We start from the raw sequence: 72089 nt of genomic DNA, 5'->3' as shown, positions 1-72089 counted from the left end.
AGTGACCCAGTTTGCTCTAACTTGATTGACTGCTGCAAGAATGGTTGGCCATCCAAATGGAATGTCCCACTTGAACTCAAACCATACTGGCAAGCTAGGGGTCATCTTACATTGCATAAGAACCAACTACTGTACAGGCCAAGAATAGTGATTCCCAAGTTTTTGCAAAGAGAGATTCTTTCATAGATCCATGAAGGCCACCAGGGCATACAGAAGTGCCGCCTTAGAGCAAATATATCGGTATGGTGGCCTGGTATTACCAAACAAATTAAGGACTTGGTAGAAAACTGTCCAACTTGCGTGAGAGTCTCAACACCAAGGAGAGAACCTCTTTTCCTCTTTTACCAACAGACCTCCCTGACTACCCCTGGAAAAAGATCTGGACAGACCTATTTTTCCTGAACGGAGCCAACTATCTGGTTGCAGTCGACTACTTTTCCAGGTACATTGAGATTATCAAACTTAAAACTACGACATCACAAACCATTATTGAGGGACTCAAATCCATGTTTTCACGACATGGCATCCCAGAAATGGTTATCAGTGACAATGGGCCTCAGTACTCTTCTCACAGGTTTACTGAGTTTGCCTCATCATACAAGTTTCGTCACATCACCAGCAGCCCACATTACCCGCAAAGCAACGGACAAGCTGAACGTGCTGTTCAAATTGTAAAAAAGCTGCTTAAAAGCTCGGACGACCCATATTTGGCTCTGCTGACTTACCACACTACCCCCCTACCCTGGTGCAACTTGTCCCCAGCACAACTACTGATGGGAAGTTCCCTGCACACCACTTTACCACAGGTGGCGGACCAATACAAACTACACTGGCAATACCTTGAATCATTTAAAGAGCTAAATGCCAAATTTAAACTCAAACAGAAGACAGCTTATGATAGACGCCATCGAGCTCACTCTCTTTCTCCTATCCCTGGAGAGGAGGTGTGGGTAACATCTGGCCAGTCAACAACATCTGGCCAAGTCAGGTCTCAAGCTGACACCCCTCGCTCCTATATTGTAAACACACCTCAGGGGCCAATCAGGCGTAACTGCTGCCAACTTCGTGTGGTCCCAAACAGTAGCAATACTAATGCTGTACAGCAAGATGGCACCAATCCTGTGGGCACAGTAAACCCCACTATGGAGGACACACAACAAGACAGTGGCAACCCCTCGTGAACTGTTACCCAATCAATGACTGGAACGGCTATACGTCCACCAGATCGACTACGATTCTGAACCTTAAAGGAAGGGAGATGTAGTGATAGACTTTGACAGAACTTGCACACGCACACACCATGATTGTAACACTTAAGTTATTTTTAGATTGTGCACGTGATGTACGGATTGACACATTTTCCAATTATAACACTACAGATTCAAATTCAGTCACTAACTAGTCACAAAATGTAAATTGAAAATAATAGGATGAAAAGTAGGAGCGTTAATGAAAAGATAGTTAAGATGTTCATAATCTCCAAGTCTGTATTTCAGGTGATTGTACGTAATAGCATGCGCATGCGTGTCATTTGTAGTTGTACTTTCAGTTAGAGTTAAAACACTTCCGTGCGTGTGTATGGAAAATACAGCACGGGGGGGGGGGGGGGGGGGGGGGGGGCGTGTCGAGAGGCTAATACAGCACGAGGTGAAGCTGAGTGCTGTATTTGCCTCGAGATACCCCCCGAGTGCTGTATTTTTCATACACACAAGCATAGGCGGTGCTTTAAGTCTTAGCTATATTATACTTCCTGGTCATCTAGCTTGGAGTGATTTTCTCTAGTACTCAAACCGCTGTGATTTTCGGTGTTCAGGGTATCAGTAAGTGTTTAACTAATCTATTTCTAGTCATAGAATGAACTAATAGGCTAGTTTTAGCGATTTACAATGTCACACACGTAATCAATCGTGCTGTCTTAGTGTAGTCAGGTTTTAAAAACTTCGTGATCAGATGATCAGTAAGTGTAATACAATCTATTCCTAGCCATAGAATGAACTCGTAGGATTAGTTTGACTGGTTTTAGCAATTTACAGTGTGTTGTTTACGTAAGATTTCTTAAATAAATTCTCTGCATGACTGTACTGTATTTGCCCAAATGTGCTGTATTCACCCAATTAAGCACATAACTGTACTGTATTTGCCCATTTAGCTGCATAACTGTACTATATGACTCATACAGCACAGTTATGCAGTAGGGTTGGAACGAATGTACAAATACATCCTCCCAAGCTTCTTTTCAAAATGTTACCGAAGCTTTGAAGCTTTGTTGCAAATGTCATGTCAACAATTAATGACCACAATTGATGGTTCTTAGGGTGTACACTGTAGCATAAACTCCTACACTTTGTTATAGCTCCAGGGTAACCATTGTTTAAACAATTACATCAAAAAATATGTAAATGGCAGCTTCCACAAGGAGTGACAATACTTGTGCAACTGGTTTAACATGTTGGTATCCATGGTAACAAAGCTTTTGTGGGGTAAAACAGCATCCAAATGTTATGAAACCGAACGAAGCTTCGAAGCTTTGAACTATTTGTCTCAGCCCTATTATGCAGTTGATTAGTACTGTATGGACAATATGATACGTGGCATCGCTTTGATCCTCCCATGCAAAGCACAATATATTAGAATAATGAACATATGATACGTATGTATGAAACTTTAACAATACTTTAATTTACTATGGAGACCATGATTTCAGTCTACTTTCGAAATGCCATCAAAATTGCAAAGTGATAACCATGTAATACGGATGGTTAGGTAATCATATACATACCTTTAGAGAATACTCCATATAAGTAGCAGCAGTTGATAGTCTGCTTTTCCATGGTTTCTACCACTGATTCATCAGATTTTTGCTGTGAAATGTATTGTGGGATTCACCTGTTATCAAGGCTATGGAAATTTATCCTAAACTAGTTATATTTTGACCTATGTAATACAGTTGGGAATACTGTATAATTTTATGTGACCAGCTGAGCAGAAACCACTCATTTTTATACATTTCTTGAATTCTATATTCTATTGCTTCTCTGTTATCTAAAGGAGTGGACAGCCAAAGTTTCAGCCTTTTGTGATGAATAGTCTTGGAGTTATAGCACTAGACAGTTGGAACAGGAATAAAATTGATTTGTACAGCAATCATTAATAATATTTTGATATGGCAAATACGTAGCTATAGTGCTTATTAAATATATCATAACTCACAACTGAAACAAGCTATATACAAAGATGGAGTTTGACTTGGTGTGTTCACGCAAATCGATCAAGGTAACCCCTGTACGTATCCATGTAGACAGAGAAGAAGGCTATTTCAACAATGAGTAAACTTTATTTCTACCACATTGTAAATAAGCAGCCATAACACACATTCCTTACACCGTATATATACAAACATGAAACAATACTCCCCAATCGAGAACTAACTAGCTACATCTTTATAAAGAAATTAACTCACGCGATGGTTTTCAGGGTGACGTGGCCATAAATTTTGAGGTGAAAAAGCAGACCTTCTTCATCCAGGTTCTATGAAATATTGAAAGTTAATCAATGTGACCCACTGCGAAACCTCAAATTCTGTTTTGCAATAAAATCATGTTGAAATAAGGCTGAGACAATTGACAATGTCGTTGATCATTGGTGTCAACAAGTGCCACCAAAAAGTGCCACCAAAAGCTATTGACACTGATCGACAAAAATTTAGACAAAAAAATAATGTAGAAAAAAATTGGATTGAAGCATATCCCTAACTCTTGGCTGCTACTTATACTTTATATAGTCTACTGTGCTAACCATTCAACTACCAGTACCAGCTACTTTTTTCTACCTTTTAAATGTGAGTTGAAAAGAATGCTATATTTAAGAAGACCAGAGCGAAGAAGAAACCAAGGCTGGACTCGACCCTAAACCTATATCTAATGCTAACACTGAAGTTGCCTGTTGAGCATAATGATGTCTATAACTGTCTGTATGATGATAAGTTTTAGGAAAGTTCGAGGGTTGACCTGGCTTCACCAGGATGATTGCTTTGCACCTAGCTCACCTCAAACTCACCAAGAGCCTACCTTTATACAACTAGTGCATTTGATGTTTGAGTTGCTTGGTCAGTATCACTAGCTTTTATTGACACTCACGATCAGGGTCAATATAGCTACTGCACTGAAGTAAGTTGGTAACAATATGCATATTACATAAAAACTTATGCACTTTTTAATTGCTTTGATATGCACTGAAACAAAAACTGAACTCAATAAACTAATATGCCATCAGATTTGCCCGTTTCTCAGGATTTAGTTTATTGTGTTTTGAGCTTTACCATGCATGTTAAAATGCGGAGCCCTACTAAAACTAGTAAATTTACTTTATTTTCATTTATAGCTTTGCAAAACCAATGACTGTTTTTTGATATGCATGTAGTGATTAAATCAAGGGGTCAGCAACTCCCTTGAAATCTTGTACAGCCCTCTTTGAAATCTTGTTGAAATCTCTGAAAATCGTTGCAAAGTTCTATATTATTTCCTGCATACTTCCAGAATCTGTATTGTATGCTACATCCAGCATCCTCACAAGAGGTACACAACTCTCATGAAGTTTGTAACGACAAAAATCTAAACTCCAGAAAGGATTCCGCGCATCAACATAAACTATGTATCATGTGATGCTACTATTCTGGATATCTAAGATTCTAAATGCTCTGAAATATTGCCATAAATTACTTGAAATCTGGCCAAATCGCAAAGATTTGAAATCTTGTATTGTGGACAGGGCTGCCTAGGGCCCCGGGGCTAAGGGGCCTCCCAAAGCTCTAAAACTAGGGCTACCCGACCATATTTTGGAAAACCATACATTTTGGGACATTGGTCAAATTTCTTTTTTATTGCTACAATGAAGCACTGAGTGCTTATCTATCTTGTGTTAAAATTTGGTTATGACACAATGAAGCATATCATTCCAAAGATATGGCTGATTTACTGTCTAATACAAAACAAAGTAACTTTTCAATATCAGCTTATACTACTGTATAGTGATTGGCATAATGTAGTTCATGGACTGGACTCACAGACTGGACTCGCGGACTGGACTCACGCACTGAACTGGAAACAGCTTTTAAACAGTAATCCAGGAATTATCCATTCTTCAGTAACGCTGGAGACACCACTATCGAACTACAACTTCTGGTACTGCTCTTCCTTACACGTTTTGAAACTAATGCATGCACTAATTAATTAATTAGAATACACTTACGATACACGTGTACTAGCAGTGATAAAGGGTGGTATATAGAGGCTATTGTTGTACCATAGACGTTTTCCTTTGTTGCTTCAGTACTTAGTACTATAGTGTTAGGGCTGTAATGATGAGTCAGTTTATTTGCATAGCCCCACCACCTCTCCCGGTGGTGTCACCTATACCTACCTAGTCTGGCAGCACCCGCCCCTCACTTTTAGAGTAAGGGTCTGGTAGCCGTAGTATATGGTACTTCCGCTACTACCACTATAGTGGTAGAGCCAATCAAACCGCAGTATCCAGTTTAAATAAGTATTTGCGACGTAAAACATGTAGTTTGCACCATGAATAACACAATAACCATGGTGATCAAATTCAGAATAGTTGGAAAGCAGCTGATACTCTCCAAGCGAGACTCTGAGATACACATACCGTATAGACTTACATTGACAAGTATGAAATTTTGTGCTTTCTTCGCTGAGTTGCAACAGCCTGAACAGGTAATTTATTATGTCATATGCAATTTGAAACCACATTTGAATTCCGGTCACACAAGTACTGCATTCTACAGTCACCAGACCCTTACTCTAAAAGCGAAGGGGCGGGCACTGCCAGACTAATACCTACCTTGTAAGAATAATTACTGGCTCATCTCTACAACCCTAACACTAGTGCTAAAGCAACAAAGAAAATCATCTACACTCAACAATAACCTTTATCACACTTTAACACTGCTAGCACACGTGTATCGTAAGTGTACTGTATTCTAATTAATTAGTGCACACGCTAGTTTCATGACTTGTAAGGAAGAGCAGTACCAGCAGTTGTAGCTTGATAGTAGTATCTCCAGTGTTGCAAAAGATCAATAATGCCTGGATTATTGTTCAAAAGCTGTTTCCAGCTTAGTACGTGAGTCCAGTCCATGAGTCCAGTCCACAAAATACATTAGGCCATAGTGATTAGGTGTGACAAATGATGACAGACCACTTTGTTTACAAAGATTTCCATTCCTACAATCTAAAATGGACAAAAGAGATCCTTGGGAGTTTAATTATGAGCTCTTGGTGCTTCTCTTCAATTAAATCATTTGTATTATAGTCTAATGACAAGGGAATGTTTGGTTTTAGGGATGAACAAATCACCCAATTTGTAAGTTAATTGCTGTCCCACGCACTGTGAAACTACTACAATTTCTGATATAATTGAGTATATCTCCTTGAAAAAAAGAAGCAGTAAGTGTGAAACTTCATAGCAAGAAAGCTGAATAGTTCCTTTATCAGAATATACAAAACAATTAATTAAAAAAATCTCCAAAAATTTCAATTCAGTTTTCCTCACAAATTTTGCATGTACCCAAATGTATGGTTTTCCAAAATATGGTCACACATTAATTATTAATTTAATTCAGTATATAAAACTAGATAATTCTTACTTTTAAGAAGATAAAATCATAATTTATACAACATGTCGCTCGAGGTACGCATCGCCAATAAGTATGAATCACGTGATATTCTATAGTAATGAGCAACTGGAATGCATTTGTTGTTGCACATGGTATTCATTGCACTGTACACTACGATGCAGCATACATATTAGGAATTCATCAAATGTCATTAGCTTTCCACTATAATACAAGAAATCACGTGATTGTGTTTATTTAAATTGCACAATGAAAGTCAGGTCTCGATCGTGAGTACGTGGCAGTGAGGTTGTTCGCTTTCAATTGCTGATGGGTGTTAGTTGTCACCTTGTACATATGTGAGTTGAATGCACACACTGATTTTCTGGGGTGCACAGTGGCACACTGAAATAATTACAGATACTTTGTGCTGGAGTGGAGTCTATAGCGACCATGTTGGACACTTTATTTGGGATATGTGTTGAACCAGAGACTTATATAAAGTTGGATGGATTCCATTAATATGGAAGTCGAGGCTGCTGGATGGAGTGATCACGAGATCAGGCATCACCAGATGGGTCACTCTGTGTCACAATGTGTGCAGGTTGTGGTTTGATAACTGCTTGAAGTAGTAGCAAGACTCTGCAAAGATTGAAGATGACCATAGTAGTACAATAGCATATAATTTTAAGTTATGATTTTACACAATCACACTTAGCGTAGTTAGAATACACCGCAGAAACAGCAGTATGTATACACATAGATGGCAGCTAAAGTGTAACACAACAGCCTATGCTTAGGATGTTCTTTACACAACAAGTATACAAATGTATGTTATGCATAGCCCTACTGTATATGGGTTAAACCTTTTTGTGCAGAGAAAGTGGTTAAGTACCACTTCCTCAGAGGGGCCCACCAAGTTTACCTTGCCTAGGGCTCCAGAATCTCTAGGGCCAGCCCTGGTTGCAGACCCCCGGATTAATGGGCGTATCTCCTGGTGGTGTCCCCTGCATGCATAACGTAAGTTACCATGATCTAGTTTTCATTGCCAACTGAGTTGACAATGGTGTACTCTCATCTAGAATAGGTAAATATATAGTTTTTATTCACCAGACACCTTTAATAATGTATTTTCTACCGCAGGGAGCAGTATGCCATGGCGCTCTGGGCAAAGGAAGATATTGTCACAATGAAAATGCTCCAGATCTGCTCCAGCTATTCTGCATTCACCAGCTAAAAAGGCTAAAATAAAATGGTGAACAGATTCTCAAATGTTATCAGTGATGAATGCTACGAAAATGGGTATAATGGGTGTCAATGAAGCTGCTATTAAGCACCGAGTTTCTAAAACAACACTGAAAGACAGACTTAGGGATAGGGTCACACATGGTACTAAGTCAGGGCCAAAACAGTACTTAAATAATGAGAAAGAGAAGGAGTTGGCTGAGTTTCTGAAAGATTCTGCTGCTGTTGGTTACAGAAAGACTAGATTGAAGTGATGAACATAGCAGAATCTGTTGCTAGGGAAAAAAGGTACACTCAACAAAGATAAGATCAGTCCAGGATGGTGGGAAAAATTCAGTAAAATGCCAGGTGATTTGTCACTAAGGCGAGGGGACAATACAGCCAATACACGAATGGATGCAGTCAACATTGATACCATAAATCATTATTACAATTTGCTGGAAACTACCTTATAGAAAATAATTTGTTAAATTCACCTGCTCAGATCTATAATGTTGATGAAACTGGCATCCTGTTAGACCCAAAGGCATGCACCAAACGTTGTTGCAAAGACAGGGACTAAGAAGGTGCGATAAAGATCTACAGGGAGGAAAGGTAAAATTACAGTTGTTGCATGTGCGAGTGTTGCAGACAAGTGTTAAACAGTGTTGCTTGATGCAAAGAAAGTATCCCATACTTCGACAAGTGGGGAAATTCCAGGCACCAGTTATGATTGCAGTGATAAAGGGTGGATAGATACAGATTTGTTTGAGTCTTGGGTGAGCGACCACTTTATCAAGCATGCAGTAGGTTCCCAACCATTATTGTTGCTGTTAGATGGGCATAGTACCCATCACCAACCTAAAGTTGTCTGCCTCATAAGATCTAAACAGATAATAATGTTGTGTTTGCCACCGCACACTATACATGAGGCACAGCTTTTGGATTGCACAGTATTTGCACCATTAAAGTCACAATGGAGAACAGTATGCCATGAGTTTCTCCAACGTAATCCTGGTAGAGTAATTACCAAGTTTAATTTTAATTCACTCTTTTCAAAGGCCTTAGCTGCGGTCTGTTATACCTGCTAATGTCATAGTGGGTTTAAGTCTTGTGGAGTACATCCTTTCAATTCTTCAGCTATAAAAGTTCCATCCTTACAATCAGGAAATAGTAATACAGCAGTGGAAGGCAAGGTACCTTGCAGCGATCACCCGCTACTGAGATTTCTAGCACATACAATGATGTGCCTGTGGACACAGATGCAGAACCTAGTGATTTTAGTGCTGAGCAACAGCAACTGTACAAGAAGAGATTTAATGAAGGATATAATTTGTATATTGACCCAGATTACGTAAGATGGCTTAGAATGTACCATCCCGAATCATATCCAAGTCAGCGTTGAAACCGGGTCACTACTGCTGACCTGGATGACCCACTGACCCGGATTAATTAAAGCCGAGGCGTGCAATAAGAGCTAAGTTTCGGCTAGTCTCGAGCGAATGAGACTACGTTTTGAGCGTTCGTTTCGTGTTGAGTAAACAGGGGCGGATCCAGACTTTTAGAATTGCAACTTCAGCCTAGTTGTAGGTTGAAGACCAAAAAAAAAAAAAAAGTCATCACCTACTAACAATAGCTACCCCTCACCATAGATACCCTCAGTTTCGTCGTGCTACATACTGCACTTACTAATAAATGGGCATGGCTAGCGTATGTTTGTAACGCGATAAGTGGACGTGGCTCACAAAAGAGCTACGCGATAGCGTTTATAAGTTTCCACGTCGTCAAACGAACAATTTCGTTTCTCACGTGATCCAATCTGGGTCAGACCCGGATAATTTGTAAACCGGGTCAGACCCGGAGAAAATGTGACCCGGTTGACCCGGATGACCCGACCCGGTTTCAACGCTGATCCAAGTAGCTGTTCAGAATTTGAATCAGTTTTTTCCTTGTTTTCAAATATCTCTCCAGAAGAAACTGTAGCAGTTTTTGACCACACTAGCAGTGGCGTAGCTACCATTGAGGCAACCGAGGCAGCTGCCTCGGTAAAAAATGCTCAACAATTCAGGCTGAGCAGGCCTGAGTTTTGGCCCCCCAAATTTTCTATTCAAACGTATATATAGACAGTATTTAATACTGTACCACACAGATAGGATCTATGGCTGTAGTACTAAGCAGGGCTGGAGCCCACAGTGACACGGTCTGGGATTGGCTCGCTTGGATTGGCTGGACCACTTTTCAGCTACTTGAATTTGTATGAAAAAGATCGAGATACTCTAATAGGGCAGTCATCGTAATACGTAATATACTCTAATAGAGCATTCAGTATAGACTTTAGCCACTGTTCTCATTACACTGCATGACATTGCATTGAGCTAATTGATCATGTATTGGCAGTTGCAATAAAAAATTAGCCATTTCAAACATATTTTCAAAATTTTCCTTGAAAGAGCATGCTCCCAGACTCCCTAGTTTGACATGCTTATATAGCACATGCAGTTGAGCATCATAATTATGAAAGAGGTAATCTCTGACTTAAATATATCACACCAGATCAATAAAAGTTATAGTGTGCATGACTATGGCCTCTGTTGCAGTCCATGGATGACTTGACTACTCAAAATATCTCCGGAGTAAGTATGTGTTGAGTACAATTGAACTAGCATGGTATACATATATAGCATTAACTAAGCTGGAGTATTACTTATGACATGTAGAAAACGCTCAGAGTCTTCTAAAACAGTTTCTGCCATCCATCCCTGTAAATGCTGTACCACCCATGCTTGAAAGTGTTTGTGATCAGTTGAGTCAGACCCTCTCAATGTATAAACTTTGCCTTGGTAAAATTTTTTCCTGGCTACGCCACTGCACTAGTATTACTGAAAGTACAATTTCGAAATCTGTACTAGGGATACTATGGTCCTTGCATCAAGGTTGTCATGTATCACCCCAGAGCAACCTGTTCCCACTACACCTGGTGAGGTAATTATACCTGCAGAAACCCCTGCCAGGGTTGCTATGGCCCCTGGATCAAGTCTTTCATGTAATATTCTGGGAAATCGTAGTGTGTCAGCTGCTTGCAGGACACCAGATGGTGGAATAAATTTGTATCTGTGGAGGGCCCTACAAGTGTTGCTAAGGCCCCAGTGTTACGATCAGGTATTACACCAGAACAAACTGTGCAAAGATCTTTAATATATATTAACTAATGCACCTGCAGAAACTCCCAGCAGAGTGGCTAGGTCCTCAAACTCAAGCATATTAGAATTCTTAGTGTTCCTGGAGCCATCATCTACACCAGAAAGATCATTGCCCCATGCTAGATTACTTACTAGTGACGAGAGCTTAGCAATGTTAGAAGAAAAGGAGAACAAGAAGAAAAGAGAGCTCGAGGAAAAAGAAAAAAAGAAAGAGCTCAAAAGAAACAGATAAGAGAAGAAACAGCAAAGAGGAACAAAGGGCCCAAAAAGAGCAAGAAAGCAGCAGGACAAGACCATAGCAGCATTGAAGAAGGCATCTAGGTATCTATTTGGTGAGGTTATTCCAGTGGCAGTGGTGTATGAAAAAGAGAGGTGTTATTGCATTCATCCATGACAGGAAGCTATTAGCAACTGTGGTAATTGTAAAGCTTGTTGATGAAGACCCTGAAGATTAGGCTGGGTTATTTGATATGCGGGTATGCACTGTCGAACAGTTTATTAAACTGATGACCAATGTTATAGATATCAGAGTCACTGGAGAGTTCTTGAAGCAATTAAAGGTGTGGGTGCTAAAGTGACCCAATCTTGTGCCACCATTTGCTTAACAGCAGAAGAAATGGCCTTGTCAAGTAGCTATAAAGTATCTTTCATAGTAGCACTCAGGAATTGAGGATCCAATGGTGGAAATGAGCTCACTATATCCAATTTGATAATTTGACTGAGGGTTGTGGATCTAGAGAAAATTTCTCTACAACCAACAAGAAAACTTGCTGTTGCCAAACAAACATTATTGATCATCTTGCTAGAAGCAATGAACAAAAATGCAATAATAAAGATTAACAGAATGTGGGTATATCTAGTATATTTAAACTTCTAATTCTTCATTACTCCAGGCATTTTATATATATATATATACTCAATAAGTATATATTGTCTTACATACATTGAAAACTCCATCCACCATTTTCACAGCTTTAATACAAAAATACAAAAAAAAAATACAAAAAAAAGAGAACACAGGTTGTGGTTAAACCATTACTTTTAGAATGTTTAGCATACACTTCCAGGGGCAAACCCAGGGGAGGTCTCTAAGGTTTTGAGACCTCCCCATCAACTTGAAAAGTTAGTAGATAAATTATATAGCTGAAAGAGTCAAAATACTCTAATAGAGCAGTCACAGAATCCATAATAGAGCAGTCACAGAATCCATAATAGAGCAAACAGACAAATATGAAAGTACAATACTAGCAGTGGCATAGCCAGGAAAAAAAATTACCGAGGCAAAGATAATTGAGAGGGTCTGCTTCTGACTCAATGATTCACAAACACTTTCAAGCATGGGTGGTACTTGGTACAGCATTTGCAGGTTAACTCTCTGGTTGGATGGAAGAAACAGTTTCAGAAGACTCTGAGCAGTTTCTATGTGTCAGAAGTAATGCTCCAGCCTAGTTAATGCTATACTTCAATTATTAAACTAGTTTAATTGCACGCAGCACAAAAAACTGACATATTCCAGAAATATTTTGAGTGGTCAGGCCGTTCATGGACTGCAATGGAGGTCATAGTCTACTTTTTATTGATCTAATGTGATATTTAAGTCAGAGATTACCTCTTTCATGTGATACTGAACTGCATGCAAGTGCTAAGCATGTCAAGCTAGGGAGTCTGGGAGTATGCACCCTCAAGGAAAAGTTTGAAAATATCTTTGAAATTGTATGTGGAGAGAGAGAAACCATTGTTGGTGATGAACAAAAAAAAAATGACAATGTACAAAAATAACTATAGCTAATTAAGCAAGTGAGTGAGTCCTCAGACACACACTACCACAGAGAAGGCAATAGAATGCCCACAAGTGGGTGTGGCAAGGGAAAAAATACTAGTTACAGCAACACACAAAAAATGTAATTACAATAAATAATAGAGTTGATGCCATTTAAGCATCTTCAGACCATTCAGGGAAATCTCTTGCCATGAAAATTCTTCTTGATGAAGAAATAGAAATGGTAGCAGCCAAGTCAAAAATCCTTCTGCAGGTGGATTTAGAAATCTTGATCTCATTTGAATAAAGTTAACACAGCTTTTTTTTGTAACTGCTCCCGTAACTGCTAATGCATGATATGCATGATCAATTAACTCAATGCAATGCCACACAGTTGACTCATTGGAACTTTTGAAAAGACAATTTTAGACCAAGCAGTAATGAGAACAGTGGCTATAATCTATACTGAATGCTCTATTAGAGTATATTACGATGACTGCTCTATTAGAGTATCTCGATCTTTTTACAAATTCAAGTAGCTGAAAAGTGGTTCAGCCAGTGCTGGACAGTGTCACCATGGGCTCCGGCCCTGCTTAATACTACAGCCATAGGTTCTATTATGTGTGGTACAATAATGCTGTCTAGTAACGTTTGAGTAGAAAATTCAGGAACCAAAACTCAGGCCTGAATTGTTGAGCATTTTTTACCGAGACAACTGCCTCGGTTGCCTCAATGGTAGCTACGCCACTGACTAGTGATCCCTCTGTTGTCTGAACTCATCAGTGAGTTCAGATATAGTATGTACAAGTTTGACTGAGAAAACAACTTAGAAGACAATTGTCAAGAGATAAAATTTCAGCAGATAAACGTTCTGCAGCCAATCAGATGATTAATAGTGACAGTAAAGGCAGACATGTGCGGTTTGGCTTCATTACAAGTTTGAAAAAGTGTCATAACAAACTATGGCTCCCATGGTATGGTGAATGGTCATAAATGTAAAGACATTTGAATGAAACAAATATATTTAGTGGGTCAAGCAGTACTACAAATGCAGATTTCAAGAACTATCACTATTCCATAAATTAGTTATTAAATACTTTTACACAGTTCCACATGTAAACGCTATAGCCTTGTTCAATTACTAATAGAAGCACACTGTAGACAAAATGCTCTAATAGAACAGTCATTTCTATCATTCGGACAATGGGACGTCTTATTAATCAGTGGATAGACAATGGAGCGTTCACTATAAGGTGTGATTATTATGCACGTGATTCTGTGACTAGCAACTACGGTACAGTGCACAGAGCAGTATAATGATGTTCCTAATCCCTGATATTATTGTATACGTACATCTGATTAATACTCTGGTGAATAATGGTCTACATGGTCAAATATTTATTCTTCATGTCTATGAATACATTATAGCAGGCTACCTGCATGATAGTATAGGAATTCTATTTTCACTACAGTATTCTATTTTCACTTCAATAAACTAACCACAGCAAAACTTTCCCCAGAAAAATAAAATAAAGTGGTAAAACTGTCAAGTTGCTACCAACATCAAAGTCTATTTATTAATTATACACATTCTTTTTACCACATCAAAAGAATTTTGAGTAAAGTAGAACAGTGCTGCACCACTCTATAGGTCTGGTGTAACCCGCCTATATGCAAAAAGTAAGGGTCTGGTGAAATACAGATCCCATATCATTTCAATTAGATAGCGTACGTAACAGCTTGCCCTGCAATTCATACAGAAGCATTGCATTGCCAATGTGACTTCAGTGGCGTAGCTACCATTGAGGCAACCGAGGCAGCTGCCTCGGTAAAAATGTTCAACAACGGGCTGAACAGGCCTGAGTTTTGGCATCCCGGATTTTCTACTCAAACGTTACTAGACAGCATTACTGTACCACACATAATGGCTGTAGTACTAAGCAAGGCTGGAGCCCGTGGTGACATGGTGCTGGACTACTATTTTGGAATTTGTCGGAGAAATATCGATATACTCTAATAGCAGTCATCGTAACATACTCTAATAGAGCATTCAGTACAGATTATAGCCACTGTTCTCATTACACTTTTTTTTCAAATAGTAACTTGAGTGCAGATAGTGCCACAATCTGCTCATTACACTGCTTGGTCTAAATCGTTTACATTTATGCTAACTGTCTTTACATTACCGCTTTTCGAAAAATTCCAATAAGTCAACTGTATGGCACTGCATTGAGCTGATGATTGATCATGCACATCATGCATTAGCAGTTACAATTACAAGAAAGCTTCCACATGCCATTTCGAAGCATACATTTTCAAAATTTTCCTTGAGAGAGCATGCCCCTAGACTCCATGGTATACTGTAGTATTAACTAAACTGGAGTATTACTTAATTGTCTCAATGTGCACGTGATATGTAGAAAAATGCTCAGAGTCTTCTGAAACACTTCCAACTGGATGGTCAACTTGCAAATGCTGTACCACCAGTATTTGTGAATCAGTTGAGTCAGAAGCAGATTCTCTCAAAATAGGTCAATCTATAGACTTTGCCTCAGTAAATTTTTTTTCCTGGCTACGCCACTGGACTTGTGCCTGTGTGAACATCAATTTATTAGCACGTATTAATTGGCTAGCATGAAATTTCAGTGCTAGAAAAGACATGGGATTTGTATTTCACCAGACCCTTACTTCTTGCAAAGGGGCGGTTCAATCTCAGTTGTGCAGCTTTCAAAGTGCAATTGGGAGTAGGGGTTAAAGCCTTATGTATATGTCCAAAAAACATAAGCTTTGAAGGTGAAGTCTTCCAGACAAGTCAGTTTGTTAACACTCAAGAGTATGGCAATATATTGTGGTACTGCAGAGCACCGTACTATGCTTCATGCAAGAGTTAGTTGTCTTTGACTGACCTTTACTGTTTTCATTATCATACAGTACGATAGTACGTATTATCATACAGTACAATAGTACTGTATGGTAGGGACGACGAAGACGTGGGCGTGGTCTACAAAAATAAATCAAGCCAAAATCATCTTTACAAACCCTTCACGGCCACTTGACAGTATTGGTCAGGTATAACCAAGCCCAAACATACCTTCAGAACGACCAGAAGCATTTTCGATTAGGTGCTATGAAATTTAAAAAAAATATTATTTTCGCAAATTTTCTACTGCCTCACTACCTGCCTGCCTGATGCATTCAGTCAAGCGTAGCGGAAAATTGGCTACAGCTACAGCCTTACTTCTTTGGCGGAAATGCTTCGAATTTCATGGAGATAAAACTTTTAGTATTTTAAATATCCTACAATGTATGCGCTATTGCTTACTGGTTTTCCTTTGCAGTGATCCTTCTTTATTGTGGCTATTGCCAAGGGGTAGTCACTTCCATACCACCAGTTGATACACTTGCGACCGGGACCAAGAATTTTGATCATCAAAATTTCGCCTTGATCGCTTGGTTACACTTATAAAAGTACCTTGATTCTTGATAGTCTACCATAAAATGCTAGTAAATTATCGTGTTGCTAAGTTAGCTTTGAAAGGTGCTTTGATCGTCACTTTTGCGGACGTCTTGATCGCTTGATTCACTGTACAAAAGCACCTTGATTGCTTGATTAAATCTTGATCCCGGTCGTAAGTGTTTCAACAGATGGTACTGAAGTGACTACCCCTTGATTGCTCATCAGTAGGGCTTCCATATCAATAGGGCTTCCATAAAATTTAATGTTGATTGATAACTTTTATTCTTAATGTAATTGTTTATTGTAATGAGCAGGACTCACAGGCATAATGCCTTTTTCTCTGTATTTAATAATAATAATAATAATAATCATTGTGAATACACGTGTTTATCGCACCAAACTTTTAGAATACGTTTGTGATTTGACGTTTGGTTTATGCGGGACCTATCGTACGTCGTTGACAAAATACACGCGTAAGACATCTTGTTTAGTATTATATAGTGTGTTTGTTGTTTAGCGGCTAGGTTTTACTGTTTGCGTTTCTAAACGCATTTCTTTGCGACTAACACATTCTTCACTATTACAGTATTAATCTAGCTAAACAAAATACGCGCGTAAGACATCTTGTTTATAGTATCAGTGTGTTTGTTGTTAGCAAAGTTAAGCGGCTAGGTTTAACTGCTTGTATTTTTAAACGCATTTCTTTGCGACGAACACATTCTTCGCTATTACAGTATTAGTCTTGCTAAACCCTGTTGTTACATAATTGTGTGTGTGTATCTAAAGCTGTTAACACTATTAAGTGTAAAATGCATATACAAAACTTCTAATTAAATGCATGAATAATAATGTATTAAATGCATAATCTCATAGAAACCCTGCATATTATGTTTTGTCACAATTCCCTGTCAGTTGTCAGTCGCTCCAGTAGCATCGTCCTTATGTGCAACAATTACTTATTGTGTTCCACAATATTCCCACTACAATGATCAATGTGTACTGTATAGCTAACCTATGACAGGTACAAAGACAGCATAGCTTATTTGGTAACATCATTGTTAACAAGTTATAGCTAACAAATGTGTAAAAGATAGAGTAGGGCTTATAGAAGAGAAAGTAAGGAAACAATACATATTATCAAGAGTACAAGTGCATAGGGGTAGTGAACAATACTAAAATACAGTTAAATAATAAGACGTGTTATATCCCTACTGTGCATTTCCATTATCTTAAGCACAATAGGGATATAACACGTCTTATTATTTAACTGTATTTTATAGTCTGTTTGCGTTCACCTGAGCCCTCGTTTCTTGTTAATAACTCTTGTTACATGGGCCAGCTGCCCAAACATTTAGTAGTGCTGTAAAACCCTTTAAACGCTGGAAACGTTAGTCAAAAAAGTGCTTTGATACGGGCAAGAACAAGTGAGTTATGAGGTTTTAAAAATATCCCATACATTTAGTATGGACGATTCAGGCGCGTGAACATGTTTACAACATGAAAACATGCTTGTTCCAGTACAAAACCATTGGGAGTGAACACACGTTCACCTCTTTGATATACTATATTTGGTGGGGGCTCAGGTGAACGCGTACCAACTATAGCATTGTTCACTACCCCTATGCACTTGTTTCAGTATTTTTTATCAATGTACTGTCGTCCTACTCTACTTGTAAATTTCTAATTTTTTAAAATACTTTAACCTATTATCATTATCAAATCGGACCTACCTACCCAGTTTTGAGGTTTTTCCTTTGCACAGTTATAAAATAAAATCCAGGTGACTATTAATTTGTTAATTTTGTTTACCATTTGCTCCTTTGCATTATAGGAAGGGTCTGGTAAACGTTGAACATAATAATGATAATGGCACTTGTGTCTACCATTTTAGTAGTATTAGTTACAAATTTTCCTTGTACCCTTCACTTCAAGATATAATAGTCAAGGTTCTCAAGGCTGAAGGTTCCTTGATTTATTGGTTGAGAGTGTTTGTAACATGTATACTAGCCAACCATGATTGGTATCTTCAATGGTTGACTCAATCAACATCTTTCTCTCGAGGTTGAGATCCCCATTACTTTAAACCATGCTCCAACCTGCTGAGTGGCCGTTTGATAATACAGCACCATGCCCAGATAACTTCGAGTATAAGAGCTACACAGTCCACCACAGCAATTAGTCCAGCGTTATAACTGGGAAATAATTGAGAAGGTAACTGAGAAACGGGAGAAGGTAACTGAGAAATGGGAAATAGTTGAGAAAGTAGCTGAGAAACGGGAAGCTAGCTGAGAAATAACTGGGAAAGTAACTGAGAAATGACAGAAATAATCGAGAAAATAAGCGAGAAATGAGAAATATTTGAGAAATAAGTGAGAAAATAATCGAGAAATGAGAAATATTTGAGAAGCAAGTGAGAAAATAATCGAGAAATGAGAAATAAATGGGAAACAAGTGAGAAATGTCTCGGTAGTATAACTGAGAAACTCCCGGAACCGGCCATCGTACCATTAAGTACGAATCTTGGTCGATAATCGATTACTTACGCTAGCTAGCTATCAGATCAGTATACGAAAAAATCGACTGGCGTCACAAAGTCGTAGCTACAGGAAAATACACATAACTACACGCACACTGTGACTGGTTAACTACGTCTTACCAGTCTCACTGCGCTTCTGTCACAACATTTTTGCGAAGACTCAAGTTATACACTAAGTAACACACGCACAAGTATAGCTAACTACGTAACTTATACTGATAAAATGACAAACTGTACCCACTTTTCTTATCACTTTTGAATTCTCCTAGTTTTGTCCTGATGAGATTTCCTTCTGTGGCCATTCTAAGTCACGGAGATAAACGTACTGTGAAGCCGCAAGTACAAAAATTTTAATTAGCTAAACGTCATGCAATTAGAAAATTCATAACATTCCAGAGCTGCTAGTTGTGATACACAGAAAGGGGGTGCAGGGGTATGACCCCAACTGTACACGATTTGCGAAAGGTCAATGAACAAGGCGGTGCCGGAGGCTGATTTCCCAGCACGGACTGTATAACGATATATTTGGACCCCCAAAACAGTGGACGCCTCGTCCACTTCTCCTTGAAATATTTGGACCCCTCGTCCACTTTTCCTTGAAATATTTGGACCCCTCTGAAATATTTTATTCCCCTACAAAATAACGCCATTTGCATGCACGCTAGCTAGTTATCTGTAAATATCCCCCATCCATTTTTTTCATTGGATGGAATCAGCATTTTGCTGCCTTCCGATAGTTTGGAACAAGTAGATTTGAATGTTTTTTATTTATTTATTTATTGATTAGCAAACACCCAACAGGGTTTTTACGCTAATGTACAAGGTACGTACACATAAGTGCCTAGTTTAAGTTACAATAACATAAGTGCCTATAATTTAAGTTACAATAATGATTTGTACTAAGTTACAATAAGTGCTAAGTTACAATAAGTGCTAAGTTACAATAGGTGCTAGGTTACAACTAGTGCTAAATTACAGTAAGTGGTAAGTTACAATAAGTGCTAGAATTACAATGAGTACTAAATTACAGTGAGTGCTAAGTTACAATAAATACAATAAGTGCTAAGTTACAGTTATAAAGTAGGAGTAGTTGATTGTTTAAATGTTTCAAGATCAATGGTAGATAGATTTGGGATACATAGATCGTTCCAATGGGGAATAGTTCTGGGTAGGAATGAATAGAGATACGTGTTTACTGAAGATTGTATATGATTAAATTTCTGATCATGATGGGCTCTGGTAGCAGTTTGATTTAATGATGGCAGACAGCGATTTGGGACCAATATTAAATGATTAACTATCTTGTACAATAGGATGAGGCGTGCTTGCTTTCTGCGTTCTTGTAAAGATGGCCAATTTAGTTCATTTAACATGTCTGTGATACTGTCATGGTGGTGTCTGTTCCAAGGCTTATTTAAGACGAAACGAGCAGCTCGATGTTGAATCATTTCAAGTTTAGAAATGTCATTTTGGTGGTGTGGGTCCCAGATGGCACAACAATATTCGATAGATGGTAGCAGAAATTGTTTGTAGGCATATTCTTTGAAGTGTTTATGACAGGAATGTAAATTTCGCTTTAGGAAACCAAGTAATCGATTTGCCTTGTTGCATATGTAGTCAATGTGATCGTGCCATGAAAGTTTATTGTTCAAGTAAACTCCAAGATATTTAATCTTTTCTACTGATTTCAAGGGCATTCCATTCATTTGATATGTAAATGTAGCTAATCGGGGAAAAATTTATAGCTGGAAATGAATGTAGGTTAAAGGTTTTTGGTCATTTTTTGTAATTATTTATTACTGTAGTTCATGTAAATACTTGTAACAGTAGGAGCTAGGTTTGCTTATGTGTGCCTAGTACTCCAATCCACAATTGCCTCATAATCATCATTTCAAAGACAGCATTAATGTGGAATTGTTGATAGTTACAAACTATTGTCTGCAGACTTTTATGCAAAAATCATGAATAAAAGTATTTTAGTTACCTGGAATGTATGGCCAATGTAGATAACTAAAAATGCTTCTAGATTGCATCTTTTGGGTAATATTTTGCAAAATTTTCCTGGGGGGCATGCCCCCAGTGGGAGCATGCTACGCATGCTCTCTGTGTGCTACGCACATTGTGTATGTGAGGCAGTTATACTAAGCTTAATACACTGTAACTCTATGGCTGTCAATAAAGATCTGAGGATGGCCCACCCAACTTGATTTTACCAGAGCCGGCCCTGGTTCCACTGTATAATTATAATGCTACATGTGTAAGAGAGAGTGCACATACATTTGTTTGTGTTCAAATCAATGGAAGTATACGTATATAGCTGCACATTAACCTAGCTTGTATAGTCCAAAAATAAGCACGGCTAGGATATTTACTGTATGTGCTGTCTTTAGCTTTTTTTGTGCATTGAGCAAGAGAGTGCAGGGTGAAAATTCAGTGAGAAAGCGTATAACTAGTATAATATATTTCTCAAGATAATATGCATTCTTTACCTGTTAATATTCTACAGCTTACATGGTATGAGTGTTTCAACCTAGTTCCTGAAGTTACCCATGCCATCCACAGCAAATCACTGCTTTGTAATTGGCATATTTTTTAGGTTTTTAAACAGATCAAGGCTCAGTAAAGCAGAAACGCGCGCCGCAGAAATAAATGACGCGCCACTACACGTGAGGATTTTACAGGAAAGAACGTTGTCAAATTCGGCCTTCCTGTAATCCACCCGTCACTTACGTTATCCATCTGAAACTCTGAAGTTGAACTCATCGTATCACTAGTAACTACCACACAAGCAGTGAAGCGAATCCATGCCGATTGTTTCGTGATCGAGATTGCCGACATCAAAGGGGAAGTTTCTTTTTTTTAAATTAAAAAATCGCATGCGGTTAGACACAACCGCAGGTGTATGCCTTGCGTTCCTTTGTGCATTCCGAACATTGATTGCCCTGCTATCGCTTCAGTATTCACTCAATCACCTCAAGATTCACATCATCGATTTCACCATACATGATTACCCTAGTCGTAATTTCAGCACCAAACCAAGTTTCAGTCGACCTAGAGGCCAAATACGGGCAAAACCCAGATTGTTGTTTTCCGCAATACCAGGGGCGTATCTAGCCCAAACATGATGCCCGGGCAAGCTCATTTACCTGTACAACTACTCCAGTGAACAACCTGTGTGGGTTCATACATGCATTCATCAAATTGTTGTTTTCAAGTGTATGGCATGACTAGCTACAGTTATTAACTCTTATTGTCTGTATGAATACAGCTAGAATAGCGCATCAGTCTACAATCACTCCATACTAGTCTCTAGCTACGATGCATGTATTGATTGTGGGAATGCAGCATCACGTGCCACACAAAAGGATACCGCTTCCAACTAAGAATGAACAATACTATGAACCGATAGCGGATTTCTTGTACTGACTGGTAGTACATGTGCGGATCACAAAACGCATGACACCGGTTCATCTACGTACTCAGTAGGGGCATCCATTCTTGCAACCACCCACCAACTCTACCACACCCTGCTGAGTGGTCCTATAAAGTATCGGCAGCAGTCCTCTCACTCGTCGTAGTTGTATAACAATAAATCCGGGCATAGATTATTCAGCACTAGACCTCTACCTGCTGAAATCAAGTAGCCAAACAGCTAGTTGTCTCGGCACTGAGTATTTTCCCGAGGGGTCACCAACTCACGAAAAAAGGGTACGGATTTCAAAATCTTGAACAAATTTCTCAAGATTTCACGGGTTTCAAAAGATTTCACAAAATCGAACGAGAGCTGCAAAATTTGATTTTAAATTACAGGTTGGTGTAAAGTGATCAGTTCTGAAATCACCAAAAAATAGTGGGAGAAAGAAACAGAAGTTCAGCAGGCATGTAGGAGCACATGCAGCCTCACGAAATTGAGAGGAATTTCGAAGCCATATAAAGCCAGGAGTAAAGCCAAGACATAACTATTAAATGAAACCCTACAAAACCAGGAGCAACTCGCAGCTGAAGCCATATAGACCAGGAAACAAGGCCAATCATTTAGGGGAAATCCCGTGCGAAACCCCTCAAAACCAGGAGCATCTGTATGCTTAAGTTGCTTTTGTAGTTGGTGTGTTGCTAAGTTTATGAAGTTTTGCTAAGTTTGTAGTTTGCTAAGTAAATCCGAAGCGGAGCGGAACATTGGATTTCATTCTTACGTTTGTGCAGGAGCAGTTTGCATGGTTTTGTGTGGCTCCTTTCCACAGCTCCTGGTTTTGTTTGGCTTCCACAACTCGCTTAATACAAATCCGAAACGGAGCGTAACACCGCATTTTATTCTTACTTTTGAACAGTTAGCATGGATTCTCTCCTGCATGGTTTGTGTAGCTTCTTTCCCACAGCTCCTGGTTTTGTTTGGCTTCCACAACTCGCTTAATACAAATCCGAAGCTTAGCGGAACATCGGGTTTCATTCTTACGTTTGTGCAGGAGCAGTTAGCATGTATTCTCCTGGTTTGTATGGCTTCTTTCCCACAGCTCCTGGTTTTGTTTGGCTTCCGCAACTTGCTTAATACAAATCCGAAGCGGAGCGGAACACCTCATTTTATTCTTACTTTTGAACAGTTAGCATGGATTCTCTCCTGGTTTGTGTAGCTTCTTTCCCACAACTCCTGATTTTGTTTGGCTTCCACAACTCGCTTAATACAAATCCGAAATGGAGCGGAATGTCGGATATCATTCTTAATTCGATTCTCTCCTGGTTTTGTGCGGCTTCTTTCCCACAGCTCCTGGTTTTGTGCGGCTTCCACAACTTGATTATACAAATCCGAAGCGGAGCGGAACATCGGATTTCATTCTTACTTGTGTGCAGGAGCAGTTGAGTGCGAGCTACGGTACCAGAACGAGTATAGAATCAGAATCACGATAACAACATAAGATTTCGTATTTCAGGCAGGATTTCACTGAAGGTGTACGAGATTTCAAAGCAGTTGGTGACCCCTCGTATTTTCCACTACACGCGTTCTATATACAGGCAAACTCCAAACTATCATCACTTCGATGCTCGCTTCGACGAGACTACACTATTCATTTTGAGCGGGCACATCTCCGTTTTTCAGATTTAAATATAGTAATTCGTAATCTACAGGGCTATTATTAGAAGTCAGACTCTTAATTAAACGCGCAGCGCTTATTTTCCATGCAAAATTCGCTGCAAACGTTCGATAGTCAGTGGTTCCCTATAGTAGTCTCGCGTGGCCAGACCGCTATTTCAGCGCAGGGGCTTATCGATTAGAGATTATAAGCGCCCGCGCAGAAAAGGCGCTTATAATGCGCGGGCGCTTATAATCTCTAATCGATAAGCCCCTGCGCTGAAATAGCGGTCTGGCCACGCGAGACTATCCCTATAGTGGACAGAATTGTAATCGTGAACATTGTATTCATGCGTGGAAATCAGAGACTCAGTTTTTGATTGAATTGTTTAACTGTTTATTTGTATGTTCCAATCTTACTTTCTTTATATCTTCAAAAAAAAAAATTCATGCGTGGCCCTTGTACGTGGCTGCCACGCCAGAAGATTTTCTGATACCCGGGCAAGGTGAGCTGATGCCTGGGCAAATTCCCGGGTGTAGATACGCCACTGACTACAAATCAAAGTGAAGGGTTCAACACTGTTATTAAACGTCTCACAAAGTGGAAAGAAGCTCCAGTTGATACCATTTTACTCTGCTTTTACCAGCTCCACAATTACTATTACAATGAAATTCAAAGAAGCTTTTGTCAGACTGGAGAATATGTTCTGTGTCCAGATTTTATCTGCTTTGTACAGCCACCAGAGAGTGTTCAATTGACAAACTGTATTCTACCTGAGGATATAGTAGCAAGGGCTCAATCTCAAGAATCAGATTTTCATCAAGAAACACCAAGTGTTACACCCAGTGCTTGTAATTCTAGAGTTGGTGCAGTTAGTCAATTAGCCCGAGCAAAGCTTGTGATTGCTGAGAACAGAATATCCCATGACCCAAAATTAGGAGTATTTGTTGTGAAAAACAGTCAAGAAAAGCCTAATGCTGTCACATTGTTCCCTAAACAATCTTGTACTTGTCCATCTACAAGTGAGTGTTATCACATACTTGCAGCTAAGCTAAGCCTCAACCTACCCTGTTCAAACAGTCCTACAACAATCAATCTGTCACAACTGAGAAAGAATACACGTTCTAGGAAAGGAAAGAAGTTAGGCCGGAAGAAACCTAACCTAGAAGACTGCACAATTGTCCCAGCGCCAGATTCTCTGTACAGTGCACAGGCTGCCTCTAAGGACACACAAAATCCGACTTCCATTGACACTGATGAGCCTGATGGTCCTGATAATCCAATCAAAGAAAACAGGACTGAGTTTGAGACATGCAGTGAAGTATGCAGTCCATTGGCTGAGAATGAAATGGAAGATTCATCTGCATCAATTCACTTAATGAAAGTAAGTCTTTTGATTTATGTACGTATCGTATCCTTTTTTCCACAGTTCCTGATGTAGAAATGCTGAAACTATGGGATGATTTGTCAGCCAAATATTGAACAAATTACAGAGAGGACACATCCCATGAATACATTGAGGTAAACCTGATTATATATTATAGTATGCATGCATTTCATCATGTAGCGAGATACAGGAGAAATTTTAATCCACATTAACATGGCAGTATTTATATGGCTTCAGTATAGAAAATTCAACAATACCGTATAGAGGGAAATTTGACGCCGGTTTAAATTTGACGAATTTGGCGAATGCAAAAATTCGCCAAATTTTTCCTCAGCCAAAATTTGTAAAGTCCTGCACGTGATATTTTAAGAAAGCCGCGTGGTCATGTCGATATGGAAGTATTTTAAGTGTGTCTCTTCTGAACCGGTGAAACTCGATGAGGGACTACCTGAACCAACAGGTCCGTTGAGCAAGTCCGTGCCAGTGAAGGCTATTGAACTTGCTAACGCTGAAGTTAAGAAAGTACAGGCGCGTGACAGCGGAGGCTCGGCGAGTGGAGGTAAAAGAGGACCGTATCAAATCCTGACACCTGCTTAGTCTGGCGCCGCCCGCCCCTTCACATAAAGTAAGGGTCTAGTGAAATACAGATACTAAATCATTTCTAGCGCCCAGATTCGGCGCTAGCCAATTAGTGCATGCCAATGACGTTCACACAGAAATCGCCTTGACAACACAATGCTTTTGTTCGAATTGAAGTGCAATTATCTGACGTAACAAGCATTACGTGCGCTGTCTAATGGAATTCCTTTTGAAATGATTAGGTAATTGTATTTCACCAGACCCTTACTTTTTGCGAAGGGGCGGGCGGCGACAGACTAACACCTGCTCAGAGACAAGGGGGTGTTACTCAGGCTCTTGCTGTAGGTAGATCTGCGACCGCGGTCAAACTCTAAGTCAACGGTCAAGGCCACTGGGTCAATGGTCAAGACGATACGGAAGGTTCGAAACCCACAATCGAAAACTATACGTAGCTATTATCAAGTTTACGGGATTATACGTAACTCACAAGAGTAAGGATCTCCAAGAAGATGTTTTAAAGCTCCAACAGTGCATTTCGCCATAATTACAATGATTTTTCTCTCCCAGCTGCTGGTAGCACACACTAAGAAAATATTATACTAGGTTACAAGCGCAGGTGCGTATAGGAAAATAGAGAAATAAGTGTAGGTCAAAAGTTCGACAAGAAACGCTAAAGTCACAGGTCAAAGACGATAAACGCTGCAAGTCAAGGGTCAAGGTGAAATTTTCCCCGGTCAAGACTTTGACCGCAGTAGCAAATCTACCTACAGCGTGAGCCGACATGACACCCCCTTGCAGAGATATGAAATTGGCAAGAGGGCAGCGGAACACAACACAACGGTTTCCTTACGTTACTATGCCGACCGAAGCTAAAATTAACAGAACCTAGTGTGCGGAGGTTTAAGAACTTGTACAAAGAGTTATCAGGCAATCCGGACCAGCAATGGACTTCCAATAAATCTGATGATGCTAATGTTGACACTGATGAAGATGCTAAACTAAATGTTAAACCAGAACCAGTGAAGGAATTGCCACGGAAGAAACAGGGCCGACCATTTCTTCTTCCAGATGAATTGGATCATAAAGTCCAGGTGTATTTAAAGGATCTTCGTAAACGAGGTTTGCCGATTAATTCAGCTGTAGTAGTAGCAGCTGCTGAAGGGATCCTTATGAATAAGAATGCTACTTTGGTATCAAAGAATGGTGAGGGTGGTATCAAAGTTAAACTAACGGATGATTGGGCTAAGTTGTTGCTAAAAAGAATGGGCTGTGTTAAGCGGAAAGCCTGTAGTAAGGCCAAAGTAGATGTTGAAAGATACGAGCAGTTAAAGGATGAATTTCTCCTAGAAATCAAGGTGATTGTTAACATGGATGAAATACCACCAGAGTTAATCATAAACTTTGATCAAACTGCGCTGAACTATATTCCAGTATCTCAGTGGACAACGGATCAAGAAGGGGCTAAGAGAGTTGAAGTAGTAGCCAAAGCAGTTTTTTGCTGGTTCATCTTCTGGCCACTTTTTACCACCACAGTTAATTTATGAGGGCAAGACCAGTCGATGCCTACCCAACTATGAGTTTCCTTCATCATGGCATATTACGAAGACGGAGAAACATTGGTCAAATGAACATTCTATGAGGGATTATTTTGAAAAAATCATTTTTCCATATATTGACGAAAAGAGGAGTGAATTGAAACTCAGCAATGAACAGCCAGCTTTACTGATCTTTGATAACTTCAAGGCACATGTTTAATGGAGAATTTTGTCTAGCAATATTCATGCACTGATTACTATCTGCAAGAATCCCATATGTTCATGCAAAATGCATGAGATTTTTAGATATCACGTATTGAATAAAAGTGTTCAAACATTGTGATAAAGCTATAACCACATATTGATTTTCTTACTTTTTTAATTGTCCAGGCAGCAAGAATTTACCTGCAAATTTTCTCACATTTGCATGAAAGGAGCTTTGGAAGCATATACTGTATTGCTAGAGTGGAGTCCAGATTCCAGAAACTAGTGTACTTGTCCAGACTAGCTAGCTACCATATTGTGGGGTACAGAATCACTGGTTCACTAACTGGTCAGACTTCGTCAGAGTATTACATAGGCAAGAAATATATACTGTATTTTAATCTACACAAAATATGGGTCGGTCAGGCCTGTGAAATAGCTAATTAAGTTGGTGAGGCCTAAGATAAAACTTGGGCACATATACAGTAATTCAGTAGTAGTCTCAATGCATGTTGGTGAAATTGCCAGTACAATAATTCAAAATGCAACGATAGGACTTTTGTCATTATTATTATGTTGAACTATCAATATTAACTATTATTCTCAAACCAATTTGATAATTGATATGATAAACTGGAAGAAACGTTTTCTTCAACAATGATCTAAATGGAATAGTGTGGAACCAAAATTCTGTACACGTAAACATACAGTATATGTGTTTAGGATATTATGAGACCACTGTATGATGTTCAAGCATGTATGTACATATCTACAGAAACTTGTACAGCTGTACATGTATCTGCTGCTTGTTTACTACATATTTCAACCTGATACAAACAAAGCCGACATAGGGTATTTTCAACAGCTGCATGATATGATTATTGGGTGCACCTATAATTTTTAAAAATGGTAAATTCAAAAACATTTGTATTGCACAAAATTACCAGGCAATAAATTTTACTTCACAAATGATTAATGGTAAGTATATAATTTAGAACTTTCGTCTATAACCACCACAAGCTTCACTTTTGATAATAAGCAAATTTTTATCAGAGGAGTGAGCAGCAAGCGGACATATCCATTTCCACATTGCTAATGGTACTATATGCAACTCTTCTTGTCAACACCAATAACGGGTCAATGAAAGCAGTGTTGGATCCACCATTGTACACTTCCTTAATCAAAATAGGTAGGTGACCATAATTAGGCCATACCAAATTAATATTACTTTTCATGAAGTTTTTATCTCTCTTGTAGTGACCTGGCAGTTTGACAAAAATTTCAGACTAATTTATCAGAATAAAATGGCTGCTCTATTAGAGTATCTTGTAAGGTTATTTTGATAAGCACTTTCCCTCCCCATTGCTACTACACCTTGCAATAGGCTTGTTGTAATAGACTTCTATTTTAAAGACTTCCAATTGTGCAGGTTGGCAGGCAGTCATTATTAGTTTTGATTTTATTGCAGTTTCTCATGTAGCTATAGCAAAAATGCAGAGTACTTCTGTTCCCATTAACCCAGTTGATGCAAATACTAGCGGAGTAAGTGATTCTAATTATCAGGACCGCCGACAGGGGGGAAACTGGGGCAATTTTCCCTGGACCCCAGGTCCCAAAGCTACATTAACTGTAGTTATAGGGCCCCACATTCTTGATTAGCCACATGCAGGCCCAACAATTGCAGTTTAAACTGTCACACCACATAGACTATAATTTCACAAGCTACTATTTGTGACACGTTCTTACGAGTAGCCTTCATTCCTTCACTCCCAGCTATAGTCTGACCTCATGCAATCATCCCATGGCCACGTGTTGCGAGAAGACATGCCTTGCTGAGGAAGGAAATGTTCACTCACGTAGCTGTTCACAATATTGTGAGGAGTACACTGCCTATGTCATGCCATTCAACCGAGGAATGTGACTCCGTAAAACAAATGAAAACGGTAAGTTCACAATAAGTGAAAATTTTCTAAGTCAAAGTGGGCCCAAAAAAAAAATTCTCCCCTGGACTGAGGTACACAAATCACATGACGGAAGAATGAGGCCGAACCGGTTTACACAATCAGTGCTGTACTGGGAACACTTGAAGAGCTGCTTTCAATCAGTCTTGCTCATTGCTAGTCACTCTAACTACTCGGCCTAGCAAACACTGGAACGCCAAACAATGGATTGAAATAGCTACTAAATTTCGACCATGCACTTGGTTTTATGTCCAGCTTGCACTATCACTGACGGCTTCTGACGCCCTCACTTGCTAGCAATACCGCCAGTACGACGAAAATCCACTATTAAGAAATACTCAGTTTCCCATTTCCTCATTTCCCATTTCCGGTTTCCTAATTTCCCATTCCTCCTTTTAGTTACACCCCTCAGAATCTGGGAACTCTGGACGTCTTCTGTGGAGCGAACAAAATAAAGATCAATCACGTGAGATGTTAAAATCCGTGTATCTCTCCAACAAGGGAACGTAGTTAGTTCCAAACTAAGGGTGGTATATTAGTGATTAGGCACTGAAGGTAACAATTTGCTGACGACATTCTACTCTTTAAAACTATAGCTACGCCCAACGATCACAGAATACTGCAAAATGACTTAGATTCCTTAACACAATGGGCTAGCAACTGGCTGATGGAATTTAACATTCCCAAATGCAATATTTTACAATTTACAACCCACCACAGTAAAAGCACTTTTACATATAAAATGTCTAATATTCCATTGAATATTGTATCAGAGCACACCTATCTTGGTATCCGCCTCCATCATACACTATCATGGGAACCTCATGTTAACTATATTTGTGGAAAGGCAAACCGTCTTCTTGGATTTCTGAAAAGGAATTTATATAATGCCCCAATACAAATCAAAGAACACTTATACAAGCAATTATTGTTACCTTCTATTGAATACTGCTCAGCCATCTGGGATCCTTATCACCAAACAACAGTTAGCAAATTAGAAATGATCCAACACCGAGCTGCAAGATTTGTTCTTAATAAACCATGGCACAGATCCAGTCAACAACACAGTATTACAGATATGCTTAATTACCTTCAATGGCCAAGTTTAAAAAGTAGGAGAAGGAATGCTAGACTTATATTATTATTCAAGATTGTAAGAAACTTACTGGTACTACCAAACCATTGTTTACCCCAGCCAACCCCTGTATCATATACTTGTGCCAATAATCCCCTCAAATTTGCACAGCTGCAATCCAGAATTGATTTATATAAGTATTCTTTTCTGCCGAGAACAATTATTGATTGGAATAACTTGAAAATTGACAACATTAATGCAATTAACCTTGACACTTTTAAGAACATTATAGATAAGCTAAATAATTTGTGATTTGTAATGCACATTAGCGTGTTGCCCCTGGTGGGCTTTGCTAATTAATAATAATAATAAAATAAATAATAATAGCTCTGGTCTACCACACTGGTTCTGCCGTCCAGGTTGTTTTCAACTCTGGTTCTGCCGTCGGAATTTCCTTCCATTCTGCTATAAGCACCGTTTCTATAACGACTGAATTCACCACAAAATGACTTCTTTGCATTCATCACCAACTCATCTTCTTCATCTTGTGTTCCCACCTGATGACAGCTGCAGGTCACGTGATAAAATCCCACATTAGCATATTTCGAGGCATAATTATAGCCGAAAGGCTAGTTAGGCCAATGAAACTTGATTAGCAGTTTCGCGTCATCGCCAGCATGCTTTTGATACACCCGCATGGAATTTCATTATTGGTATTTCAGATCGAAATACTCTAATAGAACAGTCACTTTTACTCTAATAGAGCAATCAGCTATACTCTAATGGAAAAATCACTTGTTACGTACTTTAGCTATTTAGCTAATGCAAGAATAATCAGTGTAGATCTCACTGTTTTTTGGCAGAAATCTTCATGTTTGGATGTGTGTTGTGCTTTTGGAAAAATAATGAATAATGAATAATAACCGCCCTCCCGCATCAAATTTTCAAAAATCTGAGCGAGAAACTGGTAATCAAGTTTCATTGGCCTTATCGGCTACAAGAAACAGCCGGCTCGTTTTGTTTGTCACAAAAGTAACATAGTATAGTGTTTGAAAGTGATTTAGAGGATATAGTTCCGTTGCGGAGAATAATGTCACGGAATATGCCATTCCGTTCCGTGCCATTCCGTGGAATAATGGTAACCCACAATTATGTAATTTGGATTACATCATAATCATAATAAATTAATTTTGTCCATGCAGTCACTACGTATACAGTGGTAATTGATGTCAAAAACAGTTGACGTTATATATAGTACAAATTCAGTGCAGTCCTAGGCACACACATAGGTCAGTGGCTCACAATTAGGCCACACCAAGTCAAACCTTAGTTTCTGGTCACCCGCCCGCATGGTAAACCTGAAACCCTAGTTTATGAGGACTATTATTAATATTACAGGTGCTTAAGTGCACGTGACCCAGCAAGAAACTTATTTTTTACTGCAAAAGATTGATATACTCTAATAGAGCATTCAGGGATTCCAATAGAGCAGTCACACTACTCTTAACTCTAATATTAGGTATATATTAGGTATATATGCCACACTAATAAAATGTTTCTAACTATAGCTAGTTTTGTCCTTGATTATATAGCTGTTCAGATTATAACTGTTACTAATGCTTCTGTAACCAAAGTAATTTCAGTAGCATTAACTACTAGTCCATGCAGATGGGCCATAGCTTTAACTTTATAATTCAAATGTAGTCCTCTAATGATTAGTCTAATTCCTTATCACTGAACACTACAGGGGTATGGAAAGCCGGCAACATTCGGTGAGCTTAAACTTAAACTTTTCCATAACTAAAATTAGATTGGCAAGTAGAAACCCTTATAGTTTAAACATTCCCAGATGATCACTAAAAAACAGTAGTCTGGAGCACTCAATGACTCAAAACTTTGACAGTTACTTTTCTCAAGGTTACTGAATAGAAGGCTGGAAACACATAGCTAGTGGGCTAAGACTTTACATTTGAATGAAGAATTTCTGATGTGAAAATAGAAGTTAAGTTTCATTGTGTATCATGACCATCTGAACAACTTAGCTATAAGTCATAGTAATACTAATGAGACATTTATTTCACTTGGAAAGCATAAGTAGCTACATGAGCAAAACAGTTCCTATAGTATATTCTAAATAAATAAATAAATATATACTTAAATGCTATACATCAGTGTATAGCTAGCCATGATCCATCAACAACTTTCCTAGTGCATTTTTTGCCGAAGCACAACTACTTATGTTATTGGTTAAGTATAAAATCAACATGAATTTGCTAAATTGAGCAAATAATAATACCATACAGTATATTGTCACAGTAGAGTCTATAGTCCTGAAGTCCTGATCATCCGCCCGCCCGCATCCATTTGTAGGCTTGGGAGTGACCAGAAACTAAGGTATGACTTGGAGTGGCCTTATGCCCACATGCACTATACGATGACCCCTTCAGGGGTGTAGACAGGAAATTTTGGAAAGCAGTAACATTAAATTAGCTGCGTGTGCATCTATCTAGCTGAAACCCACACATCTGTTCATGCAGCTCATGAATACTATAATCCTACTGTATTATTAATGAAACTATAGTTAATCTACACTTCCGGCCAGCATACTGATTCCCAACTTTAATTTTCTAGCACACCGCCCTTCTCTGGGATCCACTTTTGAGCTCAAGGACCTTTTGTTGGCAAAGTGTTATTCTGAGCACGAACTTTAACATCATTCTTGGCTCTTCTCTCAACTCGTCACTAAACTGGCTTGTATACTTTATACTAACCTGACAGGTGTATATCACGATAAACTACAACTGCTGCCCTTCAAATAATCTCCACCATTTTCACAATCATATCTCCCACGTTTCCACCAGGTATCACGTGATATATCCTATACAATTGCTTTGTTTCATCATTAATGATTCACCTTTTAATAGTACGATGTAATTCTCAGGGGGGCCGCGACAGCGTGCGTATACCTACTGGAGAGTTCCAAGGCTGAAAGTTTTATGCAATATTTAATTAAAATTTTTTGCCACTGAAACAGGGTTTGCCCAAACCATCCTCCCCCTCCTTCCTGCCTATGCCCCTGCCCTTCACCACTAAATTTCGGGGAGATTCTGATCTGAACGTTTTAATGCATGTTTTAAACTGCCATATATATGTATCTCACAAACCATACAACATACATGTAGCTAATCCCATTAAACTAAATAAGCAAAATTCATCTGTGGCATTGTATGTGGTTTACTTAACAGTAATCATGTATAGTGTATCATTGCAGATAAAAGTGATTATTAAAAAGGATCAGTTATTTGGTATCACACAATTATACCTTTCAAACAATGGCTGAAGTGAGGATCACTGCAAGTGGTGAGTAAGTGTGATACTGTCATATACACATTATCTATGATACTGTAGGTTGTGATCGTCCTGTATTGAGAGATCTAGTAAATCATGTGATACCATCAGTAGCGAACCACTGGTATGACCTTGGACTACAGTTACTGGACCCAAAATATGAAAATGAACTGGACATCATTGAAGCAGCTGATATGAAGAACGACACCAAAATATGTTGTAGGAAAATGTTTAGTAAATGGCTAACCACTGATGAGCTAGCTAGTTGGGATAAAGTGATAGAAGCTCTTACACTTATTGGACTGAACAGTGTGGCCAGTAATATTAAACAACTGTTGGGACAAGGTGAGTCAAAGCCACAATATCTGCAATAATTTATTGTAGAGCAGCTGCACCCACTCAGTGGTACCTGTGACATACATGGAGCTGAGCCCACTTTTAGCTATAATATCTGTAGGCTTTCTACACCCACTAAATGATCGATGTTTATAAGACTTACCTGTGTTGCTAGTGTGTGGTTTGTCACGGTTTTGTTCAAAGCCAAACTGCAGCTCTTGATGTACACCTTTGTATATCTGCTGGATTACTGAGTCATCTATGGGTTCAGTGGTGATGTACATACGTCATACATGCACAAGTGGAAGGAAAAACTACAAGTTCTAGGGATCAAAGAAAAAAGTGGTGAAACAAGGAAGAGGCCTGCAGATGTATACTAGTGGACATCAAATCCCTGAACTGAATTAGGGATTAAAAGTACACTAGTATATCTGCAAGTATAGGCAACCTTCCTTGTTTCACCATATTTTAGCCATTCCATTGTTTCGCTACTTTTTTATCTTTGATCTGTAAAATTTATAATTTTTCCTTCTACATGTTTGTTTACTTTTTATGACACACGAACCAATGCATATGTATTAAAAGTAATTTTGCATCATGATGCATGCCCCAACTAGGGTTATAACAATTATTCCAGCATAATATTATAATTTCGAGGATAGTAGGCTAGTAAAAGCATCAAGCATAATAAGGTGATTTTCAAGATTTTTAATCAAAATGTGCAATGCACACAAATACAGCAAAACATGAACACACTACACCTTAATACTGAACTAGCACTTCTCAAAAACATAATAGGCTATTTTCAAAGCATAATTGGCTCAAGCCTAGCCCAGCAATCAGTTACATAATGGAAAGGGAGGTGGCCAGTACACTTTGTTTTAAGCTATGCTCTGCCCATCACGCAGTGTTACAAATAAAGAAAAGTATGAGAAGCGTCTCTGCTATTAATCCAGTGGCTACGGATAATATGGGCAATAAGCATAATAGATCTCAACAAAAAGGTGCATCTCAGGATGAAGTGACATCAAACAGTGAAGAAGTCAAGCACATAGCCTTATCCATTGTCGAGTTGTGCTTAACTGGAGACATCAATTAGTCAGTCAGCATAAAATTGTGTTAAATAGAAAACTTTTAAAATTCTATAGAACTTTTTGGAAGGGTTTGGAATTAGTCTGAATACATTTTTGGGCTTGGCTGTATTTAACCAATGCTGGCAAGCTGGGAAATTAAGGCTATTTTTGTCTGGAAAAACCCAGTTCTTTATCATCTCTAATCTACAGTACTACTGTACTGTAATCCACCTGCTCAATGTAATTTCTGAAGAAACATCTAGCATTATTTGTTATAGGAATCACTGATGATATCCAGCCAATCAGCCCCACTCTGGGATGGGATGATGATAAACAGTCAAAGAAGAAGTTGTCTAATTTCGATGAGATGGAGGTGGAGTTTGGCAACATGGTGGTGGATATCAAAAAAGCTCTTGATAGTAGCAACATCAAAGTGAATGACTTATTACTAAAACTTCGAAGCTCTTCTGCCGTACGAGACCGAGATGTGCCTTTGTTTGGAGTAGATGTTTTTGTTAAAGTGAAATCCATTGATAAACTTTTTGAAATACTCAGTGGATATTGGCACTTGTATGATTATGATGTGTTGATCTACCTAGTTGATACAGCTCAATGTGAAGCAGCAAAAAAGAGATATATAGAGTTTCTTGATGGCATTGATTCATCAGTAATCAGAAATTGTCAGCTAATACTAAAATGTAGAATATTAAAAGATGAAAATCTACTTCCAGGTACTTGTAGGCTGAGAATTAAACTTTCAAGTGATAAATGCACTTTAGAAACTGAAAAAGAGGTTAAAACAATAATTGCTAAGCACTTTAAATTGGAAAATTATGCATTACTTTTTAAAGGCATCAAGGAAGGATGTGTTGAGATATTTTATCAAATTTCTTCTTCAGTGAAGGATTATATTCTGCAATGCGAGGTCACTACACTAGATATGAAGATGTTTGGTGCTCACAAAATTTCTGTTATTAAAATTGACTATGATGCAGAGTTAAGGGTGGTTAATACTTCCAATCAGGTAAAATTTATTGAGTCGTATTCCGTGCATCTTAACATTTCTTTTTGACACACAGAATGATGTTTTTGCTTGGTCATATGGTGGTAACCTTAACTCAGGTATGTTACAGTTACATTTGAATTAGTATCTATGTATTATTTACATTCTTAATGTTGATTTCTCTAGCCAGTTGGGTACATTCACTGCAAGATAATATCAAAGAGTGGTACCAAAGCTTGAAGAATGACAGATCAATCCTCGACGAAATCATCTGGTCCCCATTCCCTTTCTACCCCTGTATCGGGTACCAGTGTGTGTTTCATGACTCCTTGCAGTCATCACAGTCAACCAATAGAGCATACTCTTCTTGCCTAGGAACTCTCCAGAATCTCCAGGACATATTTGATCCCTTGAACACTAGTGTTCCAGAAGAAAGTAATCCTGACACATATGGACTGAGGAGTATTTTAGTTGAAGGACATTCTGGGGTTGGCAAGACAACACTCTGTATGGAAATCTGTGTACAGTGGGCTGAGGGTCATCTCTTTACACCTGATGAACTTGTGTTACTACTGTTACTACATGATCCCAGTGTTCATAAAATTACCTCAGATCTTCAACTGGCAGAATACTTTACTACATCTGCTATCCTACAAAGAGAATTTGTGGAATACTTGGGACAATACGAGGGAGCTGGAGTAGCAATTGTTATTGATGGCTATGATCTACTTAGTTCAGAATTGCAAGAAAGTTGCTACTTGAGGGGACTGATTGAGCGAAGAAAGCTGCCAAAAGCAAGGATAATTTTCACATCCAAACCATTTGCCTCTAATGATTTTCATAGCATTGTAGATAGAAGAATTGAAATATTTGAATTAGAAACGTCACACAAAAATGAATTTATTGCTACAACTTTAAAGGACCATCCATCAACTTATGAAACTTTACAGAAGCATTTTCACCAATACCCCAACATGGACAGATTATCTCACATGCCAAGGTACATGGCCACTATAGTGCTCCTATGTCTGCAGTACCCAGACTCTCTGCCCACGACTGCTGCTGACATGTTTAACCACTTTCTATTTCATGTTATCAAATACCAGTTGACTATAACTGGAGCAGTTGATGAATTTGGTGATCTTTCACACTCTGTTCTAAAAGAATTGGAACAATTTGCATTTGCAACTGTGAGGGATAGCAAAGAGGTGTTTTTTGAATTAGAGTTACCTTACATATGTAGAGATCATTCCTCTTGCTATAGTTTGGTATATTACATGAAGTCTTGCAATGAAGTGGAACAACTTACAGTCCTTGACCAAGACCTGCTAGTGTATCTTGCTGCCAGACATGTTGCAGGTATGCCTAGTAAAGAAATGGCCGATCTTTTCAGAATATTCCTTCCTGTTCTTCTAGGGGTGTACCACATGAGTATTCCTGTTGGTTCAAGCTTCAAGTTTCATAAAATGTGGAGTTTGGTTTTTGAGATGACACTAGGCCTTTCCGGTGTATTTTATTTTGCAGAGCCATCATTTGCCATTGCTGACACAGATTCTACTTTACCAAAGTTTATCAGTCACCTGTACACACTTTCTCCTTCTGGTCACTTACAACAGTTTAATGTAAATAAAGTTCATGCCCGTCGTTTTACACCTCCAATGTTGTACCAAACATCAGAAGTTGCAGTAGTGAAGCTATTGAAAAAAGTCATGGAAGAACCTTACGAAGGTATTCTTTGTCTTCTTAAATGTTTTCAAGGAGTGCATGAATTTGACGAGATTGTATCTCATACATTTGTAAAAGGTGTCATTGACTTTAGCAATAAGCATCTCCTTCCGTACCATGTGGAATCATTAGCTTTGCTCCTAAAATCTCTCAAGACTGCTAGGGTATTGCTTCTACCTGGTTGTCACATCGGTGATTATGGCATGTTTTTACTACATCAGAATTTGTGCACCAGTGATGTTAGGTTAAATACTGTCGATCTTTGTGGTAATAATCTTACTGCTGCTTCTTCATCACTAATCGTAAATCTCATTAACTGTCTTAATCCACACTCGTTGGTATTGAGCTTCAACAATATATGTGATGAAGGCATCAAGGACATTGGTGCTACAATTGTAGAGAACAAGTATTCAAAAGTACTAAACATTTCAGGAAATGGGATTACATTTGAAGGGACACAAGCTATATCTGGGATGATCATAAGTTTGGGAGAACTGGACATCAGCAATAGTGACATCGGTGATGATGGAGCAAGTGTTTTATCCAAAGCACTAAGCCGTACTACTACATTAAAGTCTCTAGCTATCAAACAATGTAACATTGGTGAAGCTGGGACTAGTGCTATTGCAACTGCCTTAACTTACAACTCTTCATTAACTGTTTTACTAATGAACGGTAATGCCATTGGTAGCTATGGAGTTTCAGAGCTTTCTCTTGCACTTTGTAGCAACTCCACACTAAAGGAATTATCACTAACTGGAGACCAAACAATAGATTATGCTGCAGCATCGGAATTATTACTAGTTGTTCTGTGTGTGAATAGCACTTTGACAGATTTGGATCTTCCTGAGGAAATAAACAATCGAGAATTGTTGCATAAAAATGCTGAAACATTTATAAATAGAACCAAACCCTTAAATTTATATTTCTGGTAGAAACTGTGTCCGTTTTGTTTATTTTAGTAAATAATGCATGTTTTGCCTATATGTTATATCACAACTGGAGTAGTTATTGGTATGAGTCGGAGGCAAAGTAAACTTAGCAAAGGACAAGTTGTAATAACAAAGATAGCTATATTCTATGACTGCTGTGATATAACTGGCTTATATATAACTGTGGACACTTTTGATGTATATAGCTTCATATTCAGCTTACATAGACACGTTATGCTGATACTGTATTTTGATGATTGCCAACATTGCACATTTGGCATTTAACACTTTCCTGGACAATATGGTAGTTATTGCTAGTGCCAAACCACCATAATGTCTTGAAGTATGGCTTCACTGGGATATATGTAACCAGCTGATTTACACAAGTTACACATGCCAAATATTCTTGACAAACATATAGTCACTTCAACTCATCAGCACACACATGTCGGCATGGTTCTACTGGATTGCTGCCTTATAAGTTGGACCAAAATACTCAATATCTAAGCATGTATACAAATGATGGAGTAGGCCTAGGCATGTACGTACCAGTACATTATTGAGCACATAATAAGAACCTGAGCTACTGGCATATAATAGCTAGGTAGAATACTTATGCCATATATTGCAAATCTTAGCTAGCTGATGAATGCAGTTTCTTTTCAGTAAATAGTAAGTAAAGTATTTACCTTAGTTATATTACTGTCACATTAGGTGTGTTTAATGCCCTCACAATCCCTACGTTCAGAGATTCTGTACTCTATATGTATGACTGAGTACATACAGAATCTCAAGCAGCACTTACCTGCCCCAGCCCAACAGGTGCTGCAGATACTTAGGTGGTGGTTTACTAGAATTTGTTGTTGAAAATCTTCCTAAATTTTATTGTTGGGCAACAAAGCTCAAACCTTCACAGCTAGACAAGAGTGACAAACTATATAATATACACTCAAAGCAACTGCCAATATAATCTACTGCATAAATTCCTTACAGATCATGCAGACTGATGATAGAGTAGGTTAACTATGCACTGTACAGCCAAATTCTGATATAGGTATTTACCTTATTTAACCAACAGTTAGCCAATACCCAACCATTGTAAATCATCCACTAAAAATAATGCTTTAATGCTTGCAATTGTGCAGTTAATGATACGAAATTATACACAAGTCATGATCAAACCTGCTGACTATACAGTAGCTATAGTATAACAATTTATAACATTATTGGCTATAATATGCTCCAGGCTAACTGTTTGTTTGGAGTATGGCTGGTAGACATGACAAACCATCAACAAATCCACTAAGTACATGCCAGAGCTTGTGACACATATAACACAGGAAGTACATACAGTCAAAATGCACCATAAAACTTATATTATTATTATTACAGTATACGTATAATCTAAAGATGATAAAAATTATCAAGTACCATATGATTTGTATTATGTCATTGTGTTATTGTTGCTGCAATATGTTAAAATTTTTTCGGGAAACCATTAATTCTTCTATATTATATTTTCTCCTTGCATAGTTGATGGCTTCAACTTCTCTCTCTAGAACATGGCTTAAATGCCGGTAATAATAAACTCTTAGAGTAGTAACAGAGTGGTTGTAGTGTAGAGTCTTTAATATTATCATGGCTGGCTCATCATTTATAGGTGTAGAAGAATGCCACAGTGACAATCCCTTCAGTGTTTTGTTTTCAGTAAGAGCCTGTGCAATAGCTGTGGCTACGTCTTCGCTTATAAAATTGCCATCCATTGATAGCAGCTGTAGTGAAGTGTTGTGTTTTAAACACTTCGAAATTGCTATAACTCCAGTGGCTGACATGTCATTATACCCAAGGTACAGACTTTTCAGTGTGGTGGTTCTCATAATTCCTTCTGACAGAATTATAGCCCCTTCATCACCAAGTGCATTAGTGTCAATGCGTAGTTTTTCCAAGTATACCATCATATCAGATATTGCTGGTGCATCTTGTACTGTAATGCAACTGGTATTATTGTTCAGTGCTAACGTTTTGACTGTATTAGTATTAATTACAGCAGTGGAGATATTCCTAATAGCAGTAATTTTATTAAAAGCCAAATATACATTTTGAGGATGAATATGACAAATGATGTCACCAATCAGCGATGATGATGCTTCAGTGAGGTTATTGCCGCTAAGGTCAATTGTTGTTATTTCTAGTTTGCTAGGTGTATTTCCACAAAGGTAGTGGTGTAACAAACAGATGCCATGATCTCCAATAGCACAGCTTTTCAGGTTTAGTTCCTTCAAATTTCTTTGCGACATGGATATGAAGAATCCCAGGGACACTACCTGGTGTGGAACAAGCCTATGGTCTTGAAGGATAATCTCAGTACTATCAAATAATTCAGATAAACACTTACATAACTTGTCATCCTAAGCCTCTTGGAAACACTGGAACAAGTAAAGAACTTTTACTGGGTCATTCAAGATGTCCTGTGAGATAGGTAGAGATGCTTTTTGATTAGTAGTTGGTGTTCTTTGAAAAGAAGCAATTTGTGGTAAGTTTTGCACTGGAGAATGTATGTAATACTTTTTCTTATGTGTTGCCACATAACATTTTAAAGAGATACAATCTCCACTGGTTATACCAAAGTACATGATCCACATGTTAGAGAAGCGGACGCCCTTACTATCAGAATCAAGATCATGATCAGTTATGCCATCCTCAAACGAATCATCATAGTAATAATCATGAAATACAGTAACAAAAAGTGACTCATCTTAAAGTGCATATACCTCATGTTTTGGTAAAGTTTCAACATACTTGGCAGCAAAATATTCTTGTATTCCCAAGTGTAGGAAATTCAATGATTTACCTGGAAGTCCAATTACATCTGAACAATAATTTTCAACAGATTGTAATAGCCCATAACAAGTGGGATCATCCCTGCAAATGTCAGGTAAGTCATCCATTGTGAATACTATTTTGTCTTTGACAAGACCATCAAAAGCCACTTTCTCCATTTGTTTTAGTGTCTGTTGGACTGAAGGTGGTAAACCTTTTATGTAATCATCTTCACCGATCTTTCCTGTTCTCTTGAGATGGCGACAGACTGTGTGTAGGATGAAGCTTGTAAACATTTCAGTAGCAGTTTGTGGCAGGGAGCCTGCTAGACACAAGAACACTATGATTGTCATGCTCAAAGGTATGTAACACATTGCATTAATATTGGGAAACAGTTGAAAATGTCTCTTTAGAATTTGCAACTTAGAAGGACAATTCTTTAGTGATTCTTCAATGTACTGTTCTTTGCTAGATTGTTCAAATCTGAGAACTTCTATTCTTCTGTCAACATACTGATGTAGACAAGCAGAAGCAGATGGTCTTGATGTCACTACTACTCGTGCATTAGGTAGAATGTCTCCTTCAATGAGTTTCCTAAACAAAGATGTGCGGCGTAGTTCATTGGTGAGTTCATCAAATCCATCAATGATGAAGGTCACTCCAGTTCCATTCATGTTTTGTAAGTAGCTCAAAACAGGTTGTTCTTGATCAGCAGGTAATGTATATTTCACCAACTCTTCTGTGCTAGTGATCTTCTGTAAAATTGGGTCCCTTAATATCAATAGTAAAAGCAGTTTAGCTGATGTGAGCAGTTTATTGCTAGCCCACTGTAAACAGATCTCCTTAGCCAGTGTTGTCTTACCAATTCCAGGTTGACCCTCTATTAGGATACTCATAGGACATTGATCATCTGAAGTGATAGGAGTGAATATTTGATGGATATTTTCTAGTTTAATTGATGATGTTAATTCAGGTATTTTGTGTATGTCTCCCTTGGTGCGTATCCTAGCTGCCATTGTTGTGTTTTCTTTAACCTGCAGCTGCAAATTTTTCTGGTGTACTAGTGCTAGGTTAGTGAAGGATTTGGCATGAAATGGAGGCCATGGGTCTTGTTCTGTTGAAGATTTTGCTAATCCTTTACGTCGGTACCTTGCCTTAATATTGTCAGTAGCTTTTTCCACCTGCTTGCATCCTATAGAACATATGTAAATAGCATTACAACTGGAATGTGTATTTATGGATAAAGTCAAACTAAGTAGTGAAAATAAGATCATGTCTAATATGCATTTTGGCATTCTGTAAAACCTGTTCACAAAAAATCCAGTAAGCATAGCTATTCTCACACTGACAATCACTATAATAACACTGTGCATTTGACCAAGTTTTTTGTTGTTACAATTAAGTTGAGTGAACTTTATCAGAAAATTTCATCATAAATTCTCTGAATCTTAAGCTAATGGGAGGCTATACTGTCAGACTACATCTTAACAACATTCCTCAACTTAGCACTGGTACCTGCCTATGTGCAGGACTCTTGCTCTATTTATTTCAGTTAGCTTGAGCCAATTATGTTTTGAAAATAGCCTATTATATCGCTTTGAACAGTGCTCAAAAATCCAGCCTATTATGTTCAGAATTATGCTTTCAAAACAAGAGAGTTGGCTGGTATATCCAGCCTTTCCAAACTGCTGTAATAGAGAAAGTGACTGCTCTATTAGAGTATCTCAATCTTATTTCCGAAAAGTGTGAATAATCACCCAAGAAACAATAAAATAATAACATAGTGCCTTTTCTTGATATGAAATACAGTATTAAAGTGCAGTGTACTCATGTTTTGCTGTATTTGTGGCACATGCATCGCGCTTTACAGGGACGTAGGGAGGGGGGTTCAGGAACCCGCCTGTAAAATTTAGACTTCTGCAAGCAGGATCCTAACACACCATTTAGTGTGGCAGGACAAAATGAGTGAGCAATATAGTGTAATGGGACAGCACAACAATTGATAAAACTTACATTCATCTCTCAGGGAAGGATTTACAGAGGTAACATGAGCCCTCTTCAAAACTTGTTAAAAAGATCGATATACTCTAATAGAGCAGTCAGGTATATACTCTAATAGAGCAGTCGGGTATACTCTAATAGAACATGCATGTAAATATCCATGTCTATATGAAGCTTTTCAGACTTTCCAACATTAAATGCAAAACTTAGCATGACCTTATACTGCCATAGCTTTGGTGTGCAGTGTTTAAAGATATAGAGCTCCAGTAATTTATCACTTGTGCTATGCAAAATGAATTCATGCTATGCATATTTGTATAGTTATATTGTTTTGATTGTCATTTGTATCAGTGGATTCATGGCTCTCATACCACAGTGAGATATAACCATCACTTACAGATTACTATATGTGTCTCTATGTGTTATGCTGTCTGTTTCCACTAGGTGACTTTATCTAGTACTACCTTCATCCCATGGGTACTTAATGCATCATAATTAATGTACTTTTTGCATAAAATATAGCAATTTGCTGAGTTTTGATTTATTAAAATACTGAAAGTCTCTCAGCGGCTGGGGGCTGCGCCCCCAGACCCCTGCTTCTAGTAACTCAATGCTGGTCACTGTGCTGGAACCCCCCTTCAAAAAATCCTGGCTACACCCCTGCTTTAATTTTAAATCTTGAAAATCGTCTTATTATGCTGGCATAATTTGCTAACCTATTGTGCTCAAAATTATGCCAGCATATTTGGCGCAAGCCTAATTTTAGTATACTATAATAATAAAGCATGTCAAACTTGTCAAACTTTGTACTGAAGTGTATACTCATAATACTGAAACAATGACTGCAAGCTGCAGGGCTAATGACATAGCACAGTATCCCAGCACAGTATCCCAGCACAGTATCCCTGCACATTACCATGTCTTACTTAGGTAAAATAAAGTTTGTATGCATGAAAGACAATGTCTCAGTGGAAAGAGCTTTAGCCAATACTTACCATGCTTTTAGTACTTCAAAAGATATAAGTAACATATAGTAACAGAATACCTACACTCCTACAATGGATTATACTTAAGTAAGAGAAGATGCACTACATGCATGGTGCCTGCTGAATGTGAAAGATTTTATCACCTCAGTTAGTAAATGTAAGATATGTGCTGTGTAAGTGTCTATAACTTACAACTACAGCAAGTTATATAGGCTAACTATGGTAGCCTGTTTACTGCAATAATAGTCCATAAGCTATATATACACACAGTATAAATCTAGACACTAGTTTCTGCAGTATGTGTATATATTTCCAAATATAACTGCGTGCTATGACTTCTTGTTTTAATGGACACCGTCAGCTTGATGAAAAAGAGTGTACTTGATCTTGATGAAAAGGTGTGTGTGCTTGATCTTGATGAAAAACAGCTAGCAAGGGTGGAAATAGGCTTGTATATATATATATACCACACCTGTGGTTGAGATCAAAAGCGCCACGCTGTGGTATATAACTGATATACCACGGCAAACTGTGGTATATAACTGATATACCACGCTTTGTGGCTACGCTTACCATATATGGTGTAACTAACTTCACACATTCCGCGAAATCCTTATCTAAACGGTAAACAAGTCTCTAATAACAAGCGCCTAAATCAACCAACAATTATTCACCTCAGGAACTGGAACAAGTTTCGATGAACTCTTGTCTCCTTCGTGGATAACTCACTAATCGTGACTATGTGGGTGTGGCACCGTTAAAAGTGTAAAAAGTCTGATCCATCAAGAATTTCTATTGATTTCCATCTCCAGGAGGTGCTGTTTCACTATACCTTACTATCTATAATCGTTTTCATCTACTGGAATGTAGAATATAACAGTTATAACACGATCACTCGGGATATGACTAAATATATGCACTCTCACTCAAGCGCTGCGCGCTCTCGTGAATCGTACGTATATTTTAGTCATATCCCTCATAAGCGTGTTATAACTATAAAATAGCCACTGGCCTTGTGTTAACTTTGCTACAGTTTAGTCAACATAGAAGGAGTACTAAATTGTCTCTTTTCATTTTGAAGTCTAGTTGTTTCCAGTGCGTGCACTGGTAAAACACTGTGGAGATATTTTTTTTGCATGGTGGAAACCTCTACTACTGCAGGCAATGCTTAAATTTCATAATTTGTCTATGAGTTGAAATCTGTCTTGAAAGTACTGAGATGCAAGTTTGAATGGTTTTTCTAAATCCTAGTTACAATATATACGTAGCAATTTTATATTAAAATGCTTTCTTTGATTATCACTCTGGCCTCCAAGACATCATCTACATACATGATATTACACAAATGACTATATACACTCTTGCCTCCCTAAACAACTATGAGAATGGCAATAACTAATTAAATAACCTGATTCAGCACTCTTTAACTTAAAAATACAATTGTACACAATAGTGCACCCCATTAAAATCACATTGTTTATCTAACCTGTTTGATGGGCTTCTTGTGATTTCTCTGTTTCACTGCCACTTCTTTTCTCCATGGCAACACCTGCAAGATGCAGCATCATCTCAAGCTACCAATATACAACTATATATTTACTGACATGACTGACCAGCACAAGTGCAGACCTACAGTATTAGTGTTGGCCACTGTCACTACTAGTAATAATTGTACTATAATATGTATATATACTCAGCAATGACAACTATGTATAAATAATCACCGTGATGCAAAATTAATTTAGTTACCTGATTCAGCACTGACTGATCTTGGCATTCTTTCAGTTCCTTTCTTCTTGGTCTTAATAGTTTTCTTCTTCTTTCCTCTCTCAGTAGCTACTGGTTCATCACTTGAGTCATCAGTAGATGGTGGATGGTTAACTGGTGTAATCAGTAATGTACAAAGTCAGACAAACATGCAATATATGTGACCCAGTCTGGGAAAAATAGTTTTATCGCCTATTTAAAAGTATCAAGAAATACTGGCTGTAAGTATTCAGTGTGTCATAGCTCGCTAATGGTTGAAGCTATGTGTATCAAATTTTCACACGTTTACACCAATTCCTTACCTTCCAGAGCATCCACTGTGCAAGTAGCCAGCAGCTAAGTTTCCTACCATTTTAGATAGTTGTTAAACTGAGGTTGGCTGTATCAGATGATCTCCAAAAGGGGAGGGAGGCAGGGGCCTGGAAGAAGGGCAAGAGGCTGTTTAAAAATTGAAAAAGAAAGTGTAGGGATGAAATAGACAAGTTATGGGCCATTCAGGTCTCAAAACTAACTTAAATGAAAGGAAATTCATAGCACAGGTGTTTATTCAACACCATGGAGCTGTACAGCCACATACAGCCATCTTCAGGCTGACCAGAGCTCCAATAATGCCCCACTCCACACGTACGGATTGCCACTGGGCTTGAGAAAAGCAGCCAGCAGAATTAGACCACTCAGGTCTAGCTCAATTTTGATTGTGAAATTACATAGTTTATTCATGTAGCTTTGTGTTCTTGGTGAAAAATCGAATCTGCTGACATGGGAGATAGGACCAGTTTTGCCAGACCCAGTCACATATACTGTATATTGATAGGTTTCTATTTTGTATTATGCATTGTAAGAAGCAATGGCACACTACTAAAGAACAAAAGCTACCTCTGAAAATTTTCAGTTACAGCAAAAAAAAAAAAACACTTAAATCATGGAATCGAACCATGCATGACCTCAGGATTAGCACACTTTGATATAACTCTTTTCTGACCCAAGTTACATATATGGCTATTTCCACCATAATTTATATAAATGTAAGGTTAGCACAGGGTGTATAAAATAAAGCTAAATCCCACCCTAATTTTATAGGTATGAAAAGCACTATATAAAGACACACGATAGTGTGTCGTGCGGCCCAAGAAGCCGGCGCGCCACACCGTGGGTATATTGACAGGAAGAAAGAAAACGTCATTTTCACACCTATATGTATCTCGGTGATACCTTATCCAATTGGAACCAAATTTGCTGCAGAGTTGCCCACCAGCTAGGGGAGTCCACAGTCCAAATTTGAAGGACATCACTCAAGCCATTTCCGCGATACAAGCAGCCAAAATTTTGGGTTTTTTTCTTTGTTTTTTTCTTCTTATTCTTCTTCGTGTTTTCGCACACTTGCAAAAATTGCTATAAAATGCACACGCGTACTCCGATTGCCTTGAAATTTGGTACACAGAAAGGCAGTCCAAAGGCAAATTTTAGTATCAACTTTGGTGCAGATACGATGAACAGTTAAGGATTTATGACCAATTATTCGAGTAAAACAAGATCGATTTGTTGTCACGCCTACAGGGTAAACCGCTTCATGGAATGAATTGAAAATCGTTTTGTGGATAGATCAACCATGCATTGTAGGAGTACCTTTGGGTGGTTTGAAAGCAATCTAAATAAAGATCATGGAGATATGACACGAAACCGAAGGTGTGTAATAAATGAATAAAACAATTGTGCGATCGAGATTCGTGAATAAAAATACCAATAATTTTCATGCCTACCAGGCAAACCGCATAGAGCAGTGAGCTGAAAATGGGTATGTAGCTGGAATAGTCATCCTAGAAAGTCCTTGCAGTAGTACAGAACAATCGGATTACAAACCACTGAGTTATGATTCCAAAGCCAACTCCGTGTAGCAAATGCGAGATCGAAATACTCTAATAGAACAGTCACCCTAATAGAGCATTCAGCTAGTTCATAACTTAATCTATTACAGATTTCTATTACATTGCAAGTTATGCTGTGGGGAGTTCAGCAGCAACCAGTTAATATTGTAGACAGTTCAGCTACAAGCAAGTCACCCTGTAGAGAGTTCAGCTACAAATAATTATATTGCTGTATAATTATTACAAGTAAAGCACTAATAACAATAACAAGTCACAGCGAAGAGAGTTCAGCTATCAACAAGTCATGCAGCCTGTAGAGAGTTCAACTACAAACAATTCACTTTGTAGAGAATTCTGCTACAAACAAGTCTTCATGCAGAGAGTTTAACAATCAAAATCCACCCTGTAAAAAGTTCAGCTTTACTAATTATAACAAGTTACTCTTTAGAGAGATCAGCTAGAAACAAGAGTGAACTCAGCTAGAAAACGTCACCTTATAGAGAGTTCAGCTACAAACAAATCACACTGTAGAGAGATCAGCTAGAAGAAGCCACCTTGTACAGGGTTCAGCTGTGAACTGATCACCCTATAGAGAATTCAGCTAGAAACAAATCACGCTGTAGAGAGTTCAGCTACAAAGAAATCACCCTGTAGAGAGTTCAGCTAGACACAAGTCACCCAGTAGAGAGATCAGCAAGAAGAAATCCCTTTGTAGAGAGATCAGCTAGAAGAAATCACCTTGCACAGAGTTCAGCTACAGAGAAACCATTCTGTAGAGAGTTCAGCTACAAACAAATCACCCTGTAGAGAGTTCAGCTACAAACAAATCACCCTGCAGAGAGTTCAGCTAAAAAGAAACCATCATGTAAAGAGTTCAGCAGCAAACAAATCATCCTGTAGAGAGTTCAGCTACAAAAAGATCACCCTGTAGAGAGTTCAACTAGAAGAAGTTACCTTGTAGAGAGTTCAGCTACAAAGAAACCATCATGTAGAGAGATCAGCTGCAAACAAAATCACCCAGTAGAAAGTTCAGCTACGAATAGATCACCCTGTAGAGAGTTCAGCTAGAAACAAATCATCCTGTAGAGAGATTAGTTACAAACAAGTCAACCTGTAGAGAGATCAGCTAGAAGAAATTACCTTGTAGAGAGTTCAGCTACAAAGAAACCACCATGTTGAGAGTTCAGCTGCAAACAAATCACCTGTAGAGAGTTCAGCTATATAGAAACAAATCACCCTGTAGAGAGATCAGCTAGAAGAGGTCGCCTTGTAGAGAGTTCAGCTACAAAGAAACCATCATGTAAAGAGTTCAGCTGCAAACAAATCACCTGCATGCAGAGAGTTCAGCAACGAATAGATCACCCTGTAGAGAGTTCAGCTAGAAACAAATCATTCTGTAGAGAGATCAGCTACAAACAAGTCAACCTGTAGAGAGATCAGCTAGAAGAAGTTACCTGGTAGAGAGTTCAGCTACAAAGAAACCACTATGTTGAGAGTTCAGCTGCAAACAAATCACCTGTAGAGAGTTCAGCTACAAACAAATCACCCTGTACAGAGATCAGCTAGAAGAGGTCACTTTGTAGAGAGTTCAGCTACAAAGAAACAACCATGTAAAGAGTTCAGCTGCAAACAAATCACTTGTAAAGAGTTCAGCTACAAACAAATCTCTCTGTAGCAAGATCAGCTAGAAGAGATCACCTTGTAGAGAGTTCAGCTACAAAGAAACCATCATGTAAAGAGTTCAACTGCAAACAAATCACCTGTAGAGAGTTCAGCTACAAACAAATCACCCTGTAGGGAGATCAGCTAGAAGAGGTGACCTTGTAGAGAGTTCAGCTACAAAGAAACCATCATGTAAGAGTTCAGCTGCAAACAAATCATTAGAGAATCCAGCTACAAACAAATCACCCTGTAGGGAGATCAGCTAGAAGAGGTCACCTTGTAGAGAGTTCAGCTACATAGAAACCACCATGTAAGAGAGTTCAGCTGCAAACAAATCACCTGTAGAGAGTTCAGCTAGGAACAAGTCACCCTGTACAGAGATCAGCTAGAAACAAATCATCTAGTAAAGAGTTCAGCTACAAACAAATCACCCTGTAGAGAGCTCAATTACAAACAGATAACCTGGTAGAGAGATTAGCTAGAAACAAGTCACCCATAGATTAGCTAGAAAGAGATCAGCTAGAAACAATTCATCTGTAGAGAAATCAGCTAGAAGGATCACCTTGTAGAGAGTTTATATAACTACAAACAAATCACCCTGCAGATAGTTCAGCCACAAAATAGTCACTCTGTAGAGAGGTTAGCTAGAAGAAGTTACCTTGTAGAGAGTTCAGCTACAAAGAAACCATCATGTAGAGAGTTCAGCTGCAAACAAATTACTCTGTAGAGAGATCAGCTAGAAGAAGTTACCTTGTAGAGAGTTCAGCTACAAAGAAACCATCATGTAAAGAGTTCAGCTGCAGACAAATTACTCTGTAGAGAGATCAGCTAGAAGAAGTTACTTTGTAGAGAGTTCAGCTACAAAGAAACCATCATGTAGAGAGTTCAGCTGCAAACAAATCACCCTGTAGAGAGTTCAGCTGCAAACAAATCACCCCGTAGAGAGTTCAGCTACGAAAAGATCACCCTGTAGAGAGTTCAGCTAGAAGAAGTTACCTTGTAGAGAGTTCAGCTACAAAGAAACCATGCATGTAGAGAGTTCAGTTACAAACAAATCACCCAGAAGAGAATTCAGCTACAAAGAAACCGACACGTAGAGAGTTCAGCTACAAACAAGTCACCCTGTAGAGAATTCAGCTACAGTGTAAACAAGTTACCCTGTATAGAGATCGGCTGCATATCAAGTCACCCAGTAGAGAGATCAGCTGCAAACAAGTTATCCGTAGGGAATAATTGATATGTAATAAATATATGTATTATATATAATTTGTACATTTACTGATAAAATCAGAAATAGATAAAATCTTCTTTATCTTTTCTTCTTCCTGTGGTAAAGAAAAAAAGATAGGTTTAAAAAGCCCCAAAGTTGGCTATAGGCCGGCTTTGGGGTATACAAATACAAAAAGAAGTGAAATCTAATTCAAAACCGCCAAGCTGTAAAAAATGAGTGCGGCCCTCTAGCGGCACAAAATTCACCTGAATTGTCGTTATTAAAATTTTTACCATTAACCCACCATCACAGCCATTTCTTGGCCACCACCTTGGATTTCACATCTTTTTTCACCATAGCCTTTCTCAGGGCCGCACTCATTTTTCACAGCTTGGCTGTTTTGGATTAGATATATATATTTTATAGTTATAACACGCTTACAAGGGAAATGACAAAAATATACGCATAAGCACCGCAGGCGCAAGAGTGCATATATTTTTGTCATATCCCGAGTAATCGTGTTATAACTGTTATATTCTACACCCCAGTAGATGAAACAATGATAGATAGCAAGGTATAGTGAAACAGCACCTGTTGAGTAGACATCCTTGATGGATCAGACATTTTAGACTGTTTCACAGTGCCACGCCCACCTACTCGTGATTAGTGAAGGAGACAAGAGTTCATCGAAAATCCTCCTTGCTCAAGTGAATGATTCTAGGCTCTAGTCAGTATTAGAGACTTGAAATCCTTGATGGATCAGGCGTTTTAGACTCTATAGTGGTACCACGCCCATCTACTCACGATTATTGAAGTTAGTGAAGGAGACAATAGTTAGTGAAGGAGACAAGAGTTCATTGAAAATTGCTCAGGTGAATAATTGTTGGTTGATTTAGGCGTTTGTTATTAGAGACTTGTTTACTGTTTAGATAAGGATTTCGCGGAATGTGTGAAGTTACACCATGTATGGTAAGCGTAGCCACAAAGCGTGGTATATCAGTTATATACCACAGTGCGGCACTTTTGATCTCAACCATAGGTGTGGTGTATATATATGTACCACTTTTACACCTCAGATCAAAGGAAAGTCAGTGCATATATATCACATATCACACTGACTCAAAATGTTAACGAGATATACGCACCGCTACCAGTGCGTATATCTCGTTAAGGCAGTGCGTATATCTTGTTACACACTGCCTTAAAGAGATATACGCACTGCCACCAGTGCGTATATCTCGTTAACTTGAGACATGTTCTAGTTATATCACAGTATGAGTATGATATCGTAGTTATTACACAAGTCCGAGGCAAAGCCAAGGACGAGTGTTAATAACTATGATATCATACGAGTAAACGTGATATAACTGGCTTGTACCATGACTCACCACACTGGCAGACTGGACTCACGGGTTGTGCTGAAAATAGCTTATTAAACCCATTCTCTCTTGTATTACTGCTACTCCTCTTCCTTACAAGTCACAAGTCGTGCATGCACTAATTTATTAGAATAAAGTTGCGTAAACACGTGTATCCATGTGTAGTACCTGGTACTAGTAGTGCACTGTAGCAATAGAAGCTAGTTAAAGCTATGGTTGAAACATAGATTCATTCCTTTGCTCCTGCAGTACTTAGCACGAAGCCAACTATATTTGCTTACCTGGCGCTGTGTCATTGACACCTCACTTTGACTCGTGTTCAAACTGCCAGCTAAGCATGGCCTAACTAACAACCAGTGGTGTATCTTAGTTATACCACGGCGGCACACTTTGATCTGCCCACGCACGATGGTACAATGTACACCTAATAGGAGTGCACACTATATCCAGAAATCATCCGATTTATTTGATGTTAAACTGTTATCCTCTTCTCTTATATAGGGAATCAAGCAAACTGTGATTGTGAGATTGAATTCTGCCAATCAACCTGTGATTGTGAGATTCAATTTTAATACTTCAACAGTAGCCTGGTTTACTGAAATTGTTTTCGTAAAAGAGAGTGTGTGTGTGTGTACCTACCTCTGACTCTACCTATCTACCTATGTTTGTCCATACGCACCTACGTGAGCAAAATTGTTAAACGGAAAAGTAGCTTTTACATAAGAAGTAAAAGTTAAATGAAGTCTGTATTAAACTTCCGCACAGGTAAACTTTGCTCTGAGGTGGTTTCTTTTTGGCGGTCTGAAATACGGGTGTGGCAATTCTCCTCCGACTTCGTGAATTACCTTCCCTTCGGGCTTTACAGTAGTAACAACTGAAAAACAACTGTGCAGGCCTCGTAGACTACCAGGAATAGCCTATCCCTTTGAGTTGGAAAGGGGGCATATCCCCTACGTACGCGAACAAATATGAAGAGCAGCTTTGAGGCTTTGTTGAGAGAATTTGTGAAAAAAATACGATAGTCAAACTATAAAACAGTTTAGAAGATACATCTGTGCGTAATGTGTTGATAAAAGCAGTTTGTTTAACAAGCACTTCCTTAGCAGTGCATAGCAACGTACTAATTGAATGAATTACAAAAATTTCATGAATTACAAAATACAAAAATTAGCCTATAATTTGTACAACCCAAACTACCCTATTGTAAAATAGTAATACATAGTTGGTTAATTCATAGTAGCATATACTATCTATGGTTAATTCCAGATGAATTAGCTAGCTGCATGGCACCTGGTTTTTAGAGGTAGCACAACATCAACTTGTTTACTTTTATAAATGTAGCAATTAAAGTAACATAATTAACACTAGTCTCTTAAAATTGCTACATTAGCAAAAATAAAATCAAACTACTGTTTGATGTATTAAAATTGAATCCCACAATCAGTTTGTTTAGCAAAATTCAATCCCACAATCACAGCTTACTTGGTTCCCTATATAAGAGAAGGGTATAGCAACTAAAGATTTTGCCAATTAGGTGGGTCTATATGCTAAAGTAGAACATATTAGTTATACCACGGGCACTCGTGCTTTGCCTGTATATACGCACTCGTGTCCGTGGTATAACTATTACATATAAAAAGAACTTTGTGTGGGAGGATCAAAGCAAAAAAGTATTCTATATTTGCCATACAAACACAAGTGTTCTATATTGGGCAGTTATAGAACACTTCACTAGACCACAGTTCAATATCAGGTAGTTATAGAACTGCCAGATCTATTTTGTAGGCTGATAGCCTACTTTGAGTAAGTAAACATCACTCATTCTGGCTAGTACAACCAATCAACCAAGCCAGTGTAGGCTATAGCCTGACTGCGCTGGGCTGACCAGTCAACCCAACCAGTAAGAGCAACACCACTGGATATAATTTATAGACACACTTGAAGATTTCGATGATGGTTGTTTGTGGTCAGCAGCAGCGAACGTTCTTACTACGTTTTGTTCAAATAAATGGATGAGTCCTAGGAATATCACGGAAATATGCTTATTAAAGTACCACAATCAAAAACTTTTAGTATTGAGAAGACGGACTAGACTCGCAAAACGACTAATAAAGGTGCAGCACAGTGCAACGCAGGTGTTAATGCCTATTCTACCGATGATAACACTACTCCATTAGTTTCTAATTGTTTCGTGTGTCTTGTGTGTACCTCAAGTTGACAGTTCTCTATACCAGATAAAGCACTGTCTTTCGCTCGTGCTATATGGAAAATATAACACTCAGAGAGAGGTCTCAAGATGAAATATAGCACTTGGCTTCGCCTCGAGTTATATTCGTCTCTCACTCACTCTTTTTGTGCTATATTTCCCGTATAGCACTCGCGTCAGTGCTTTATCTAGTACATAAATATATATATATGTGTGTGTGTGTGCGTGTGTGTGTTATATGTATGTCTTTTGCTGTCTGTATGAAGGTATTCAAGGTAACTTTTGATGTTTCTCCAATAACTTTTAATGGCAGCATTTTGGGCAACACTTAATTGTCATTTTAGCCTACTAAACCGTACCATACTGTTTGGTACAATGCATACATTCCCAATTCCGCTTATAAATTTTAAAATGAAGTAGTGATCCAAGCGATAAAAAGTAGTGGAACAAGATATATGAATGATGGTATTATAACACACAGACAAGTGTAGAAAACCCCTACTTTGGCATTTTAAAATATATCGTTATTACTTTGTTTAGTTTTTTGTTATAGCTAAGCTGTGTTGTACACGTGTGACTGTTCTCTAATATAATATCAAGCATGGCTGTTGTATTAGGGTGACTGTCTTATTAGAGCAACTCAAGTGGGCCTTAGACAACTGGACTAAACAATTCATATTCACATTTTTTACAGTGTTACTAATAAGAGGCATTTATTTTATGATCAATCACTATAAGTACAGCTAGATCATTAACGGCTATATGTCTCTCAATCATTACTGGTCCGGCTAAACCATGAAGGGGCATGTCACTTGGTCAGCTAATTAGTAAAAGGTCCTATCATGCAGATAAAAAATGCGATACTGAAATTAACACCTCATGAGGCTTTTAAGGGTGAAACTTTATGTTGATATGGGACCTAGATACAGTACTGCTCAAACGTAATGCTGTCATGCGAGAGCATGAGTAATTAAAAAACTAAGGGGCATGGCACCTGTTGTGCTCGCGAGTATTCATCCTGTTACGTTTGGGATGAAAACTTGTGAGTGAAACGGATGCCGCACCCTTTAATTAGAAAGTTTTTAAGTGGCTCGCACAACGTTGCATTTGAGCAGTACTGTAGATGTCCTTTATAGAGAAGTTATCCACAATCCAAGAATATCGCACTGTACACCTAAGGTAATAGATGGGTTTTTGCAGTTTAAACATTTCTTCTCACCTTGTCCTAACAGTTGCTTTATGTTACTAGCCACATTGTTCAGTCCAATAAGTGTAAGAGCTTCTATCACTTTGTCCCAACTAGCTAGCTTATCAGTGTTCAGCCATTTACTAAACATTTTCCTACAACATGTTTTGGTGTCATTCTTCATATCAGCTGCTTCAATGATGTCCAGTTCATTTTCATATTTTGGGTCCAGTAACTGTAGTCCTAGTTGATACCAGTGGTTCGCTACTGATGGCACCACGTGATTTACTAGATCTCTCAGTACAGGACAATCACAACCTACAGTATCATAGATAATGACTATATGACAGTGTCACACCACTAACCACTCGCATAAATCTTCACTCCAGAGGTAGACATTGTCATTAGTAACAGTAGAACTGTGTGCTGAATCCCTAAAACATTGATAAAAAATAAATACATATTTATAAGAGTTAGAAATGCATACTGCAATTCAGTGAGAGCTAAATGCTTAATGTACATTCATTTATGTCATGAACGGTTCTGTGGTTTATACAATACAACTAGTGGCAGTAACTCAGCATCTGCTATTGGGGAATAAGACCACACTGTTGGCTATTTGGTTGCTGTGAAACAGATAGGGAGACACTCTTTTATGACTTGAAGAATGCTATAATTTTTTTGTACTTTTCTTGCCATGGGAAGAGCATTAGATATTCTAATAAAATAATCACTATATGAAATTATATACTTTGCAGTAAGAAAGAGCTAGCCAGATCACTACCTCCTCTCTTCTGTAGGAAGTTACCCATTCACCCACACAAAATAAAATTTAATGGTCTGGCATGCAAGATTAGGAAAGAGCCAATTGATACAGAGCAAAACACTGTAAGCATGAAAATTTTTGTGTTTACGAAATTTTCATGGTTGAAAACTAAAACAGAATTTTCATGATTTGATTTTCAGTTACAAGTGAAAACAGAATTTTTCACCACGGTTTTATTTTTATGAATCACATAGCCAGCTACCTTATAGTTTTCGTGTTTTTCACATTTTTGTGGTTAAAGAATTGTCTTGTAGCTATTTGAGCTGGCGTTAACATTGCACAATGACAAGGGGTCTCTTGCCAGTCTCTTGTGACTGAACCACAACTTTCAAGCCATCCACCGATTGTATAAAATTCTTAGAGATCTGATAAATTTTGTGATCAAGCTTGTAAAAACTGTAGAGATTTCGGACTCATTTTTCATAACGCATCAGAGTCTCAACCATTGTGTACTAGCTGCCAGATTCCTGATTTTAAATGCAAGATATTGGTGGTCTAAAATACGGCTGAACCCAAACCCTAAACTGAATTTACTAGCTAAAGCTGAATGCAAACCCTAACCATAATTTGAGACAACTTAACGCAAACCCTATATACTAAAATTGTGAAAATTGGTTCCTTAGGTAATAGTGAATCCTAGCGGGGGCATAGAGGGCACGTGCCCACCCCCTGAAAAAAACCTTAATACAAGATTGAGATATTCTAATAAAGCAGTCAGTCAAATACTCTAATAGAACAATCACCAAAAATAACAAACACTATTGAGAATCTTCCATAGTTGCTGAATATGAAAACTAAAATCTATGACAGCCCATGCACGGGCACACTGCCTGCTAAGAATATTTTATAAATGCACATGGGCTTGTATATGCCTTCCTTAGGCTCATTAATTATATTAAAGCAAACACACTTATGACTATCACTTAGTCCTATACAACTCTTAGTCCACTTATAATAGAAAGCAGTACGATTTAGACATTTGTGCATAAAACCACCCTACATCAAAATTTCAGTGTGAAACATATGAAATAGCTTTAGCTTCTGGGGGGCTGCTGCACCCTGCCTCAGACCCACTGCTCCATATACCTAATACCCTGGTGCTCCCCTGCCCCTTTTCCAAAAAACCTGCACATAGAAAAGATATTATGCATAAGACTACTCTACATCAGTGGTGTAACTAGCCCAGAAAGATTGGTTGGGGACCATTGTATGTGTACAAGCTGCAGTAATCAGCATGCGAAGCATGCTGCAACTAGGGAGTCTGGCATGGTCATGCCCCCCCAGGAAGATGTTTGAAAATTACATGCTTTGGTGACATTTTGTAGTTAAAATTTGTCATCTCTAGTAGGACACTAGCTGTATGAAAGTTTTCTTTGCATAATATTTATTAATATTAGTTAGGTAGCTGTAGGAGGCTTCGTATTACACCTCGTATAGCACAATTTAGCTATAGCTAGCTACGTACGGTGAGTACCTGAGTTGGTAGGACACTGGAACTGATTGGTTGGGCCTGTGTCCTACCAGTACCCACATTAGCTACACCACTGCTCTACATCAAAAATTTCAGTTGTGAAACATGCAAAATATCTTTAGCTTCTGGAGAGCTGCATCCCCCAGACCCTCTGCTACTATCCCTTGGATCCGCCCCTTGTACCTGTTAAGGTTTTATTCTGTTTACTCCTGGCATGTGATATCTGTTATAGGAACCTTTTTAGTGATCACGAGAAGTTTAAACAGATGAAAGAATGACACATCCATGGCATTACTGTACATGATGGAAACGATTTATCTCAAAGGTAGTAACAGATCAAAGAGGGCAGTCTCACTGTAGTGCATGAGTGTACAGGAGTTGCTGGCTACTGATGAATAAAGCAATTGTGTGAAGACTTTGGTCAAGTTATCTAAAGATATAAGTATGTAACTAGCCTGCAAAAACAGGGCATGTAGGCACATGATTTGTGCCTTCTTTTTTTTTAACTTTATATCACTCACAACTTTTTATAGCATTCTTTTTAAGCACTATGCTATGACAATGTAGCTTAGTACGCATTCACTTGGCTTTACAATGTAAGTTACAGAATACAAATATTCTGCTCTAGCGCCGATATATGACTTCTTGTGTGACAAGGTGTAGTTTGTGACCACTTGCCTGGTTTTTGCAGGCCCGGTCACATATAATAAAATAGATGCTAGACATATATACAAGGATTCTGGCAATTGTGAATGCAATGTGGTTGGTCAGTATTCACCATTCATGTGATCTACACAGACATCCAGTTCCTTCAAGGTACAATATTTCACTTCACAGAGAACAAATGTTACTGTGTAATTCTTTTAGTGTGAAGTATATACATCAAGCATGAAGGGAAGGCCATCATGTGACCATGATTTCTTACATCAGAGTTCAAAATAATGGGTGGCCATTGGCCATTTTCCGTACAATTTAAGCAAACTGCCATACAAATTTGACTTTGAGTGGCCACATTTACTGTACATTACAATAGTGGTGCTCAGTAAATGACACAACAATTTTAATAATGGCCACTCAATTTTCATCTCTTATTTTGAACTCTGTGACTTACGTGATAATAGCATAGGTGTAGAGGAATAGATAGTGAAGAGGTAAGCTATGCTGTGTAGCTGTAGGGTTGTTAGCTAGTGATAATACAGTTCACAACGTATAATATGTATGTTTATGAACAGAGCTGAAGGAGCTGCAGGAGCCCAATCAAAGGGAACCTGTGTGTCAGCATGAGTGTTGATCAGTTTGTGGTTAATTAGTTATGGCTACCTTTGGCCCCCCACACTCTGAAAATTGTTCCTACGCCCCTGATATAGCCAGAAATTGAATATAACCCCAAAATCAAATCAATCAAATGTGGAGAAGCCAAGTTTGGAAGGGATATATAACTTTCCATTTATACAGTGAAAATGTCACATTATTTATTATTATTATTATTATTAGCGCTTTACAGTGACCAGCACTGAAGGTCTGACAGTAACATGTGCTGCAGCCTTAGGATTACCTAACCTACAAGGACTTAGACCTAGTGACGTGACCTGATTTATTTTAACCACAACTTATGTAAGGTGAATACAGGAGGCAACAAAGCCTATAGGGTATCACCTACAAAGACAACACAATAGCTACAAGACAAAAAATCTAAACATTACAAAGACAAATGTAACACATTACAGCATAAAAGTTACTAATCTACTCTACATACATATATAAACAACAGGGCTGTCAAGTTGAGCAATCCAGAATGAGTGAGATTCTTCCAAGCCATGACCATGATGGAGCCACATCATACAACCAACTATCAAATTTATAACCAGCAGCCTAAGATTCTATGTCATTATATCAGCATGGTTTCCCTGTGCTGGTTATAGCACAATTGTTAACCAATACATTTACACTGTACTGTCAGTGGCGTAATTACCATTGAGGCAAATGAGGCAGCTGCCTCGGTAAAAAATGCTCAACACAAGGCTGAGCAGGCCTGAGTTTTGGCAACCCGGATTTTTTACTTAAACGTTACTAGACAACATTACTGTACCTCACATAATACTAGCTTTAGTACTCAACAGGGCCCATAGTGACACGGTGCTGGACCACCTTTCAGCTATACCTGAATTTGTAAAAAGAATGAGATATTTTAATAGAGCAGTCATCGTAATACACTCTAATAGAGCATTCAGTACAGATTATAGCCACTTCTCATTATACGTATACTGCTAGGTTTAAATCATTTACATTTATGTTAATTGTCTTTACATTACTTTTCAAAGTTCCAATGTGTCAACTGCATGGCATTGCACTGAGCTAATTGATCATGCACAAGCTGATCATAGTCTCGCGTGGCACAGACCGCTATTTTCGCGCAGGGGCTTATCGATTGAAGATTATAAGCGCCCGCACGAAAAAGGGTCTGGAACATTTACAGACCTCGAGTTGTTCCAGAGCCACCGGGTTCCTGGTGGTGTTAAGTAGGTGGTTGACACTTTTAATTCTTTTCTTCAGCGCTTCATGATAGCTAAAGCGTCCACTATTTAATCCAGTTATGGCCGAGGTGTTGGCGCAAGTAGCGGAGGGAAAGAATTGTGGACTGTGTGGAACCTCTACTGATGGCACAACAGGTAGGTTGTCAGCGTGATTGATATATGTTACCGTATCATATGGCATACCAAAAAGGAAAAGGAAATTACTACATGGTAGAAACAGTTTGAAAGAGCTGTCTATACTGAATGCTAATATATGTCGAAAACATCCTGGACAGTCAGTTTACTCATTCAAGGAATTGAGAGATCCTTCAACTGTGTTGTGTGTACAATGCAAAAAGCTTTTGTTGGACCAGAAAGATGCGCAAGATAACCTAAGAAATATCACTCAGAAAATAGATGCTAAATTAAGTTCTTTAAGATCAGCAATCAGTGCTAATGCTGGTGCCGGTACAGGGCAAAAACGATCACGGCAACCAGAAGATAGTGATAGTGAATCGTCAGCAGACAATGAGCCATCCCAAGCAAATGCATCCACACAGTCGATGACTCCCACAAGATTTAAAAGAGTAACAGTAAGTATACTGACCTTGTGTACCTTAAGTTACATAAGAATGTAGGTGAATTACACTTATCGCAGTGGGTTAAAGAAGGCCAGAAATATTTACACTCCAAAGCGACAAGAAACAGTTGTTAGCATGAGCAGAAAAAGTGACAAGGCTGCTTCTGTTAATATTGTTTCATTCAGTAAGACAAAGGATTATACAATGAATGCTTTAGTGCTTAAGATGCGATGTGAGATGACAAAAGTTTGTTCAACTAATTGCAAGACCATATTACGTGAAGGGGATGTGAAAGAATTCAGCTGGAAGAAAGTGTGGACAGGACTGAAGAGGCATGTTCCCACCTCGGTGTCGTTTTTCTGTTCATTGTTGCCAAAGACACCAATGAAATTTCTTTGCTTTATAATTTGTGCTATCTTGAAGAGGAGATGTATGCATTTGGCTCTTGTGCAACGGACTATCTCCATTATGCTCTATTCAAATGGTACCAACAAAGAGGTATAACTGTATGACTTTGTCTTAGTTCCTAATCATACAATATTTTATCTCTATAGGTATACAACTGCTTACAGCCCTTCATGATTTGTGTGGCACCTTCAACAACAACCAAATTGATTGACAGTATTGCTAGCTGTTATGATGCCAATGTCAAGTTGTGGGTTGAAAATGAAAAGGTACGTACAAGGTAACTATATACTATCTAGTAATAGTTATTAAATTACAGAAGACACTATCACCATCGTCAGAGTCATATGAGCTTGTTTATGACCCTTTTGAAGGGCTGTTTTCAGATGAAGAAAATATTTTTGATGACTCTGATGAGGAAAGCATTGTTGATGATTATCCTGTTAGTGACATGTGGACTGATTTAGAGGAAGAGCCTAGTGATAGTGATGAAGAGCATGGTGAATACGATGCAAATGGAACCCAAACAGGTAGACAAGAAGAGAGTGAGCAAGGACAGGACAATGTAGATCAAGAGGTCAGGCTTGGCGTGAATAGAAATCAAAGAGTCATTGAGATTCAAGACCAAGAAGCCATGGTGGAAGAGAGTCATAGCAGATTAGAAAGCATGCAAGGTCAAGAGGTGCTACCAGAAGAGATGTTAGGTCAAGGAGTTCAGATTGAAGATCACAGGGAAATTGATTGTGGAAATAGTGAAATTTTAAGCCCATCAGTTTCAAATGAGTCATCTGGTCAAGGTAATCAAGCAGATAACCTCGGAGTCCCTATAGGCCCTTGTCAAGTTATCAAACCACTCCATTATGGTTATACTTTAACTATTGACAATATTGACATGAACGTTAGGCGTAGTTTCAAAGATTAGATTGTACAACACAGTCATATCACTTTTGCCATGTGTATGTGGCTTTAAACCGTATGGACAGTGCAATGCTAGAAGATGGACACTTTTCAGGTGTCATATCTCTAGAAACTGTGTTACCAAGTATAGGAGATGTGGAGAAAGTGTTAGAAGATTTTAATGTTCTAGTGTCAAGGTAAGTTATACTGTTTCATTGTGCATTAACCAGTTGAAATTTATCTGTATCTCTAGGGTTCTTGTCCAACATTTGTCCATGTGCAGTGATCAACAAGCACTGGTTGACTGGCACATATCGTCTAATTACAGCATGGAAATGTCTCAAGCTTCTACTGTGGTAATATGTGACCCGATTTTGGAAAATCAGTCCTAATGTCACTTTTGAAATATACATAGAAATCCACACTTTTGTGTGTCACCACTAAGGCCCTTATGCTCCTAGTAAAATATTTCTTGTAATTCAGACTGATTTAATCACTGTAAAGCTGAGAGTAGATGTTTGCCGTGCTTTATTTTAATCATAAATATTCCAATTGCAAAAAGTGACATTATATAAGACTGATTTTCTAAAATCCACTTGCATGCACTTTATATTGAGTGTAAAATATACATCATTATTTAGATGCCACTTGGAGTTATTTAAAAAAAATTATAACAAGCTGAAAGAGAGGGCAGAAATTTTAGATGATTTGAACAAATATGTTCCAATTAGCCAAGCTACTGACATTGTTGATATAAATGGGAAAAGTTTTAATGTTGACAAGTCTGTTGTTTCGCGACGTTTACTATTTGGTGATCAGTTGACGGTAGCTCGTGTTCGTGGTGCTAGTGTTTTACGCAGTACCCACTTAACACCTGATCATACACTACAAGGATTTTTGCCTGTTGTTACTGATTGGCATGCTAGATTGTGTCTTCTTACGGTAAGTATTGCAACTTTGTGTGTGTTCTCAATTAATGCAACTTTGTTTAGGTTATTTGTAATCGTTTGTATTGCAAATCTTCCAATGATTGGGGCACACTTTTTCAGTTAAAACAACTGATTAACCGGACATCTGTTGGAGGTGATCCAAAGCACAGCATGAAGGCATCAGAAGATTTTCTACGTGTAGTTTTGTACAGCTACATTGTAGTTGCAGAAAAGACTTGCGTCAAGGATATGCCTGATGACACAGAACTCAACTGCAAATCTATAGCAGATCTGGTAGTGAAGAATTATGTAAAGATTAGCCTACCAGGAAGCCAGGAAGCTACCTGTGATGATTCTGTGTACAATTACACATTAGATTTGATGGGAATTGGCATGATGTGGCTTGGATTCATGATGCTATTCGTGAGGGTGACGGAGAGAGAATAATTAGGTACTGGAAGTTTCTAATGGTTGTTTTTAGGAAAGATAACCATTACAACTATGCCAATGAAGGCCTTACGTTGATTATGCAATCTTTAATTTTGTCTCTCCGAAAGGTGATGGAGCTTAAATGGAGCAAATGTATTAATACACAAGGGCGTCAAGGGAAGAATATTCCAACAGATCTACATATGGAACATTTAAATTGTAATCTTAAAAATATGATTAAAAACTTGGGATCAAATGTAACCCCTAAAACTGTTCAAAGAGCTTCTAAAGCATTCGGTATTGTCAACCAGATATGTTCCAAGTTTAAAGAGGAAACAGGGGTCAAAGTTAACAAGCTTTTTCATTCTTCTCCTTCTTTTAATGCAGACCTCAGCAAAATAGTTCAACAGTTTGAAAAAGATGAAGTGTTTACGATTACACCTCAACGTCAATATACTGCATTTCCTGATCATAAACCACTCCTGTTGGATATTAATTGGGACAACATAACAGAGTGGATTAAGGAGAAAATTATCCAGTTGGACTCTTACAATATGTAAATTATCTAACTACACTCTTACAAACATTATCCAATTAGATTTATGTAAATTAGTACAATTATTATAGTAAAACATTTTCTTACAACTAAAATTTTCCAATTGATACGCTAGGAATTGTTATCCTGATCTGTACATCTTGAACAGACACAAAGTGGCTCACAAATGTCACAACAGTTACAAGCTTTTATCAGCCCTTTCTTTTTTTCATTAAATAAAAACTTCTTAAATAGCAAAGTTCTTCTGCAAACTATTTGGTTTTTACCATATTCTCGAACTGGCTTGCTGACCTTTTCCCTAACTATTTTGTGGTATAGTATTGCTTGGGATAGTCTTCCATCTCGTCCTGCTCGACCAGACTCTTGCACCAAGTCTTCTAAAGTATTTGGTGCACCCCAATGTATAATCCGTGAAATGTCTGGGCAGTCAACACCAAGTCCGAAAGCAGAAGAGGCCACCATCAAACGCAGTGATGTATCTGCTTTACAAAATTCTTTTAGAACCAGTTCCCTCATCTCAGGCTTTGGTGCAGCAGTAAACAAATCAACCACTCGAACACCTAAGAGGTTAGGTAATCCGGCAGGATCTGTAATATTTCGTCCTAATTTTCGTCTAATTGTCTTATATATTTTAGCACAGTGTTTTAATGTGCGACAAAACAGAACAGTCTTTGGCATGTTTGAACGTTCTATTACTAGTTCATCAGCTAAGGCTGAACAAATGTCACCCACACTTGGACATGGCTTAACCAAGTACTTAATGTTATCTTTGTCTGGCTGCAAGCCAATGACCACTGGTTCTTTGAGTGAAAGCCTGTCTGTGACAACATCCAAAGTCTCTTGTGTTGCTGTAGCAGTTAGTGCTAAAAGGTTAACATTACGTGGAATAATGCTTCTTAAAGTTCCAATTTCAGAATATGCTCTTCTAAATTCATCACCCCTATGTAGAGAAAGTCCCAGAAAATAATGCAATTTTTTAATCTCATGTACACTAGTTCTTACCACATTTTAATGCAATGGGCCTCATCAACGACTAGTGCCTTCAAATTTTCTTTGTATACATCAGAATGAAGCATGTCATGGAAAATTCTGCTGTTGATCAGTCTCTTGGGACTAATGTACAGCAACTGGATTTTCCCACCAATCACATTCTGAATTACCTCTTCATCCCTCTGTGCATCGCCTACAAAATCAACCACAATTCCTTTATGGGAAAACTTCTCTCTCTGGTCAATCATCAGCGATATTAGTGGGGTTAAAACAACCACAATACAATCAGTGACACCTGAAATAGCATGATTAAGCTTGCTAGCTAGTAAAAGTTTACCACCCTTACCAAGCATATAATTAAAAACCAGAGGCAAAACAGCAAATATCACTGATTTCCCGTAACCAGTGCTAGTGGGCAGAGCCACAAAGGTGTCTTTGCCAGAGACAAAACTTTGCAGCGCCTCAAGTTGCTTATCCTTTAAGGGTAATAGTCCCATCGTTAAAACAGCCCTCCCAACCACCTCTGTGAAATTCATAGCTCGATCCATAGAGTCGTAAAGATAAGGCGCAGGTGACTTAAAACTAGTGTACAACAATTGTCACTTCGCAAGGTGTGAAGAACAACTTGAGGTCTGTAAATGTTCCAGACCCTTTTTCGCGCGGGCGCTTATAATCTTCAATCGATAAGCCCCTGCGCGAAAATAGCTGTCTGTGCCACGCGAGACTAAGCTGATCATGTATATCATGCATTAGCAATTACAATAAAAAAATAGCCTACACATGCCATTTTATTTTCAAAATTTTCCTTGAAGAAGCATGCCCCTAAACTCCCTGACTTGACATGCTTAGCACATGCAGTTGAGCATCACATGAAAGAGATAATCTCTGTCTTAAATTTATTTATTTATTTATTTATTACTGTGTAGGACTCCATCAAGGAGTATAACACACAGATACAAAACAAAATCAAAGTAAATTCAGATGATTTAACAACCTTAAACAGTTTATAGATGGCTGATTGACCACATCTTCTGGCAAAGTGTTCCATAATTTAATAGTGGATGGTAAAAAGGAAAATAAGTACTAGTCGATTCTTGCTTGTGGGATTGTGAATGACCTGTGGTAACTGATGACATTGATGTTAGTGAGATAGATGGAATTTCCATTTGACAATTGATTATCTTATAGTACATGACTAGTTTGCAAAATGTACGTCGTAATTCTAGAGAGGGCCAATTAAGTGATGTGAGCATGTTAGTAACACTACTTCTCCAGGAGTAATTGTTCATTGTATACCTTGCAGCACTACATTGAATCTTTTCTATGGCACAAATATCAGATTGAAGGTGAGGAGCCCATATAGGTGAAGCATATTCTAGTATGGGTCTGACAAGGGACTTATAGCAATGAGATCTTACCGAAATTGGACAATGATTGACGTTCCTCCTCAGAAATGCTAAGGCTGAATTGGCCTTATGACAGATGTTATGAACATGATGTTTCCAAGTAAGATGTTCATCAAATGTTATTCTTAGATATTTTGCCTTGGAGACCTTTTGAATTAGGTGATCAAATAAGTAATAGTTATGTTCAATAATATGATGTTTATTTGAAATTGTAAGATGTACACATTTAGCTGGGTTAAATTCCATTTGCCATCTCCTGGCCCATGCATGCTTGTAAAGTACATAAATCTTGTTGAAGACGCTCAGAGTCATTGGGAAAATGAATGATGTTGTAAATTAAGATATCATCTGCACAAAGTCTAACAGTACACTGGAGATCTTGTGTAATATCATTTATAAATACTAAAAACAATAAGGGTGCCAAAACTTTGCCTTGTGGCACACCTTAAACATCACATCAGATCAATAAAAAGTATAGTGTACATGACTATGACCTCAGTTGCTGTCCATGGATGGCCTGACCACTCAAAATATCTCCGGAGTGAATGCAATTAAACTAGTCTAATAATTGAAGCATGGTATACTGTAGCATTAACTAAGCTGGAGCATTACTTATGATACATAGAAAAATGCTCAGAGTCTTCTGAAACACTTTCTTCCATATCATCCAACCAGATTGTCAACCTACAAATGCTGTACCACCCATATGTGAAAGTATTTGTGGATCAGTTGAGTCAGAATTAAGCAGACCCTCTCAATTAGGTCAATGTAGCCATAAACATTGTCTCAGTGAAATTTTTTTCCTGGCTATGCTAGCTATTCCATAACTAGCTACAGCTACTAATATATTATGGACGTGATATCTGAATTAGCTAGTACACTAGCTAATCCTATCTAGATAAACTGTACTTTCTGGCTGGTCTCACATGCACTAGCATAATTCCATTCACTGAGAACTATATACATACAATCCTTGTACAATTATATATCCATAGATATCTCTGAACTTTTCAATGCAGATTCATTTTTGTCTGCAATCGTTTCACCATCCCATGCCACCGGATCACGTGCAACTAATCTCAACTTCAGACAACAATTAGAAAACTGCAGGTATAAAATAATGACATTTTGAGGTCACTAAAACTATAATCAAGTCTCCCGTCTGGTAACTTTTGGTTCTGTTACTGCTCTTTACTTCATGCTACATGGTGGTAACATCCAAATTTGAATCAGTGGATCACGTGACACAGGTACATATTACTCTAACTAATGCACACCTTTAAGGTTTCATAGCTAGCACCAAGTAGCACCCACTGCTGAGGAAACTTTTAAATTGCGTAAGATTGATGACTGTGTGTGTGTGTGTGTATGAGCGTGAGAAAAAGGTTGAATTCATGTGTCACACGTGCAATGCGTGTGTCTGACTGAAACTGGCAAAGAAAAAAAAAAGACCTAATCGCTGAGAATTAACAGACGTCATGATAATGACAACATACAGGAATAGCTATATACAAGGTAAGGGGGGCCTAGACTCAGGGGTACACAACTACCTGAAACACAGGTAGCTAGATCCCTGGCAAGACAAAACCGTAAAATACAATACATACAAAATGAGCCGCACGACACTAGAGTCCTAGCACAAGTGTATCATACTTCATGCTGCATACCTAGAAAATCTCCCAAGACAGCCAATCGGTTGCATCCATCTTTTCACCAGAAAGCCACGCCCAAACAAAATATACTAAATTATTTCGGATACTTCCGCGGTCACCGGTTAATTTGTATGCTCGGTACATTCGGTATGTGAGCAGCTTCTGCCATTATCATGCTACTGTATTAGTTGGAAATCTTCACCAAAATTTGTCGATTCAATTGCCCATTCAGTGAAGGACAAGGGCTATGCCGATGACGCTACCTTGATTTCAACCAAGTTGGAAACCCATTCTCAGTTCTGTGCTCCAAGAGACTAACAAGAAAGCTGCAGACTTGGATCTAACACTTAAACCTTCAAAGTGCGTTTCATTTCTATTTGATGGCTCTAAGCATATGTCACAGGGAATTCCATTATCGGGTGGGACCACAAAATTGATTACTGAAGGCGGCACAAAATTTCTGGGAAAACTAATTGATGTATCTGTTATGAACTGTACGCGTATTTTGCCCCGTACGCGTATGGGGCAAATCACTAGTCCCATACGTATATGGGACGCCCATACGCGTATGGGGCCTGTCACGCTGCAGGTGGTCCCCCGCCGCAAGTGGTCCGGCCAGACCAACTACCGCGCCTCAAGTAGTCCGGCCGGACCATGTAAAGTTGCTGCAGATGGTCCGCCCTGCTGCAGCTGGTCCCCCCCCAATGAAATCTCCACTATCAGCTTCCCAGTCAGTACTAGTTCAACGACTTGATCAAAACGCACTGACCTCCACGAAATACGCAGTGAAGCGAATTTGAGTAATGCATGACCTTGATCTTAAACATATAATTCTGAACATTGCATTGCTTTGCATTTGCACGTGGTTCTTAATTCGTGTAATTCGTTGTGGGCACTAGTGTCCCTTTTGATCCCCCTTTTCAAAAATATAAACAAAACATACTCTAATAGAGCAGTCAGTCAAGCAGAACAGTCGCCAATATGACATGGCTTAGTGTCATGTAGTCAGTATGTGACAAGATAACACTAAGATGCATCTCTGGAAGAGGCTACAAATAAAGCTTCTGGGAACCTCCATCACTTCGGTGTAACTTGCAATGCTCAATTTACCATCTCCACTTTCATGACACACCAACTGAACAGTTGGCTATAGTTTTCTCAGTTCTATAATAAAACATGATTTAATCTCTATACTCTGATTTAGGCTGGAGTATGGGTTAGACAGTTGTTCTACCAATGGTGAAAACTATTAATTCACTTGGAAAAAAAGGCTTGGACAGTGATCAGGAACTACTATTAGCTGCATGTTTCACACCTCATACACAGCTTCAATAGCTACAGACAATAGTTTTTGAACATGCCGGCATGTACTAAAATGTCAGTTTCATCAAAAATGGCATATACAGGCAGGCTTTAAACTCTCCATTAATGATACTAGAACTAATGCAGTATATGGTTGCCTTAAGTGGTTCTTACAAGCCAATAAGTTAGTAAACTTAAAGTGTGACACATAATAGTTTAATTGAGTCACCACACACAATGGTACTTTTTTTATTGTTCTATATTCCAGCCATATCTTATACCTTATTTACTTGGTTAAACACTGCAGCATTTATTATCTCAGTTTCAAAAATCAATGTGGTGGCTATTCAAACTTGACCATGCACCTCTCAATGTTCAAAAACAATGTTGAATTTTGAGCATAATAGGTTGGATTTTTGAGTACTGCTCAAAAGCATAATAGGCTAAATTAGCTCAAACCTAGCAGAGAATAACCAAAGCTAATGCAAAAGGCTGCATGTCTTTCTGGCAATGAGCCTAAGCAGCATGCATGTATAAACACAACTTGGCTAGTTGAAAATAAGAAATCATTTGTTCAGTTATGTAGATTCTCCATTTTAAAATCTGTTATTCACAACTTGATGTGCTTTTCAGTTACTTGGAGCAACTGATTGTGACAACCAGCAAGGATTAACATTTTAGGACTTACAAAATCAGATACAATTACAGTAGATACTGTATACTCAGTAATGTTACTTAGCAGTTGTCTGCAGACTTGTGTGTGTGTGGAGTCAGTAGAGGTTACTGATAAAGACAAGCTGAATGAGTTGTACAAGAATTAAATCTTTGGAACGAAAAGGTGGAATTAGAATTTTACTTTATTTCTATTTCAAACTATTGTGATAATGAGTCAGTGCTAGTACTTTCACGATTTCCATTTCTTGAATCCTGCATGTAGTTAAGATTCATACCAGCATTGACAAAATTTGCATTTAGTGGATTCTCTATAATATCCACTGTTTTACCCATAAATGTGAGAAAGCATCATTGTTATGACCAGACCAACCACCCTCACTGTTGGCCAGTGTTACAGTAGGGGATCAATAGCCAATCAAGCTAAATAATTACCAAATCTGAAAACTCTACTTGATGTCCATGCAACTATTTACGTTACTGTATATTTCACCATTTTACACAGGGTCATGGGTGTCACATGGTTATATAGGAAAGGGTTCACCATGCTCACAACAACACTTCACAAAAGCACTGACACAATTCATCACGAAGATTGTACTGGCCACTCAAAGTTGTAGGACTCTAAAAGAGTATACATGTAATATAAAATAATATTATTAATTAAGTGTGAGTAAGTTAGTTATTGATCACATGATCATTACAGACAACTATCCTTGAAAACAATATCTGGTATCTCTTTTGCTTGATATTACGAAATTCTCTTCTTATGCATTATACTCCTTGGATATGGTCAATAGCTGTAAAGAGCTCAAGTAATTTAATTATATATAGATGGTAAAATTGTAGTTACAGTTTACAACTGCTACATAGCTGTTGATTCAGATGGCACTGACCTTCTTGGTGACTTAATGACTACAATATCAGCACATCTTGGACTGCATTATAGTGTTGTGCATGAGATCAGTGAAGGTGTTACTGTACTTCTATGAAAATCCAGCTTCTAATTTAATCATGCTTCATATCAATGACATAAGATTGCATTTACGTGATGTGTATTAAGCCATTATACTTTTCATCATCATCTATATAGCACTGTAGCTGTAATGCATGGATGTGGGTACATTATGTGCTCAGGCATCACAGCTGATAAACCTCCATGCAGTAGCCTTTTCCTGTGCCAGTGGATTGTGCCAGTCAACCTCAATACTGTGAACACTAATAGTTAACTATACTAATAATAGTATCAGCTAAAGTTTTGTTATTATGTCATTTATATGTAATTTATCTTGTTGGCATTAAGCTGCAAGTTTAATTGTACAGTGAACCTCTTTATTATGGACACTGTGG

The 72089-nt window shown here is 38.3% G+C and overlaps 4 protein-coding genes across 4 annotated transcripts; 1 reads left to right on the top strand and 3 right to left on the bottom strand.

Moving 5' to 3' along the window:
• Positions 1 to 40306: 40306 nt before the first annotated feature.
• Positions 40307 to 68833, bottom strand: LOC136254168 (NACHT, LRR and PYD domains-containing protein 12-like). Its single transcript, XM_066046845.1, has 6 exons — positions 68781 to 68833; positions 56476 to 56544; positions 56144 to 56428; positions 46585 to 46716; positions 46322 to 46384; positions 40307 to 43040 (listed from the first exon to the last, which is right to left on the bottom strand). Exons 2-6 carry the CDS (start codon positions 56513 to 56515, stop codon positions 41785 to 41787), a joined length of 1776 nt encoding a protein of 591 aa, XP_065902917.1. The 5' UTR covers positions 56516 to 56544; positions 68781 to 68833; the 3' UTR covers positions 40307 to 41784.
• LOC136253881 (protein NLRC3-like) lies at positions 40486 to 41325 on the bottom strand. The gene has a single exon (XM_066046541.1). It carries the CDS (start codon positions 41323 to 41325, stop codon positions 40486 to 40488), a length of 840 nt encoding a protein of 279 aa, XP_065902613.1.
• LOC136252303 (uncharacterized) lies at positions 61115 to 64939 on the top strand. The gene is made up of 7 exons (XM_066044713.1): positions 61115 to 61513; positions 61559 to 61999; positions 62056 to 62175; positions 62226 to 63000; positions 63057 to 63159; positions 63445 to 63745; positions 63796 to 64939. Exons 1-4 carry the CDS (start codon positions 61484 to 61486, stop codon positions 62826 to 62828), a joined length of 1194 nt encoding a protein of 397 aa, XP_065900785.1. The 5' UTR covers positions 61115 to 61483; the 3' UTR covers positions 62829 to 63000; positions 63057 to 63159; positions 63445 to 63745; positions 63796 to 64939.
• Positions 64647 to 66361, bottom strand: LOC136252302 (ATP-dependent DNA helicase RecQ-like). The gene is made up of 2 exons (XM_066044712.1): positions 65720 to 66361; positions 64647 to 65657 (listed from the first exon to the last, which is right to left on the bottom strand). Exons 1-2 carry the CDS (start codon positions 66253 to 66255, stop codon positions 64829 to 64831), a joined length of 1365 nt encoding a protein of 454 aa, XP_065900784.1. The 5' UTR covers positions 66256 to 66361; the 3' UTR covers positions 64647 to 64828.
• Positions 68834 to 72089: the final 3256 nt, after the last annotated feature.

Source organism: Dysidea avara, chromosome 4 (genome assembly GCF_963678975.1).
Source record: "Dysidea avara chromosome 4, odDysAvar1.4, whole genome shotgun sequence".
Lineage (NCBI taxonomy): Eukaryota > Metazoa > Porifera > Demospongiae > Dictyoceratida > Dysideidae > Dysidea > Dysidea avara.
This window is presented reverse-complemented; position numbering and strand designations above follow the sequence as displayed.

Excerpts from the sequence above, each read along its gene's own strand:
- LOC136254168 (XM_066046845.1), bottom strand. The coding sequence starts at position 56,515 with ATGACAATGTCTACCTCTGGAGTGAAGATTTATGCGAGTG. Across the intron at positions 46,717-56,143 it reads AAAGCAACTGTTAGGACAAG|TTAACCATCCACCATCTACT; the intron begins GTGAGAAGAAAT and ends TGATTACACCAG. Across the intron at positions 46,385-46,584 it reads ATCAGTCAGTGCTGAATCAG|GTGTTGCCATGGAGAAAAGA; the intron begins GTAACTAAATTA and ends TGCATCTTGCAG.
- LOC136253881 (XM_066046541.1), bottom strand. The coding sequence starts at position 41,325 with ATGTCGCAAAGAAATTTGAAGGAACTAAACCTGAAAAGCTGTGCTATT.
- LOC136252302 (XM_066044712.1), bottom strand. The coding sequence starts at position 66,255 with ATGGATCGAGCTATGAATTTCACAGAGGTGGTTGGGAGGGCTGTTTTA. Across the intron at positions 65,658-65,719 it reads GCCCATTGCATTAAAATGTG|GGGTGATGAATTTAGAAGAG; the intron begins GTAAGAACTAGT and ends TTCTCTACATAG.
- LOC136252303 (XM_066044713.1), top strand. The coding sequence starts at position 61,484 with ATGACTCCCACAAGATTTAAAAGAGTAACA. Across the intron at positions 61,514-61,558 it reads CAAGATTTAAAAGAGTAACA|GTGAATTACACTTATCGCAG; the intron begins GTAAGTATACTG and ends ATAAGAATGTAG. Across the intron at positions 62,000-62,055 it reads CAAATGGTACCAACAAAGAG|GTATACAACTGCTTACAGCC; the intron begins GTATAACTGTAT and ends TTATCTCTATAG.